Raw genomic sequence first — 72,089 nt, forward strand, 5'->3', positions numbered from 1 at the left:
TGAGAAATTTCCTGGTGTAACAGGGTTTGTTGTGACATATTTCTTCTGAGGGATATGAAGTCAGTATCTCACATGGATGTCACCATGTAATGACTGCAATCATCAGAGTATGCTACTGCATTTCTAAAGATAGGCATTGTATGAGTAACACAATACATGTAAGACTCCAAACTCTGGCCAGTCTGCAGATAGCCCTACAGGTGAGAGTTTCCTCAACCATATAACACTGTCATGCCAGACTTTAAATCTTGTAGAACAGACATATCCACACAAACCCTGTTAAACCAACATTACTTCAAATGTAGAACAGCAATACTTACATTCTGTCCCCATGACTGGAACATCCCCCTCCTGTTTGTTGGCCTGTCTCCACAGTGTATGTTGTAAGAGGAATTTCCAACTACCCTCTGTGATGCTGTTTGTCAAATACCCACATAAAGTCCTGCTCACAGTGAAGGAAAAGGGCCAACACCCACATGAAGTGCTTAGTTATAGGAGTGTTTCCATGCAATTGGCTATAGGAATGATACCACAGCTGTTCCACATGCAATTAGTAAGTGGGGGACTGCAATTCATGCACAGGTCATCAGCTGATCATGAACATTACTTACAAAACTCAAGCTGCTGCCTATGCAAAACAGATGTACTTTTCCACACCCACCAGAGAGGGAGAGAGAGAGAGAGAGAGAGAGAGAGAGAGCAAGACAGAGAGAGATAGACACAGAGATAAAGTAACAAAGGAAGGTAGTAAGACAGTAAGAGCCAAGCATGTTTGTGTATGATCCATGGGTGGAGAGTGGTATCTGGGTATTATAATGGTTGCATATATTGTTTACTAATCCATACTGTCACATAGTAATTGCACATGGATGTACACATTTATGGCTGAGGATTGTCTACAACAGCCTCTACAATGTTTGAAAATGGTTGGCCTTGTAATGTGGACCATGGGACACATAGGTCCTCAATATAATGATGCAGCACAACCCACAGTGTAATGGATCCTGTCATTACACAATTACCCCAACATGACACTGATGACACACACAGACACACATTTATCAGTACTGAGCTTCAAACCCCTACCTGACTATGTATTATTATTACAGTGTTAAGCAGTTATTGCCTGTGCCACTGAGAATACACATTGTACAGTTGTCCAAAGGTTTCTTTGAAGGTGAGTGACATCAGCAACAGTGCTAAAGAAGGGATAAGGGAAGTGTAGTAAGTGTGAATGTCCATAAAAGCAGGTGTCAATGAAGACACGCACACACTCTTTCAGGGAAACACACACATTATCACAGTCGGCACCATCAGGATTAGAACTCCTACCTAACTATTTTGTAACACTATAGTATTACATATCTATTTCAAGCACTACAGAGCTTATATAGCTGACACATGGCCAAAGGGTTATTTCAAGGTGACTGACATCAGCAGGCATGGCAAAGTAGGGCAATGGTAGGTGTAATGATTGTGAATGGCTTTAAAATCATTAATCTACACACACACACACACACACACACACACACACACACACACACACACACACACACACACACACACACACACACACACACACACACACACACACACACACACACACACACACACACACACACACACACACACACTTGCCAGTACTGAGATGCATAGGTTCATTGCTTCACAGGTGTGTAGTAGGTGAAGGCTATAGAAGGCTAGGCCAAGGGAATACCTTGGCATCAGGCCATATGACAGTGGTCTCCAGTGTGGCTCAGGGGTGTAATCCCTGGAGTGGTCCCCACAGGTGGGTATTGTATTCACCATCCACTCATCCAGGTTACTATTGTGGGTGGCCAGTGATATGCACTGCTTCCTATGTATGTGATCTATATTCCATAACATGGATAGTGTCTGGGTTGTGCACATGTCCCACACACATGTTCTTTGACATGTGGAAGTGTACTTGAGGTCTCTGGGGCATGTTGTGTGTACAGATTGTTATCTTCTGATGTAGCATTCCTGACCTCATTTGGGGTGACTTGACTATGGAACTGAGGTTGTGCTTGCACATACATTGACACCAAGATACAAGTATTCAGTGGAGTTAGTGACACCTGTTCATAAAGGGCATGTGTATAAGGCATGGTATTCCCTTTGTGGGTTACATTTGCAGACTCTACAGTTGTTGCAGGTGTCCAGTGGGGAACATAGTAAAAGGACCACTGTAAGCATTCATTTGCCTACTGTAGGGATGGAACAGGGTAACATGTCCTTTTACTTGCTGGATAACACACACTCAGTCAGGAGATGTAACACATCACAGTACTTTCTGATGTCAGTGGTACTGTTGTGGTCAACAGGCATGTAGTCCACTGCAATTACACTGTGGTTACTCTCTGTGAGACAATATGCAGGGAACTACCAATATAGTGGTTGTTGCCTAGCCAAGTGTGTTTGTGTATGAGACATGGGAGGAAAGTGTTATCTGAGTAATACAAGGGTTGCCTATATTGTTCACCAATCCATAATGTCACATGTAGGGCTATGAATTGTCTACACAAACCTCTCTGGTGTTTGACATCTGTTGCCCTTGTAAGTTGGACATTGTGACATATATTACGTCCTCAGTATAATAATTTAGCAAAACCCACCCCACAATACATCCTGTTATTACACAATCACATTAACCTCCACACAGGACACTGATGACAGACGCACACAAACATACACTTGCCAGTACTGAGATTCAGACCCCCTACATAGCTATGCATTGCTACTACAGTGTACCACATTTATCGCAGGCACCACTGAGCTTATAGGATGGATGCTATCCCAAGGTACTTCTAAGGTGAGGATCATCACCAATCCTTGTAAAAACTGGCATTGGTGATATAGTGGGTGAGAGATCCCAAAAATAATTTTACCCTAAGCACACATTTACATTTGCCAGAGATGAGGTTCAAATCTCTGTCTAACAAGCTATACAGACCATTACATTACACATTTACCACATGCATCACTGACCTGATATGGTATAGGGTTAGCAACTGGTATTTCTAAGGTAGATGATATCTGCAGGCCTGCTAAGGTCAGGCTCTGAGATGTGTACTGGGTGTAAATGGGGCCAAAATCTTTGAGGTTTAGAAATACATATGTACACACACAAACACTTGCCACAGATGAGATTCAAACCCATACCTGTATAGTTACTGCTACTACATTGCTTTTCATTTATGGCATATGCCATGGAGCTTACAAGGATAGACCTTGTCCACAGGGGTATTTCAAGGTGACCAACATCAGCAGGCTTGCTAAAGTAGGGCAGTGGGAGGTGTAGTGACTGTGAATGGCCTCAAAAGCATTAATCTCTACATACACAAAGTTTCACAGTTGCCATGTCTGAGATTAGAACTCCTACCTAACTAGTATGCTACACTATAGCATTACATAGTTATCACATGTGCAATGGAGCTTATAGGGCTGACTCTTATCCAAAGGGGGTATTTCAAGGTGACTGACATTAGCAGGCTTTCTAAAGTTGGGCAATGGGAGGTGTAGTGACTGTGAATGGCCTCAAAATCATTACTCTCTACACACACACACACACACACACACACACACACACACACACACACACACACACACACACACACACACACATATATATGTCTGGGATTAGAACTTCTACCTAACTAGTATGTTACACTATAGCATTATACAGTTATCACATGTGCCACAAAGCTTATAGGGGTGGCCTTTGTCCAAGGGGTTATTTCAAGGTGACTGACATTAGCAGGATTGCTAAAGTAGGGAATTGGGAGGTGTAGTGACTGTGAATGGCCTCAAAATCATTAATTTGTACACAGCCACATACAAAGTTTCACAGTTGACATGTCTGGGATTAGAACTTTTACCTTTCTAGCATGTTACACTATAGCATTACACAGTTATTGCACATTTCACAGAGCTTATAGGGCTGGTCCTTCTCCAAAGGGGTATTTCAAGGTGACTGACATCAGCAGGCTTGCTGAACCAGGGCAATGGGAGGTGTAGTGACTGTGAATGGCCTCAAAAAAATTAACCTCTACACACACAAAGTTTCACATTTGCCATGTCTGATATTAGAAGTCCTACCAAACTAGTATGTTACACTATAACACTACAGCTTCCCTGCCCCCCGTAGAGGTGGTTACTGACTTGAAACTGTAGTTTTATTGTCCATTTTGGGTCTATTCCTGCTTCTTTCCAGCCCCTGCTATCAAGCACGCTTTAATGTGCTTTAGCGAGATTTAGCGCGGAGTTGCCACTAGAGCAGCATCGGGCAGCGCCGGTTAAACAAGGTTAAACTCTTTCTGGCTCCAGAAAGTCTGTTCTTCAATTTTTCCCTTAGAACTGCTCTGATAGGAACCTAAACAGTTTACACCTTCACTAAAAAGTGCAGCACTTGTTCCAAATAGCTTTTTCTTCTCAAAAAGCTCAGCACTTGTCTTATAAGCATATCCCTTGTCTTATAAGCATTCTCTTTGCAGGTCAAGCACTCCTATATTATACAAATCTCTCACTAGCAAAACCCCCAGGAGTGCCCACTTCCCTGCTAAGCCCACTACTTTTCTGTCTCATACCAACTCATAATTCTTTCTAGCATGTCGAAGGGTCAGATGCTGGCGTCCTCTCCTGCCCAGTTGGTGAATCTGGGAATTCTGAGGCAATGTTACAATTGCCTCATGTACACGGACAACCCTCTCCTCCTCCCACGTAACACTAACACTTGTGAGAGATGCAGCTATTTAGCCAGACTGGAGGCTGAGCTGTCTCAACTCAGGACTGGCAAGACCAGGCAGGAGGAGAAGGCAACTACACACACCACAATATCAGTCTCACATAACTCAACCACACCACTGAATCAAACACATAAACACATTAAGACATACTCGGAGGCTCTGAGTAAAAATTTACCTAAACAGCAGAGGCCTCCAAAGCAGACACCCAAGCAACTGCAAACTCAATACACCACACAAACAACACATAAACAACAAAATCAGTGTGCAAAGCAGTCACTGCCCTTAAGGCCAAATACAACACCAAACATACTTGTCATAGGTGACTCCATAGTCAGACACACTGACGTCCCGCTCACCAGACTGAGTAAGGAGAAGGTCACAGTAAGCTGCCTGTCAGGCGCTAGAATCCGCCACATAACGCAAGCACTCAGGTCTCTCAACAGCAGGTACAAGTACGACTCAGTCATTGTCCACGCTGGTGTCAACAACCTGAGACGTACCTCCTTGGACTACATGAAAAGAGACATTGAGGAGCTCTCTGATTGTGTAGCCCAGGCAGGTATGACCCTGACCTTGAGCAGTATCCTACCTTCACCTAGAATGATGCCACAATACAGTGATAAGATGATCAGCTTTAATAATTGGCTTAAATTCTGGTGTCATTCAAAGGGGATCTAATGTCTGTCTGCCTGGGATGACATGCTGGACAAGCCACGCTGCTTCGCAAGGGACGGCTTGCACCTGTCACCCCTAGACTTCCGGATATTGGCAAAGGCTCTTGCCACCCCCATAGTGCCTTTTTTAGGCAAGGCTCAAATTCTAAACCTACCACCCTAGAACACAAAAAAGGAAAAAAACTAAAGGTAATGCTGCTCAATGCCAGAAGTCTCAATCTCAAGATGCACGCACTCGAGGCCCTTCTCAGTATGGAGAACATCGATGTCTGTGCTGTGACAGAAACCTGGTTCAAGGCTCCTGAGAGCACCCCAGCACTATCAGGTTTCACCTCATATCATGGGTTCCAGCCCCAAAATCCGGACAACACCAAGAAAGGAGGGGGGGTGTCCATATTCATAAAGGACACCCACACCTCAAGGTTGGTGGCAACGCTGCTCTGCAATTTGTAGCATGTTACAGGCCACCCTCTCAAACTCAGGAACCTCACATGGCCTTCCTGAAAACATTGGAGGGGATAAATGTATCTCCAAACACCATCATACTAGGTGATTTCAACTACCCTAATATAGACTGGGAACACTACTCTAGCCCAAAGGTTCCTGGAGTTCATAAACTCAAATGCCATGGAACAACTAGTCACCATCCCCACAAGAGGAGAAAACATACTTGATCTCATCATCACGAACATGGGATCACAATGTTCAACACCGGAAGTATACCCCTCACTGGTGAGATCAGATCATAAACTAATCTCGCTGGAGGTCCTCATCCCGCCCCCACCTGAAATAAAAAAGACCACAGTGAAAAACTTCTCAAAAGCCGACTTCACACTTCTAAAAACATGCGTGGTCTCGTTTAAGGCCCCTGAGCCAGTGGTAAACATTACTCAAACTGCTGAATCACTTACAAATGCCTTCTACCAGCACCTACAGGACTGCATGGATCAGGCAATCCCAAACAAAACTAAGACTCTTTGTACCAAAGGCAAGCATCCAGTCTGGTGGACCCCAGCCATAAACAAGCTCTACAACAAAAGGAGGAAGCTACTACAAGATAGAGCAAAATCCTTGAAAGGTAAGACACCTTTGATCATTATAAGTAAAAAACTAAGAGCTCTCATAAAATCATCCAAGGCAAATTTTGAGAGAAAAATCGCCAAGGACTCAAAAGACAATCATAAGGCCATCTTTAGCTATGTTAGAAACCTAGGAGGAAACTCCCAGATATGCTCAGAATTAGTTCAAAATGATGTGAAGATTACTGAACCTACACACATTGCCAACATACTGGCTGACAGGTTCAGTGCAAACTTCTCCCCCTCCACCCCAAAAGGAGAGATATCTATACCAGAGGATTGTAGCCCCCCAAACATCTCCAATGCCCAGGTGAGAACTGCTCTCTCCAAGGCAAAAAACACAGCATCCATGGGACCGGATGGTGTCCCTGGCTGTGTGCTCCACGAACTCAATGAGGAATTAAACCCGCAGTTAGGACAGCTGTTTAATCTTAGCCTCACCTCAGGATATGTACCCAAGGAGTGGCGCACAGCGACTGTGGTCCCACTTCACAAGGGCGGTGCCTCCACCGACCCTGGTAATTACCATCACATTAGCTTGACAAGCCTTATCTGCAAAGCCATGGAGAGGATCATAATGGAACTCATAAATAAAGACATAGGGAACTTGCAGACTTTGGATCCAACCCAGTTTGGCTTTGTCAAAGGCAGATCATGCCTTTTAAACTTGGTTGACTTTTTCGAGACAGTCACCAAGGCCATTGATGAGGGAAAGGCAGTCCATACAGCCTACCTCGACCTGGCAAAGGCCTTTGACAAAATACCCCACTCAGGTATCATCGAAAAACTCATCAGCTTGAATGTAAACCCATACATCACAAGATGGGTTGCAAACTGGCTAAGTCAGAGTTGCTAGAGTCATGTCAGACTCAAAGCCTGTCACAAGTGGTGTCCCACAGGGCTCAGTCCTGGGTCCACTCTTGTTCAGCATCTACTTTTCTGAAGTACAAGCAAACACAGGAGGGTTATGGCTGACAAAGTTTGCAGATGACTCCAAACTGGGCACCATAGTCAAAAACACATCTGACACAGACATCCTTCAGAAGGGCCTCACAGAAACGGATAACTGGTGCCAGAGCCATGACCTAAAGTTAAATGCCAAGAAATGCATAGTCATACCCTTCGGGAAAAACAAGGTTACCCCTAGCTACCATATAGGTGGCAATCCACTGAGCACAGAAGAAGTCATCAGGGATCTGGGGACCCAGGTTGACAGTAGCCTTTCGTTTGACACTCATGTTGCTAAAGTAGTTAGGAAAACCTTCTACATTGCCCACCTGATCATGAAGGGATTCACATCTAGATCAAGGGAGGTCATCGTCCCCCTGTACTCATCATTCATTAGACCTATGATTGAGTACAATGCCCCATTCGGAATGTATCTGACCCGACATCTGCAGCAGCTGGAAAGGCCCCAAAAGTTCCTCACCAAAAGGATAAAGGGTCTCAAAAATATGTCTTATGCTGCCCGACTGAAAGAACTCCAGCTCTATTCAGTCTCATACCGCTTGCTCAGAGGTGACCTGTGCCTGACATATAAGGCCATGTCAAACCCAGATTTGATGAATATGCTTCACCTCAAAAAATCTAGATCCCTCAGAACCACAAGGGGAGACTTAAACCTTGACACGGTTATTAATAGAACGTGCTGGAGGGACAAATTCATCACCCAGAGACTCCCTATGCTGTGGAACAAAATCCCGGTACATGTGAGGCAGAGCACCTCGCTGGCCTTGTTCAAGAGGAATCTTGACCAATGGATGGGAGATCACAGATATACCCCAGGGATTACTTCAGTGTCACTGCTTGACAGAGGCACAGCAAAATAATAGGCATAGTTTTATTCAAACTAAAGGGGTGGCGAAAGCCACATAACTATGGGCTAGGCTTATAAATGCCCTTGGGCAGATAGCCTAGTATGAACCTATGAACCTATGAACCTATTACACAGTTATCACAAACACCACCGAGATTATGGGGCTGTGAATTGGCCAGAGGGGGTTTTCAAGGTGACTGACATCAGCATGAGTGCTAACATGGGCTATGGGAAGTGCAGTGTGTGTGAATGGGCCATAAACCAATAAACCATTCCTCTGGAAACATACACACAAACAACACTCAGTCACACACTTTACAATTGACAGGACTGGGTATACAAATGCTAGATGAATACTACTTTGTACTATCATGTTACACATTTATCACAAGCACCACAGACAGTATAGGGCTGAAGGCTACCAAAAGCAAATGTCTACAGTGATTGACATTGGCACATCATGTGATATTGGTAAAATGGATGTGTGGTGGGTGGGACAGACCTCAAGATGGGACTCTCTTTGTCACTGTCTGCCTCTCTCTTCCTCACAACTCTGTGTGTGTATGTTTGACTTATTATAGTGTGTTGGCCTTGCATAAGTGTGAGTATTCCTACCCAATATGTGTGCAAAGCATGAATGGTGTGCAATGTAGTGTGTGCCATACATCTGCGACTGACAGATATGTCTAGTCCACTGATGTTGTCAGACATGGGCTTCATTTCCCTAAGTGCAGCAACATGCCCAGTATGACCTTCTGTATTGAGTGTGTGAATCCATTCCAGGTAGATTGTACTCCAGTGCAGGATTGTGTGTTCTACACCTACAGCTAACAACCTGTTTCTGCAGGAAATCTGTACATACATTGACAATATGGAGTCACAATGGGTGACATATAGTGGGATACTGTAACTATTGTGTCTGTGCTGCTTGTGTTACATGGTTGGCGTTAGCAGAGATATTCGGGCATATGTACTGTTTTACACTGTGATGTATTATGTCATCAACTACTGACAGATACACTTATTTACTCACAGTTATTTCCTGGGAAATACAAGATGAACGAAGTTTTGCCCAGTATTGTGGTCTGCAGCCTACATATTCTTGCACATTCATCCCATTCTGGAGGGGTAGCTGCAGACACTTGCCGATGGGTCTGTGTAAATGATCCAGCACCTTGGTACTGTGGTGGTTGAGGATCCCCTGCTTGTACATCTATCGACATAACAGAATGGCCATATCTTGCTGTGGCCATATCTCTCAGCTGTAGAGATTCACCCAGGTTACCCAAAGGCAGGGCTCATATATCTGGTCAGTTCCCATTCACATTGTGGTTTACAAGTGGGTTTGTAGCCACCCATTACTGGGTTTTCAGGCAGGGATAGTATGGGCACACATCAGAGTTTCAGACTTGACATACTCCATGGTGTCCATGCTTCTACACCTCCCAACTCTGTTATTCTATCCTCTTCCTAATATTATGTAAGTGAAATCTGAGATGTATCCCTATAGTTGTTCCTTCATCCCAGTGGTATTTAGGGATTGGTCCACAGTTCATGCAGTAGGACATAGTGAGCATGCTACTGGAATTTGTTGACATGGCCTTGCATTTGTGTTCTGTGGACTGTTATGTTGTTAGTTGGGACCCCATGAGATAACATACATTGGCAGTACAGGTGAGGCACAGGCCTTTGACAGAGGACGTAGGTATTTGGTAGTGATGCAAGCCATCTGTAGCAGCCCAGTGCATTCTGTCCCTCTTACAATCCCAGGCTGCAAGCCACTGAATTCCCCTGGGGTGACAGGCTAAGTGTGCAAGGTGTTAATGGCAATAGTTCCTGTCCATAATAATCCATTGTTCTGGATATTGGCAGGGTGCTGCTTACAGATAAGGGAACACCTGCATGGGACACCTCTTCAGCATCCTGTATTCTGTGTGTATTCCCATACAGAAGTGGGGGTCATACTGTACTCATTCCCAACAGCAGGGATATGAACTGTGATAAACCTGTGGTTGATGGTGGGGTGAACTGAGTGCATGTGTGATATGAAACGTTCTTGCAGCTGACTCACAGATATACCTGGGACATTCCCCTTATGCTGCCTTGTGCAGGGACATAGGCAGTCTCTCATTATTTCATAACTGTGCCTTTTGTGGTCTGCCAGTGATTGGCTAGACTAAATCAGTATTTCATACTTCACAGACAACTAATGTGCTGCTAACCTGTATTTACAATTCCAAAGGTGTGTGCAGTCGACAGTTACATTTTATGTACTCTGTCTAGGGTACTTCCACCTGTGTACTTTGTGTATGTATGGGCTCACATTTATGGCATGTCCATCTTTCAGATAGTGACAGATATTGACATCTGAACAATGAGTATGGATGACTGCTGAATTGGGTCTTGCTGGGAGGCATTGTGGTTGGCACTGCAGAACATGGCCCTGTCATCAACAGTTCTGGCCATAGGCCACCGGGACACAACCCTCCATGCCTACATGCTGACCACTTCCATGCAATATACAAAACACAGCAACCTACCACACAGGGCCCTGTATATTGTACGCATGCAACAATCTACCCTGTAAATTGAGCCAGCTCAGGTAATCTGTGATCCACTGTTACTAAACACACACATACATGTTACTGAATGTCTACATAGGATTGTGGGGTGGGCAAACCTGGTGACTGTAAACATTTGCTATGACTGTACTGGTATTTCATGTACTCTGTTGGCTTCCATTTTGTTTTGTATTCTGACCTATCATGCAGATTAGAGGCATATCAGTAGAGTACACATCTTAGGTTTTATTGACCTACATTTCAGTTTCAGACTTCTTACCCTCCAGAACTAACATACAACTGCCTGACCTGTTTTAGTCTGTCTGTGTAGGTCTGGAGGGGGACTGTTCTCCATTGCCATTAATTGGAGGCCTTAGCACAGCCTTTCTTTATGGTCATCTACACCTGTTCTGCTGGCTGAGGCTATTGTTGGGTATGTGAGCCTCACTGACATGCATGTGTGTATCCTATGGGCACACATTTGGGCCACCACAAGTACTGCAGTGGGATTTGTCACCTTGTTTAGTACTGTCTACTTTGTTGACACCAGTATTTGTTATGGATTTCATGCTGCCCATATAGGTGTCCACTATCTGCTGCCATCCAATTCAGCCACCCAATTCCCTTGCATGCTCACATCCATACCATAGCTACAACTAGCAGAACATACTACTCTATTCAGCAATTGATAGGAAGAGTGTATTACTTTGTGGCTGTGCCAGTATTGAGGATGGTGCTGGAGGGCTGCCTATGTTGGATGCACATAGTACACTCCGTATACATGGTTGAGCAAAGGTAGTGTCATGTTTCCATCCCTTTTACTGTATGTGCGAGTCAGAGGGAGGTGTCATTCCCTGGCTTCCTACCATGTCAGTTTATGTGCTATGCATTGCCTCTTTGTCAAAGCCAGGGCATACTGGGCACACCTCCTTCTGCCTACATGGGCAGGCTCAGGTTGTTCCTCCTCCGAGTCACTCTGTGCCTGTGCTGACTTTGGCAGTGGTGGAAGGCTGTATGGCCCTTCCCTGTGCTGTTCCTGCTGTAGCTGTTTCCACAGGATCATATTGTGTAGCATGGCACATACAATGAAAATTTGCATACATGTAGCTGGAGAGTACTGCAAGGCTCCACCGGATATGTCCAGGCACTGGAACTGTGACTTGAGCATCCCAAACACACGCTCTATTATGATTCTTGTTTGTGTGTGTGCCTCATTATGGAGTTCTTGTTCAGGTGTGTGCATTTCTGATCCAGTGCATAACCAGCATCCCCCACTAGGCGGCCATATGGGATGTTCACATTGGCAAATCTCTGGTATAGCTGTGTCATATGCCAGATGTGGGAGTTGTGATAGCTTCCAGGGCTGCCAACACACACATTCATTATAATGCCCTGGACATTGCGCATGACCTGGTAGTTGATGGAGGGGAAGCCCTTGCAGTTTATGTAGACCATACCCCGCTCACCAGGTGGTGCTTTGATGTGTATGTGCATGCGGTCTATAGCACCCGCTACCTCAGGGTATTCTGTTATTTGGTGGAAGAGATGCATATTGCTGGTCACCGCCTCATGGGTGTTGAGGAAATATATGTGCTCACTGGCATGTGCTGACATGGCATCCAGGAACTGGTGGAGTATCCTGGATGTTGATGCCTGTGAGATCCCCATGATATTCCCAGTTGGCTTTTGGAAGCTACCTGTTGCTAGTATTCTTAAGCCTACACATACCTTGGTATCCACTGGGATGGGTTCCCCTCTGTTGGTTCTGTGTGTGAGGTGTGCCTGGCACAGCTCAACAATTTGCTGTAGGATGTCCTTGTCCACCCTATAGTGCTCCACTATCTCCAGCTCATGTTGCACTTGGTAGGTTACCCTGGGTCTGTACAGTCTTCTACTTCTTCTCAATGTGGTTTGGTCATCAGCATTCTCATCCTCACCACCCTCAGCATCTTCCACATATTGATGTATGAGAGCAACAGCAGCCCCTATCATTTTGTTAGTTTTGTCAGGGAATATTTCCCCATCTTCGTACACCGGTGGTGTATAGCTTGTAGGAAAACCCAGATTGAAAGGTGTTTACATAGTTTATAGTAGTGTGCTGGGCTGGGCAGCTGCCTGTGTAATTGGCTGATTCTGCTACATTTCATCTGCCAGCTATGATAGTTTTCTTTGATTGCCTTCCTACTGCTGTTTTCCCTTCCCATTGCCTTCCCGTTTAGACCCAGAGGCACGCCGCTCATACCCAGTGCTCAGATATGAACAGAGCTGCTATTTCCTGATTTTTTTTTTGTTTAAAACCTGGTGAGCAGTGCGTACACCAGTTTAGATAAAGCAAACACTGCTAGGCAGCCTCAAACACATCCCCCTTACTTAGCTGTGCTTAGCTAAGTGCAAACACGGGCCACAGAGCTCCAATAAGCTTACAGCATGCATGACACTCCCCCTTATGAGGTCATCTACCTTTTATGCTTATACCATGGTGTTGCTGCACCTACATGGTTGGGTGCAAGCTAACAGTGAGGGGAAATTTGTGATTCAGTATCATTCCCCTAATTTGCATAAAACTGACTGCTAATGCATGGTTACAAAACTGATACTCAGCCTTCCCCTTAGCAACCACTATTTCATGGTATTGTTGTCTTTTGCATGCCATTGGCTATTATACCAGAATGGTAATTTTGATTTAAAAGCTCATTTCCAACTTTTTTTCTTATTTTCGGACTGATCCCATTTGCGTACCGCTGCCCTATGCTTAAACGGCCGAAATCAGCCAAATAAAAAAATAAATAAAGGTTATTTTTTATAATTTTGCAACTATTTACCATGCCAATGGCCATATATTTGGCCATTGGCATGCCTACTACTTTGAATACATGCTTTCTTTGAAGCTGTCATGCCTTCATTTTGTAATTTGCAGAAATGTATTTGGTTAGTAGTCGAATACATTTCTATAGATTACACAATTCCTACACAGATACCTGCCTGCTTCCTGTAATGCTAATTCACCTCATTTGCATGGCTTTCACCTGCAAATGGGGTAATTAGCATACAGGAGCTGTGTCTGTCAGGAATAGTGTAGGAGCGCTCGTGCACATCCCAGGAGTTCATACCTGGATCGCTCGTCGGCCATATTGCATGCAGCAGCTCTTGCACTATTCCTGCATGCCGTGCAGAGCTTGCTGAATCATGGGGAATGTTTAGCAGCAAGATCTAGGCTTACAACATCAGAGGGATATATTTCCATAAAAATATCTGATTAAGGTGAGAGACAAAAAATATAAGAAATGAAAGAGAGATTGAACTGCAACTTTGAAAACTGAAATAAACAAGTTGGACAAACAGATTAAGCATAGTGTGAGGCAACATCAAGAAAAATTTGAAGAATACTTATAGAAAGATAATGAGCATATTAGGAAACCTTTTTATAGATACTTAAGATGTGGAAGGAGTAAAGACATACAAATTGATAAGCTCTGTGCAGATTGTAAATATTTTTCTCAGACACAACAGATTATATATATATATATATATATATATATATATATATATATATATATATATATATATATTTACAAAATCTTATGCAAAACAGTTTGACTCCACAAAAGGGTTGATAATTTGCCCTAGTGACATCAAGGTAACCCCAGATACTGGAATCAAATTAGATTACAATGAAAAAAAACTGCACAAACTGGATCCAAACAAAGTACAGGGAGGAGACGGAATTCGTAACAATGACCTGAGAGCACTTCAGCAATAACTTACGGTGCCATTATATCTATTATTCACTAGATTATATAAATATGGGGAGATTCCTCAAGATTGGAGACATGGGCTTATTAAACCTGTCTTTAAGGGAAAGGGGAGTAGGACAAACCTAGAGTCATATAGATCCTTAAGTCTACTTTCATGTTGTGGAAAAATAATGGAGATGGTAATATTGGATAAGTTATGGTCAGAATTGGATAGGTTGGGACTTGTATCCAAATGTCAGCATGGATATGTTGAAAACAGATCTATTACCACTTGTAACATGATGTTCTGTAACAATATAATAACAGCTATGAATGAAAAATTGTGTTGTGATGTAATTTATATAGATTTAACTTCAGCATTTGACAGGGTCATACACAAAACACTAACCAATAAATTAGAGTAACTAGGTATTGATGTACTCTTGATAAGATGAAAAGCTGCATGGCTTACAAATAGGACATGGAGAGTATCATACAGCACCTAGACAGGTGAAATCCTCGGTGATAGTCAGGGTGTCCCACAGGGCTGACATGAGCGAATATTTCAAACCTCAATATTACTATCTTCTCTTTGCACTACAGTGTGGATCAGAATATTTGCCCTTTCCTCACTGTAGTGCAATCTCAGTGTGGGGCGCAGCCCCCCACAATAGCAATTTCGAGTTTTGGAATATTCGCTCATATGAGCATTTATGACATTGATCTTTTGTTTTTCTGACATAGACCCCAGGAATATAGGGCATTTAGAAACTACTTCTGGAAATGTTTGGGGTTATCAAAAAAGTACTAGAGAATAATCAGGCAACATATATAGAAGATTATATAGGAATGAGAAGTGAACTAATTGTTTCTCTGACAAAGTAGCTGATCCATGAAACAGACTACCAAATTACATTAAAGCAAGTACTAGTTTAGATATTTTTAAGAATGCCATGGACACTTATTATGGGAACAAGTGTTTTGGTATATTGGCAAGCTGGAAGGACATTAATGCCCATGCTTGAAATGTTTGTATGTATGTATGTAAGGAGATGTATCTGGTAACATTAGTTTTACAGCCATCAAGGGTTTAAAAAGTTGTCACTACAAATGCGTGTAAAGCAATTATGAAGTCATTGGCAGTCACACTTGTAGAAGTTAAGCACTGCTGCATTTGAACCTCCTACCTATCTAGTCACACATTCAAGAGAATAGTATAAGGCATACTAGCACCACAGAAGAAGTTTGACATTTAAATAGTGACAGTTCACTTGAGAAAGAATGAGCTCATCAATGTGTTGAACCAGGGGTGTAGGCAGACACTATAATGTTGCAGTTTTATGCTCTTATTGATACCACACAAAACACATGCCATTTGAAAAATATAAACACTCGCCCCCACTCCACTTAAAAATGTTTGCATCATTTTCCCTCTGAAAACATTAAGTAAATATTTTATAACCAATGACACTCTTATTTAAAGAATTAATTTACACATTTGTGGACAGGCTATTGCCTAAAAAGCATTTTTTTCTTTAAGTTATGTCTAGAAAATTGCACTCATTACAGAACAAACAGTATTTATAGCTAAATCCTTGAGTTGCAAAGAAGTTGTAGGTATAATAGTGGGCTTTTGGGATGATGGAGTCATCTATCTGGTTAAAACATTAATCCAGAGTAAAGGTTGATTGAACACTTGCTCATCCAACTGCAATCACCCCCCCCCTCCACACACACATGCAAATCTTCCATGTTGAATATTGAACCTCCTACCTATATAGTTATAATGCAGCACAGGATAAGTTTGACTCTTAAGGACAGAGAGTGCACTTTTAACAGAATAATTTCAACAGTGTTTTTCATACAAGATGTTTCCATAAAAATTAATATTAGAGTGTTATGTACACATTTAAATGCACATACTTTAGGGATAATGGATACAGCAACAAGCATCACACACACATACACACACACACACACACACACACACACACACACACACACACACACACACACACACACACACACACACACACACACGTCTTCCATGTTGGGCAACAAACTTTATACCTATCTACCTAGTTACACAATCAAGGCAGCTCTGGCTTAGTTGTAAGTACAACAGAAGTCTGACTCTTAAATGAAGAGACTGCACTTTTGTCAGGATGACCTCATTAGAGTGTCTCATTGTGGGTGTTTCTATAAAACTTGGGATAAGAGAGCTGTGAGAATAGTTAAATGCATTCTTCTCAGGAGAAATGTATACAGCACTAAGTATCTCTCTCACACACACACACACACACACACATACACACAAAAGTCTTCCATATTGGGCATTGAACCTCCTACCTTTCTTGTTGCAGAATCTAGAGAGCACTATATTAGTCACAAGCACCACAGGAGAAGTCTGATACTGCCCATGTGAAATTGGGTATCTGAAAATTTGTAACATATAGTGTTTGGATGAGATGGTACTGTGCATGACATGTTGTGCAACTAATACATATGTGTGCACATGACATTCTTCTTTAATGAAATGTAGATACTGTCCTTATGATATATAGTGCCACTAATGGATACATTGACATGTTACACATAATGGGATGACGTGTACATTGACTGTTGTACCCCAGGGAATTACCAACCATTCCTGAGACTTAATGTTGGTATGACTGCACTCTTGTATTGCCTCATACTTGTACTATCAACATTGGCAAGACAAACATGCAAGTCATACAAATGACAGTGCACTGCAGAATGACAGTGATGGATTCTGTAAGAATAAGTTAAACAAGCTAGTAACATGGCATAAGTGTTAACACTATAGAGCAGAGGCATACCTTAATTGAATGCATTGTGAGTCAACATAATTCTGAAATCAAGATCACCTGTTGACAAAAGTAATAGGATATACAAGCATTGTGCATCATGAAGCCATAATTATTTGATTTTCTCTCTGTTTTTATTGTACTCCTGTGTAACCATATCTTGAAGTGTTGAATTTACCATGGTCTTTAACAGTACTCTGTGTTGCTCTGTGCTGACTTCTGCCCAAGCATCTGTACAAGACAGCTTCATAGTAGGTATCAGGCACATTTATATAGCAGCAGAATAATGATATGTTAAGTAAAGCTTTAGCCAACATTTACATCCTTAGGAGTCAGACAACACATCCTGAAATATTTTTTCATCCATACTGTATGTATTTGAAAATTTATAGCATGTCAAGAAAAACATTTGTACTCAAGTATTATCTAAGCACATCACAAAGAAAGTTATAACTGTCATAGTTACTATTTAACAACAGATTTCAGCAAACATGACTGTATGTGTTCATCTGCATTAACCTACTGGCTACTGTAACTGTACATCTACCTCTTAATGATGTTCATAAGTACATTAAACTGACTAAACATAGCTTAGCACAGTGGCATGAAGTGCGACAAAGTAATGCAGAACTGAGGGCAATAAAATCCCAATATATTGCCATAAGCTGTGTACTTCCATTTAGCCTTAGTTACAGTTGTTGCCCAGTGCCAGACATTGTGCAAATGCAGAGGGGTAAGAATAATGATACAGAAGGGAGAAAATAGAATGACTGGGTGACAAAGAGCTAGAGACAAGGTAGATTATGACAGAAGAAGGATAATGGTGGATCATAACAAAATGTAGCCAACAGGTATACATAAATGGGTGTATCAAAAACAGTCAGTAACACTTAGCTAATGTCTTGATTAAAACCAGTGAATTATTCAAAAATCTTTCTACTTATGTGAGCATTAGCTCATCCTGCCACAAATGAATTACTACTTCACAACAACACAGCTGAAGCACACTGACAGCTTAATTATACACAAGGATGAACAGACAAAGACATAGACAAATACAGAGAGGAATAGCAACAATATGTTTTGTGGGGCATGTAGGAACATCTGTATAGTGTTTAAGTCTTACTAAATCATTAATATGTCATGTTCTGTATAACAACCTGCTTACTATGCGTACAATTAAGGGGTAGAAGAGTGCATTAAACACAAATATCCAACGAGGATAAGTCTGGCTTAATAAATATTACTGTTAGGGCTGCAATGTTTTTGAAAAAGATGTCTTGCTGCACATTTCAAATGTTATAAAGTAATAGCTCATTGGATTTAAGCACATTCACATGAACATAACCAGGCCACTGCAGATTAAATTGAAATCTTCAGCTTTTGCAATAAGAAGTTAAAAAGCATTTGCTGTCACTCAGCATTGCTACGTTATGCCTAGCTCTATGCAAATGCTGAAATCATAAAGTGAAGGCTTTTCCATGGGTATGTGAATCTATTTTTTAATTAGATTAAAGGTGTGAAAAAAGGGTGGATAGGACAGTCGTGAAAATGGGGTTGGCAAGCAGAGGACAGCACACAGGGGAAGAATACAGGAATTTGCATGAGGGATGTGGGAGAGCACCATAGCTATCCACTTCTTCACAACATAAATGTAAAATTGTACACAAACTTTCATGACTTTGCTGGGTTGCCACACTAGTGATGGGTGAAAACAACAGAATAATTGGTCTGAATCATTTATGTGAAGATAACACTTAGGCAAAGTGGAAAGCTATGCATGGGGCATCTTTTCCTTTTTATTGGAATACAAAATAATGTTAGGAAAGATGCTTAGTGCTTAGGAAAGAGAAGTTCAGGCAGGTAGGGTAGGTTAGGTAGCATCCACAAAGATACAGATCTTACAAGACAGATAGAGATGGTGATGGAGACAAAAGGTTGTGGGAGACCATAACAGGGGATAGGTAGGAGACATGAGAGGCATACCCACTTCCAGCTTTAGAACAATAAGAATCTAGTCTTCAACCTTAAAACTGTCATCACTGTCTCCTGCAACAGCTCATTGGGTCAGTGCTAGATGTGGCATTGTCTTTGCAATGAAATGCAAGACATTTTCAACCCTACAGATATATGCACCAAGACCCCTGTCCATTATATCCTCCACCAGCCCTGTCAGCCCCACTACTACTACTGCACCGGAGGGTACCACTTCACCAGCCAGCAGGGTAGAGCTACCTGACATATATGGAGCAGGTGAGGCAGAGGATGTAGAGGCAACACTGACAGGTTGTGACCCTGAAGTGTTGGGTGTCTGTGTTACAACCTGTGGAGGTATGATGGGCTGCTCTACATTGGTCAGTGTACCTCTGTGCTGTTGATCATTAATTCTTCAGCACCAAGTTATACAAACAGCAGACTGTTAATAAATTATAAATACTCCCCCACACACACAAGAAAGAGAAAAAGGGTGTGGGAGATAAAAGAAGAGATAATTAGATACACAGCATGTCATAGTACTTTACTTTTAAAATAAACTTTGATTGGCAATACATAAAGAGTTATGATAATTTACTATTACACATCTTTGCCACATCCATGTATGATGAAAATATATTTATGTGTCATAAAATAAACAAATCTCACTGTTAGGATAAAAGACATATCAGCCTTTATTTCCCTATGATGGATAGGGATTATGCATTCTAATTTAATAATTACAATTACCACAATTTAATTCTTCCACATATACTGCTGTTACTATTTTACAAATACTTATCCGTTAAGAAAAAGTAATTGCTGCTGCTGGGTATTGAACCCCCTCCCCCTACACACACAGTAAAGCTGGTGTTTTAATTGTCTAATGCAAGCAGCAAGAGTTATTGGGAACATCATGCATGCTTGGGGTGAATGTTGAGGTATGCCTGCTTATGATTCTAGTGCTTTAGATGAAATAACATTATTTCTTGAATTATTATATGACTCATACTTACCCTGTGCTTCTTTGAGTCTAGTTAATCATTTGCAGCTATCTCTCCTGCAACTGTACAGCACAAAAATAAATATATATGAAAGCATAATGGATAACTGCATTGGCTGGCTAGATAATTCATGTCATATCATAGACAGGATATGGGCTGGCATACTTACACAACTGAGTTGTATTCCTGGTCCTAAATTTAACATCCTGCTGGCTTAGGAGGTCCTGCTTGTGCTTCGTAAGGTCACTGCAGTGGAGACAACATTGTCTCCTATTCCATGGAAGGCCTGTTGCATTGGAGGCAGCCTACACTAAGCTACTCCTTGCCTCAGCCTTATACTGGAACCCAATATAATCCCCATGCAGCTGTCGACATGTATAGTGCTTCATGAGGAATGAAACAAAAATTGAGAACACCTCAATACCCCACCTTGGTGCTTTAAATTTAGCAACAGTCTTTCCCTTGCCAGCCATGTCTGCAAAAGTTAAGCTAGCAAAATATGTCTGAAGTGGTGCAGAATTCAGAACTCATGGGTAACTGCTTGTGCTGTACTTCCAACTACATTTATGCAATTGGAAGTAGATGGTTTTCTTGCCAGACACATTGGCACTATTTGCATCACAGCAGTGAAGGTGTGAAGCATGATATTGAGCCTTGCTATGTGTGATGCTCCACCCATTATCATAGGTTCCAGTGTTCAATAATGGAATGCTTAATGGCATGACTTTAAAGAGGTACGGTTTGGAAGGTGAAAGATGATTAATTATGATATATTGACATGATGGGGCATACACAGTGTTAAAATATTTTTCTAATAGCTGGGAATCAAACCCATGGCATAAAGGTTGGAAAAATTATAACTTATTTTATTGACTGACATTGCCACAAGAGAACTGACTTCTCAGTATGGGGATTAGACACTCATAGGTTCATAGGTTCATGGGTGTTTGCTAGGCTAAAGACCACAAGGGCTTTTTTAAGCCTAGCCATGCATCCCAAATCTCTGTAATCATTCATATAGTAATTTATGAATGAATGGAGATGCACATCAGAGAGGCCTATATGTGTGTGGTTGCAATTATTTCGTGGAATGCATTCCTGTGTAGACGTCATTATTTCTGTTAGTAACTGTGCTTCAGATGAATGCAGATGAATGTAATGATTTATACAGGTCAGTTTATGTTACATGTGTAGTTCACAAGACACAGATGTCATAAACACATAGTTGGGATAAGTGATGAGTCATGATAACTATAGCAAAAGTACTGTACCCATTGTGCATACTCAAGTGGATTTCATTTTGAATATAATAATTGTCATGTCTAGAAAACTAGACAAATATTAGCCTGAGTTTATATGTGAAACATTAATTATATATACTAAATATAAAGGATTCATTATACAAGGCTTACTGATAAATTACTTGCAAGAGACAGCTTTAGCATTATCATTTTTATTTACTGTCAGTCTTATCTAACATTTTGTAAGAAATGGGCTTATTACACCCTTTGTAAAAAGTATCTTGTAGTTGGATTCAAACCCTTAATCAGCTGTGTTCTTTATTTAATGTCTCTGCCTTTACACCTTGTGCCAAAGAGTTGGCTTCATGATGGGTAAAATTTCCTCTCAGTACTGTCTTGAGTGCTGAGGAAAATGCACTATTGCCAGGCATGCTTGCTCATCTTAAAGGCAGACTAAACTAAATGTTTTACCTTTTTTCCTTAGGTAGTGAACTCTGTTTGCATGGTGCTAAGTGGAGAGCAAATGTACCTTAAAAATGAAGAAATACAAAAAACAACATCTTGTGACTAATTGCAGTGTCATCTATACACAGGATTTAAACAAGGCTTCATGGGCCTTATTTCTCTCATTTCATCTCAGTTACACATTGTACCACAAAATTTGTTCAACCTAAGGCAGACTAAAGTAAATTCTTTACTTTTTTCCTTAGGCAGTGAACCCTGCTTATGTGCTGCCAAGCAGAGAGCAAATGAACCTTAAAAAGATAAAACATGAAAAAACAACATATTGCAATCTGATCTCTACACATGATTTGAACAAGGTTTCATAAGCCTCATTTCTTTCAATTCACTACCTGCACTTCAGTTACACCTTGTACCAAAGCATTTAACATATGAAAGGCACATTTACTGAAATAATTACTCACTCTGTTGCAGAAGGCTGCACAGCAATGTCAAGCATATTTTTCTACCTGAGAGCCTACACTAAAGTTTGCACATTTTTCCTTTGACAGTGAACTATGCTTGTGTGCTGCCAAGCAGTGAGCAAATGAAAATGATATATTGTGAAGGATTGCAATGTGATCTCTCCACAGGATTCAGACAATGCTTTGTGAGCCCTATTTCTCTCAATTCACTTCAATTCACTTCAGTTATACCTCGTACCACAGCAGGTGAAATTTGTTGGGTGAATTTTATGAAGAAAGTACAATCCTTGTTGCAGAAGGTTGTGCAATTAAGTTAGACATATATATGCTATGTAAGGAGCCTAAACACATGTTTTCCCTTTTTTCCCCTTAGGTAGTGCACCCCATTTGCCTGCTGCTGGGTGGAGACTAAATAGAAAAGACATTACAGAATGAATATATATGATCGAGAAAAATACACAAAGTAGATTAAATGCAATGCATGAATATAAGTAACAATGACCGGACCAAGAAGTGCGTTCAAGTAAAAAAAATCTTTCTTCTCACATCTCCTTGCAACATCAGACATGTACTTTGTGGAACACGTTATCAGACTTGTCATTAATGACAAATCATGGAAAAGTAGGGAGACTAATGATCACATGTTCATAGCAATAGTGGCAAAAGTTGATTTGTATACAACACAGTGGTATCACAACATATGATTAAATATGGATTTAGACAACCCTCTGTAAATAAGTAGATTTGAACCATGAATCAGATATATTTTACCTCTAAGCTCACTGCACTTATATCTTATCTAGAGAATGTTAATTGCCAGGTATATTTTCTTCCCTAAGTGCTAACCAGAGTGCTGAAGGCTATACAATGTTGCAGGGCTGGTTTGTGCTACCTAAGGCAGCCTAAACTAAATGTTTCACTTTTTTCCTTAAGCCATGAAAGTAACTATTACATTGCCAAGTGGCACACAAATGCAGAAGGCAATATTTATCAGAAACATTCAAATAAATAGCTTTTGGGTAATAACAACTTGAAGATAAATGAAGTAAATCACACTGTATATGTAGCAATGAGCACATCTAGTAATGCATTACCATGATACATTCAGCAGTGTCATATCTCATTGCCACACCAGTACTATGATGGATGTCTCACAATATGAAAACTTAAGCAAAGGCCATGGGAATGGAGAAGGACATAAGGAACATCTGGAATGCTTTCATTGTTCACACAGCACATACAATTCATATTAACATAATTTTTAAAGACTGATCTGATCTGTCACTTTTAGTCAGTACTGGCCTTATTTGAGTTTTCCACATCAGCACATTGATACAACAAAATGAGTGTCAAGAATAATCTGAACTTCCTCAGTAAAATGACCTGGAAACAGATTTCAATTCCTGCATCACTGGTATTTTTTCTCTAAGCTGAATACCTTTACACATTATGCCACAGTGGTAGGAGTTTCACAACTGTAGTTTATTCTCTCAGTAATTTTCAGACTGCTAAGTAAAGTACAACAATGCCAGTCTTCATTGATTATTGATGGCAGTCTGAATAAAATGTGTCAGTTTTCACCTTGGGCCAGGAAATGCAGTTCACTGCTAATAAATGGAGCCAGTCAATGGCACACAATGCCAAACAGTGCACAAATGATACAAGATAAATACAATTAATGTAGATAAATTATTTGAAGTGTACATTTCATATTTTCATCCAAACTGGTTATCTTCCAACAGGGATCTGTATGTATCTGAACCCTCAGAGTAATTAAAGACACCTGTAAAACATTAACAAGGAACACTTCTCAATGCTTATTCCTTCATTGCTAGGGTGCATGCATGCAATTATATATGCCCTCACACCATGTCTACATTCCCTACACTTAGTGCAGATTTTGGTATTCAAGAATGCTAATGATTTCACACCTCATTTGCATGTTCACAGTGCTCACAGGGCTGACTCTGCACTATATAAAGATAATAGTGTAACTAATGCCCTTGTATCACACTGGGGAAACTGTTTTGAATCACAGAGCTTGGCAGCAATATAAAAAGCAACACTTTGGGAGAATTAGCTATTTTCTACAATGATGTATTGGCAAGATATATTGCTATTTCTTAACTAATGCATCTAATTTAACATTAAAAATGAATTGCAGTGACCAGTGCAAAGCAGTTTTATTTTACTATCTTACATGTTTTTATTTTTATCACTTTCTTTTCTTATAGCCATGTCTGCATTTCTATAATTATGCTACTGAATGCTACATGACAGATGCTTTAGTTTGTATGTCATTTAACAGTTGTTGCAGATGACTGTAGCTATGTAAGATGGTCTGGCATTTTTTCCTGTGTTGGCAGAAAAAGAGAATGTATTCTGATTGTGGTTTTCTACCTGACTGACCCCCACAGAAGTGGATCTGGCCATTATAACAGCTTGGTGTCACATTTAATGCTACAATGTATTTCACAGTTATACCTGTTTTATCTCCATTACAGAAGTGCAATAGATCAGTGCAGATATCTGAGTTTTAAAAAAAATATTTTTTTTTGTGGGGATAACTATTTAGGGGTAAATTACCTATTTACAAATTAGACTAAGCAGTTCTATAACACACATATTTTTTCATTACAGGCTCCACACTTACCTTGTCGTTAGTGATGGTACAAATTGTGTCAGAATACAGCCATTACATCATTAAGTAAAGGTTGTGTTATTTGAAAGACATCGATTTTCCTTTTTGTATGTGTGTGGGGTCTTAGTTTTTGAGCTAGGTAGCGAGTATGTGTGTAGGCCATCCTTTGCCTCTTGGTCAGATCCAGGGCATACTGTACATACATATATCTGCCAGCATCATCTCTAGCTAGTGATTCTCCCTCAGACGCCTCATTTGTCCTAGGTGATGCTGCTGGCCCTGCCTCTGGTCCTTGAAACTGTTGTCCTGCTCTTTGTTGTCCTTGTTGAAGCTGTTTCCTAAGAATTGTATTATGTAACATGGCACAGACTGGAAGTATTTCAGCAGAGGTGCCCAGGTCATATGCAGTGCACCTCCTGTTGTGTCTAGACACCACAACCTTGGTTTAAGTAAGCCAAACAGATGTTCTGTAATATTACTAGTTTGAGTGTGGGCCTCACTGTAACCTCAGAGGTTGCATACAAAAAGAATACAAGGTATAATAAACCTGCCTTATCCAGAGCGCCTTAAAGCCTTTTCCCTCTACTCAGTCCCCTATACATTTCTGAGGGGTGATCTATGCCTGACTTTCAAGGCATCCACAAACCCCACACTTATGAATCTCTTACATACTTGTAAGTTTAAGAGTACTAGAAATACAAGGTCTAGGGACTTGAATTTTATATGTGATTAAAATAGAATATGCTAGAGAGACAGATATGTGTCTCAGAGACTGTGACTCCTATGGAACAGGCTTTCCATCCATGTGAATCTGAGTTCATCTATTACACATTTTAAAAGCAACCTAGAACAGTGGATGAGGAATAGGAAATTTACATCTGGCCTGACACCCATGTCCCTAACAGACAGAGGTAACTTATAAATGTCTGATCCTCAATATCCTATTTGGATACAGAACATTATTATTCTTTTTGGAAAACATGTCTAGGCTTTGAAAGATGCCCTCCATCCCTGGTCATTAGCCTAGTAACAATGTATGTATCTTGTTCATTCGGGTTGTGTGAGTTTCTCATGGTTTTCATGATACAGGACTACAGTGCATAACATACATCCCCCACTAGATGCCTTTAAGGAATGCTACCCCTAGCAAACCTGATTGCAGCTCACAAGTGTGCCATATGTGTGAGTCTTGGAAACTGCATGGACTACCTGCACAGATATTGTAGATGATCCATTGGGCATTACAGACAACCTGACAGTTTATAGACTGGAAACCTTTTCTGCTGATGTACCTCCTTCCCTTTTCACTAGGTGGGGCTTTTATTTCTGTGTATGTGTGCAGTCTATCTCCCCCAGGACTTCAGGGAAGTATGCTACTGCATATAATTCCTGCATAGTTCCTGCTTTCTTCTGTGGGGTTTGTGGGAAACAGATATGCTCCCTTGCATGTAATAGCATTGCATTTAAAAACGTATGTAATTTTCTAGATGCTGATGCCTGTGATACCTTTAATATATTCACTATGGGTATCTGGAAAATATCATTATCTAGTATACATAATGCTAAGCATACCTTTGTTTCCAGTGGGATGGGGTCTCCGTGATCTCCCTGGGGCCAGAGGTGAGGGTTGCAGAGGTTGCGTATTTCCAAAAATGTCTCCTTGTCCACCCTGTATCTCTGAACAATTTCTGTTTCATGCAGTCCATGATAAGTCTGACAGGATTGAAACACCCTTCTTCTTGCCTGAGGTCTGGCAGCAGCAGAAGCACCCTGATTTAAAGCTTGCTACACATTCAGCACAATAATTGTAGCAGTAACCTGCAACATGTTTTAATCGTGCTTGTATTCCAAAGAGCTTTGTTGTGCATGACAAAAGCCTGCATTGATTGTCCATCGTTACTTTATGGTTTCATGAATAGCTCTACCTTTTTGTATAAGTAAATTAGCATGTACTTCAGCTCCTTATGCTTTCCTTAGCATATTTCACTATCTCCCTTTAACGGCTCTATGTGTCACTTAGAGCCACTTACTAAATATCAGATAACATGCAATCATGTAGCTGTTAATGAATCTGGCCCTTTGTCTAGCAAATCTGCATGCAATACATTTCCTAAACGTTAATAGAAATCCAATGCAGTACTGCATATACACATGCTAAAATTCCCATGCATTATCTTTAAAGAAAAAATGTTTTATCTAAATAAATTTATCTTTATAGTTATAAGAAGTATATTTTATAACTTGGTATCTGAGTCATTTAGAAATAAATTAATTTTAGTTTCTTTAATTGTGTAACATCTCCTCTGCTTTGTTCTCCTGCTCTGACTCTTTCCTCAGTAACACGTCTTCCAACCCATCTTCCTAAGTGTCTATCTCTCTCTTATAGTTGGCTTATATGCATGCTTTACTTGACCACTGCTGAAGCCATGAGGTGACTGGCAGATGAAGTTTAAGGCTGGGTTACTCCAAACTTTCCGACTTTTATTTCCTCTAGAACCATTTTTTCTGTTGAGTCTACACTTTTTTGTCTGTCACTCTCTCTCTTGTCATCTGTCAGATCCGTCATACTAGTTCTGAAATATTTACTTCTGATACAAGCTTCTTCTTCCCTCATTCTTATTTTTATTCACATCTTATCCAAGTACATCACCATTTGTCTTGGCACATAACTGCAGCACCACCAGGGTGAAAATTCCTGTGAGATAATGTTCTTTTAAATTCAGCTTATATTTAAGGAGCCCTTTTTTTCAGGTGCATTATGCTTTTCTAAAAACAATGTATGCATCAAAACTTATTGCAAATAAAAAATACCTTCTAGTGAATACATTCTTATAAGCAGCACAATTATGTTTATATTTATCAGCTAATCATTTGCAGATTAACACAGTTTGCTTGCCTGATATAAACTCAAAGACAAAACAAATAGAAAATAGAAAATCAAATGCCAGTGATATATCCTTCTGATGTTTCTGGATACCAATAAACAGCAGGCAGCCATTACAAAGAAGGGAGTTGCCTGTGGCTTTTTGCCTTAACTGACTTTATTCTTCTCTTTCTATGTATTTCATATGCTTTCCTTCATTACAGCATAACACAGCACTGCTGTGCACAGATGCTGGTATTTTTAAAATGCTACAGAATCACCATCATAAACATAAAAATGTGATCATGCTGTTCTGTTATACATTTATCTGTGTGAAATCACATTTAGTTAAACAGCTATTCATTTGCTATTTTTAATATCATTAAATACGGTCAGCACAAGAGCAGTTCAAAATTATGTCCGTGTTTCTTTTTAAAAATGTAGTTTTATCACTGATAGAAGTCAAGATTCTTTATCACAACATTTTTCACATTGAGCTCATTTTAGACCAGAATATGATATAGTCATATAATTCTGCATTACCATACAAATATATTGAAGCACTCTAAATGAGTTTCATTATTTAATAAAAATATAGTTTGGAGTTCAGTTTTCAATTTTTGTATATTTTGTTCTCCATTCTTCTAAGGACCATGCAATTGTGCAAATAACGAATTTCTGAAGGCAGTAGCAACATTTTTACATACCAATCACCTGAAGTAATGAGAATACTCATTTTCCTGTCATCATATCTTTTCTTGATAGTTTCAAGTAGCAATTAAACCAATTTAGGAAATAGATACTTAGCATAATAAGTATAAATTAGGGTATTGTTGCAGCAGCTTTTTGGAAAGCTGTAAAGATTGTTCAAATTGATTCACCATAAAATCTAAAACATTCTGTAAAGAAGTAATTGCCATTACTTTATTTCTCGTAAGTGCTCTGTACTCATCCTAGTATTTGCCTGTAGTAGATCAGCTGAAAACGCTAATCATAAAAAGACAGATTTTTGGCAAAGTGTTCTTAGAAATAAACAGTTTACATGAATCAGTCGACTGTAACTGTATATAGACATATAGTTGAAATTGTTCCAAATGTGCTTAATTTTTGATCTGTATCTGATTTTTAAGAGGCAAAATGCCATTCAGCTGATTCCGGCCCATTTTGTTGGGTTATGGTTTATATTTAGGCAGTATAGCAAAATCAAGTTTTTAGAATTGCATAAAGATAGAGTTTCTTCTGAAAAAAAGAAGAAAAAGAAAGAAAAATCACATTTCCACAAAGAATATATCATTCTGGGTGGCTGAAAATGTTTTATTTCAAGTTGACAGTGGTCTAGTGACACCACAGACAAGCTTTTAACCACAAACGTGTAAATATGTGACTCCGATCAGCATATTTTTGGCAAGTAACTAACAGAGCACTCTGCATTCATGAATCAGCACAACATACTTTCTTGGATGAGAACAAGTGAGTGGGGGAAGGGGTCAGCGGGATAAGGCAACGTGGTAAGTCATGGGCAGAAGTGATGTGGGGATTCTTAAGGTCATCAGCTGCAGGGGGTTGGATGCCTGAAGTTACTAATGAGCTTACTAGGAATTAAGTCATAGAAAGTAGGAGTTAAAAGAACTTAGTATGGGCCTTGGAAAACAAAGTTATATTTTCACAATTGCTGCCAGTCTACAAAATGTGTAAGGACAGGGCACTTTGATTCATGTGGTCCAGCAAATGGTTGAACAACTAGTACAGTGCTCAAGGCATTTGTTTCTTTTAGAACCACTGATTGATTATAAGAGATGCGACTTAAAACCTGTGTGATGGTTCTATCTACGAGAAAGAAACAAAATATTAGGTAATGGGTATAGGGTTTCATTAACAAACATTTGATAATATCAAGGAGTTGCAGAAAAATCATCCAGAGAATTTTGCCTTTCCCTCTAAAGCATCATGATAATTAAGACAGTATATACCAATAATGTAGTCAGAAAACAGAAAAGACTGGGAAAGATACACAGAAGACGTTTATACATAAATAAGGTTACAAAAATCAGATAAACAGAAGAATGTAAAATAACAAGTACCAGTTCACATAGTTAGAGCAATACAGGAAATCAGTTGTCATAATGGTTAAGGTCTTTACCTCTCATGCACATGGTACAATGTTTGATCCTGACCACTGGTCAATGCCTGTGTGGAGTTTGTATGTTCTCCCTTGGTCTCTGTGGGATTCATACCAAAAACATGCTGAGTGTTTCCATCTCAACTCACCTAAGAATGGAGCTGTGGGCAGCAACAGTGTCAGGGCTGGCCACTTGATGGTCTAAAAAATTAGCTTTAGGTGATTCAGTCATCTTGACTAATGTCACCAAAATGGGCAAGAGCATAGAGCAAAATGTTCATGCACACATACTTATGCACAGATGGAAGAAAATATGAAAGGTCTGCCAAGTATTGAACTGGCATGCAGTTTCTCCTAGTACTCATTCTGCTTCCTACTTCCCCAGTCATATTCCACCATTCCTGCTCCACAGGTGAAATGACTATAGGTTATAATATGTAAGCCAATCAGGTGGTTTGTTCCATCTATCCCATTTCTTGAAGACAAGAATTCATCATATATCCATTTGATATTCTAAATTCTCCCATTCATTTTGTCATGTCTGTCTTCTACCTTTTGTTTTTTTTATCTACATTTTATTATATACTCCCCTTTATACTTATAAAGTCATATTCCACTCCTGCAGCCATGCAGTCCAGTGAAAATAAGACTAAATAACTCATCTTTCTTCAAAACTTTAATCCTGTGTTGGATGCACTACAGTTGTGTTCTGTTTATTCTGTATGTTTTTTAAGTTATTTTACTGCTTTGACTGGCTGGAGTAATAAACCTGTGTTTTTACCAATATTTTGGATCATTTCATGCCTGTGGATTTTTCTGAGGCAACAGCACAAAGTGGGTTGTTTGTTCCTTATGGTGTTTCTCCACTCTGGTCACTGGTAGTTTGGTTTCTGAAAATAACACTAAATAACTCAACTTTCTTCAAAACCTTAATCCTTCATCTTTTTTTATGGTCTTATATAATTTTCTCTGTATCACCTCTGTTGGTTTGACAGGCAACTCACAGTCTAGCATTAACATTTGTACAGAACTGAAGCTTCACTGATACCATGTAAAATAGCAAAATAATTATTGCTGTAAATCTAGAATGAAAATAAAAAATAAACTGTTTGCTAAAACCTACTGACATTGGCCTTTTTCTGTTGTAATAATTAAATGCTTAGTAATAAGACAACTCAAGTTATTTTCCTTCTCAGAAACAATGATATTCATCTCTCAATATATTAATAAAGAATGGTTATCATCTACCAGTTGGAATATTAGACACTTTCCCTCAGTATATCTTACTTATCAAGTATGAAATTAGTCACACAACCTCTCCATGTTTTCTTTCAGTCCATTTTCTTATCCCATAAACAAACCTATTGTGTTTTCTACCCTTAATGTAATGTCTGAACCGAGTAGAGGTAATAAAGCAGATTATACCATGACCCCCCATTAATATTCCAAAACGTGCACGCTGATTGGCCAGCGTGCACGTTGTAAATCGACTTATACTAATGGAAAAAGGTCCGGTCGCCCGGACTTTTTCCATTACTATAAGTCTCTTTTAAAACACTGTCTCGCTATGTTAAAGGAGTTTAACATAGCGAGACAGCTTTAAAAAAAGCAGCGGAGATCTCCGTTGCTTTTTTTAAAGCTGTCTCACTATGTTAAACTCCTTTATCATAGCGACACAGTGTGTAGAAAGCAACAGAGATCTTGCTTTCTCCGTTGCTTTTTTTTTAAACCTGTCTCGCTATGTTAAATGGGTTTAAATTAGCGAGACAGCTTTAAAATAAGCAACAGAGATCTCTGTTGCTTATTTTAAAGCTGTCTCGTTATGTTAAACCCATTTAACATAGCGAGACAGGTTTGAAAAAAAAAGCAATGGAGAAAGCAAGATCTCTGTTGCTTTTTACTGTTTCGCTATGTTAAATGGGTTTAACATAGCGAGACAGCTTTAAAATAAACAACGGATCTCCGTTGCTTATTTTAAAGCTGTCTCGCTATGTTAAACCCATTTAACATAGCGAAACAGAAAAAGCAACGGAGATCTTGCTTTCTCCATTGCTTTTGGCCACAGCTCTGATGTACTGCGTAGGCATGCGCAGTACATCAGAACTGCCGCGGATACCAGCCAGCTGCGGAAGGGCAGCAAAGAGGCATTATACAATGCTATTATTTAAGAAAATTAATTATTTCTTTTCTTAAATAATGTCATAGTATAATAGCAATAACCCACTTCTGGGTGTGGGTAATGTGGGATTTACCCACGGTTGCCTTTGTTTGGTCTCTCGGGCTTCGCCCTCGGGACCAAACTACGCCAACCGTGGGTAAACCCCGCATTACCCACAGCCAGGCATAGGTTATTGCTATATTCCATCACTGACCCTAGAAGCACCCAACTTAAGAACCCTGTATCATTGGACAGAAGATCCTTACTATCACACTCTCATCTTCATCTATCTCATAGAAGTGACAGACTTACCCATCGTCTTAAGCACTTTAAGGAACGTTCCATGCGGCAAAGAATAAAAAGCCTTACTGAAAACTGAAAAAGAGCATACTCACAGATTTCTACTGCTGCAGTCACTCAGGGGTCTCTTGTCTATAAAACCACATGGCAATTCTGTATGTTATTTTCCTCTATAAAAGAAGCTAGCTTTTTGTAATACGTTTCCATTACCTTATTCAAAACAAAAGTCAAACTAACCGTCTCATAATTCCCAGATACTTTTAATGAAAAGTATCAATTTTGCTGTCTTCCATTCTTCAAAAAAAAAAAAAACTGTTTCAGTGACTTAGTGAAGTGTTATGCAAGAGAATATACAACCAGCATTCCAATATAATGAGTAAAATCATTAGTAAGAAAGCATGTAGGTTTTGAAATTCATTGTAACAGAATGCACATTAAACAGATTTAAGATTGTTGACATTCCATTTAGTTGAACTAGGTGAATGATATGGTTTTTACTGTTGTTTCATTTAACAATGTTATCTTTTAACTGAAATAGTAATTATTATTATTATTTTTGTATTTAATGAGTGAATGTTTTACTTAAATATATCAGCTTTAGTTGCTTTTATATTTATACTCATTTTTGTTTCAACAGAGTGTTGCTAATGTGTTATTAGGGTGGGCATTTTCTCTGTCCTTTCTCTACATCTGGATAACTATAGGGCTGAATTCATGAATGGCTATATGTAAAGTTGATATTGTGTGCATGTCCCTGTGCAATGCATGCACAATACCACACTATTTTGTATATTCCTGTAGAGCCACAAAACAAAGGTAAATGGCTGTGTATGCTATTAAAAGCACAAATAGCTGAATTACATGGTAATTAACCAATCCAAGATGACAAAGCTATTCAGGAAGGTATAAAGCAATCATGTACACTTAGTGTAGCCTTCTGTAATCCTAAACTCCAAAAACTAATTGGAATACAGCCACACTTAGAAAAAAAAAGCAATGTTAGGAGATGCTCCCACTGCTGCTCTCCTGCATTTGTATGTGCAAGAGGCTCAGATCTGTGCTGCTGCTGCTACTGACAGGCCTCATCCAAGACCACGATCACACTTGGTATAGCATAGAGTGTAATTCTGACTTTCTGAAGTGTTCACAGAATGTCATTTTATCTTGTCAGGAGGTGTCCTGCAGTACAACCCAGTAATCTCTGCTGAAGTAATCACACAGTCTTTGCCATTTTGCACAATGTAATATTCAGGAAACAGCTTCAACAAGAACAACAAGGTATAAGATGACTGCGTTAAAGACCACAGCCAGGACTTGCAGGTCCAGTAGATCTAGATGAGGAGCCACGGATAGAAGCACAAGCTTCAGATATTACTGTCAGACCTAGGTGTGCAAAATATGAATTGCCTCTGAATAATGTGACTCATCGGTCCCAACACATTACATGGATGCTAACTTCATTCTCTGTGTCACTATCTGGTGGCATATGAGGTGCAGATGTCTTGTGTACCCTTACCCTGAATAACAAGAAGCAGTAAAGACAAGAATAATGAGGCCACAACTTTTTTTGTGTAATAAAACAAATATGTGTAAACGTATGCATCCATCATGCACTACAAAATTGGACAAGTAAGGTTCCTTATGAGTACACACAAATTAAGGCATAACCCCTCCTGAACAATAAAATGATAAATAATGGTAAAAGTATGCAAGGGGGGCAACAATTGTCTGATTCTGTAATACGTTACAGTATTAACAACATTAATCCACAAAGAACATGTATAAATAGAGAACAGTGTTATCAGTGGAATCTCCACTGGTAAAGAGCGTAGGTGAGTAGATATCACAAGAGTAACACATTTTTGGGATACACATGTAAAACACTCTAATATTGTTAAGAATTCATACTACAGTTTTTTTAATAACTGGTCAAATTCATACTAAACAAAAATGCACAACATAATGTCAAGTAGCTTCCATTCCAAAAAATTGTAATGCAGAATAACTGCTATACATGGGCTATGACAACAGTAGATGGCAAAGAATGCAAGTATATGAACCAGTGGTTATATTGGCTATTGCAATCCATCCTTAATATTAAACAGAAATCATTCTTTATAGAACATCATTAAATCTTTGCAAGGTATCAGTTTAGAAAGTAGATAAATGTCCTCAAAACAAATTGCAGTCCTGAGCTCACTGGATCCAATCACTAATTATACAATTTCCATGGTTACACAATTACCTTTATTTAGTGTAGAATCAGCCCTCTGAGCACAGTGAATATGCAAATGATATGTTAAATCATTAGCATTCCTGAATCTAAAAAGTTTCACTTGGTGTAGGGGAGTTAAACATCATGTTAGGAGCTACATAATTGCATGCACATGCCCTAGGACTCTAGAGAGGAGAGCTGACAATTTTTGCTAATGGCTTGCAAGTAAAAATGATTACTCTGACTGTAGCAACAAACAATATTCCAGAGACTGTTCTCTTTGAAGTGAGTTTGTCATGGAGACTAGACTTAAGAAAAAGTGTGGAAACACCTTGAGTGAGCTATGAAAACAACCTTAATAACACTGCTATTATTTTAATAATAGCACATTCTCTGTCCTCTGATTAACAATTGTTCTACAAAGCTAATAGGTTATATTACACCTTGAAACAAAGATGCAAAGAAATGCACATGAGATTGCATTTGTGTTAGTTAAGATGAGATAAAGGGAAGGTGCTCATAAAAATAAAGTGAACAAAGAGCTGCAGTGTTGCCAACCTTACATTTGTATTGTGTGAGCTACTATTAGCTTAAATATTTTGTAAATATCCCATTCATCTAGATATGTTCAAGCAAATGAGAAAGGGAAATTGTCTAATCTTTCTTCTGGTGGACCTGTAATTTGATGGCCTCCTACATCAGATCTCTATGGAATGTACACTTTCTGATTCCTACTCTAAGCCTAAGTTGGAGGCAAAGACAGATAAGAAACACAAGTGTGTGTTATTATTGCACCAATTTGAGGGTTCAGATTCATATAGTGTTCTGTTTGGGTGAGGTAATGCTTATTTCATGAGCATAACATCAAACAGACAAAGTTAGGAAACCTCCTAATCCTGCATTTTCATTATTCCCTGATGTTTGCTATTATTTAATTTTTTTATTCACTGCGTTTATCCATTACTCATGTTTGGCCTGGCAATGGTATGTGGCAGTGAACAAGAGTCTACTGCACATGGTGCAAACGGAGAAATTGAATTTAGATTGCCATAATTTGTGCATTTTAGAGTAGTAGAGGTGCTTTTGAATAAGGTCTCTGATCATCAAAAAGTGAAGAAATTATATATCACACATAAGTATCAATGTAGCACAAGGTATAAATACAAGAGTTGAGATGATGTAAGGTTTGAATCTAGCTTGCAGGCATTTTTTATTTGAACTGGATATAGAATAGCTATATAATAATATGATGATATATATGAAATACATGTGCTAAAGTACGTGATAAATGTTTCATATCTTACCTGTACTTCATGTCAGATGATGCTGCAAAAGTGTTCTAGTTGTAAAGTCACCTGTCGTCATTAATAATAAGAGCAACTAGGGATATTGTAGCATATGACAAGTTGTAAATTATTATAACAGCAAAGGAGTTACATGAGTAATGTGGTCATGTCAGTCAAATAGGCTGTATAAACTTTCATAATGATTCATCTTGACTTTAAGAAGTCATTGTTAGTGGCACAGTTTGTATCCTGTGTAATGTGTGAAGCATGTTTATGGTATAACTGTTGATGAAAGCAACTGCAGGTTATGTTTGACTCTTTGTTTTTAATTTCTTTTTTTTTCTTTCCCATTTGCACTTTGGTCTACAGCGTGTCAACATGTTTCAATTCTGAAGGAAAACAATGAAAAACATATTGTCAGTTGTCGTTATTAGTGCAAACAGTCCTTGCAGTAATGTGCAGCTTTAAGCATTCCAAATTTTATTGAGTGAATGAAGTGCACCCATTAACTCCCCATCTATGTAGTACACACTACAAATGCATTGATTTCATAGAGTTATCAGAGTTGGTCTGGGGTTTTACTCCCCGCTATGGCTACTTTTGATACTGCTATCAATTGGAAGCATTGATACATAGTTTGCAATATGACAGTGATGGCAAACCTATGGCACATGTGTCAAAGGTGACACGCCATGACGTTTTGTGTGACACACCAGCATTCACCAACACCCATGTTACCAAAGAAACTGAATGAACAAAACTACAAGAAATATGACCCTGCAGTTATCTATTAAAACTCAGCAACAAAAAAGTCATTAATTGATATTAATCAAATCAAATGCAGTGTGTTCCATATTTTTTTCAGTTCAGATCAATATTACTATTAAAAGTAGGGTCATTTTTAGTGCACTGTTTTAAGCCCAATTATCAGCACACATATCATTTTCTCTATTGTAAGTCATTGATTTTTCTTTTACTTTTTAATGCATAGCAGCACACATGATTGGACTGTATCTTTTAAATATGTAAAGAATTGTTCCTCTTTTGTTTGGGGGAGGGGATGACGTCAGCAGAGTCAAGCATTTTCCAACTTTTTGACATGCTGAGCCCAGAAAGGTCACCATCACTGCAATATGACTTAAGACATCCTAACTGTGTCTTCAGCAAATGCTGGATATGCCACCTATACTCGTTGTGACCTGCTGTTAGCAGTGTTTTGTTGGGGAAAAACTATATGCAATTCTTGCCAATGACAACGGTTGCAATACACAATGTTACAAGTATTTTATAAAATATGATAGCAGATATTTAAGAAAAGGCTTCCAATTACCTGAACTAGTCATGAGGTGTCACACAGTTTACCACATCATTTATTATTTTCTGTCCTTTTGCAGTTGCTTGTTGGTGAATAGCATGCAATGAAGCTCACCTGCTTAAGGAAAAAGTGACAAATTTAAATTTTGGGGACTTTCAGTAGTGCAAACGGGCTTAGCAATGAAATGCGTCCATCAGCATTCTGGGCAGTACTGAGTGCAAAACATCCACTCGCTGTTTAATTGCCTTTGTGGCTAAAAGTGTATAGCGCTCAATTTATAGACAGAACACAAGTAATCCAGGGTTCAAATTCAGTTAATACTTATTTTTACAAAGGGTGTCAAAATGTCATTTCTCACAACACTTTGAATAGAAAGGTAACACTGCATACAAATGTCTGTCTAGGTTGCTTGCAAGAATTAAATCAGTAATTCTTACATACCTACACTCTTCTAAGTAGCATTTCTCATCAATAAATTACTTATGAAACTCAGCTGAGTGTGTCTGTAATTGTTTAAGTATGACAATTATGACAATCAATTAAAATGCACTGGCATGTATATGATTAGCACATTACTTTAATTAAAATCATCTTGAGTCCTCACATAGCCTAACTACGTGTTTAGGACGGTATGTGTTGTGAAGTATGTATGTATCATACCCCAACCTGTATTACTCAGCTCATGAAAATCTATCCATTTGAAATATATTTACAAACAGTAATGCAGCTTCTTATATGGGAATGTACTTCCCAGGACATCTTAAAGTCACGCACATAGAGGCCTATCTGAAGTACATCACCATTCATATTGAATGCAATATATCTCTAATGACCATGGTTGATACAGTAGGTTGTTTTCCTGTACCATTGAAAAATAATGAAGTGGGTTGAAATTTATGCATTCTTTATTCCACTAGTTTGATTCCCACCTTGTACAATTAACTTTTTAAAGTAGGCAAGTCATAACAAACTATGTCCCAAGTCATCCTTTAACATTCCAAAGACCAAGGCTTACAAGACAAGCCATTAATCATTTCAGTGTTGACAAGTGGAAAACGTGTGAATAGGTTGAGCATTGCACATGGCAAATCTCACTGACATGTTTCACACCTTCATTGCTATTTGAGGAAATCCCTGCTTCTTTGTCTGGCGATTGTTCCCTCTGCCTTCCATCATGCAAATATAGTTGGCATGGGTGTGCATCTTTGCACATTGTCTGTTAAATGTGAGACTGGAATTTGGCACCAGATAAAACACAGATTTGTTACTTGACTTCTGCAGACATGGCTTGTGGGGGAGATGATGGTGCTAAACATAGGGTACATAAGTGAGGTGCTGAGGAGTCCAGGATTTTTGTTGCAATCCTCATGAATTACTACAGCTTTAGGCTACTGCAGGGGGAATATGCAGGGACACAGTATAAGACTGAGGCTTGCAACAGCTTAGCCATGTACCGGGGACTAATGTCATCACCACTATCATGAACTATCATGGCAAAAGAAGGACCTCCTTAGCTGATGGGAGAATGAGTCTAGAACTCCTGACACTCGTCAGTTGTGTCAGTATACTGACCCATCACCATTCAATTATATTGAATGAAGTAGACTGCCAAGTAGAAGTAGACTGTTATTCATTCGACTTTCATGTCTCTTCTTCTCTTCTTGTTTATCATACAGCTGCTGAAGATACTGCAGCAAACAAGGAGGTACACCAAGAGAGGTTAAATTGCTTCAGAGTGGCATAGGGTGTATATGTGTCAGGACTTACTGTAAGCCTAATAACTATTGTAATTCTATGCAATTTGGCAATAGTCAAATACAGACTGCTGAGAGGTGACCTGTGACTGGCATACAAGGCCATCTCAGAACCAGCCTTGATGGAGTTGCTGCATATCTGTAAATCAAACTCCACTCACGCAACCCACATGCAAGGCCTCAACCTGGTCTGTGACATTAATAGAACTTGTTGATAGGATAGATTTATGTCCAAAATACTCCCCAATCTGTGAAATAGACTCCTTCTCCATGTCAAGAAGAGTACCTCCACTAGCCCTCTTTAAGAGGAACTTGAACAACTGGCTGGGAAACAGAAAATACACCCCTGGGATCCCACCTGTGTCCTTGCTGGACAGTGGAAACAGGTGCTGACTTTGTGGGAACATGGTGAAAATTCTTGGCTAGGTTTATAAGGGCCTCCAAGCCAATAACCTAGTATCCTATGAACCTATGAGCTTACAACTGATTAATGGTGCAACAGAATAAGACCTTTCCATCATACCTGGATGTGGCAAAGGTGTACAGACTGGATAATCATAAATGTTTATGTACTGAATTAGCAAAGTCATGTGACATGGCATGGATGTCATTCTGTCTCTTTTTCTCACCCCACACCTTCTCTCTTTTTATTTAATTTTTTTTTTCTATTTTTCTTATTTTTTTTATTTTTCTTATTATTTTTAATATTTCCTATGGCTTAAAATTCTATTGTCACACATTTCTGCTTAACAAAATGACATTCAGCACAGGAAGATAGACTGACCACTGCATATCAGCCCACCATCCCTCCACAGTTTGCTGTACTGACAACCAGCACTTTGGGGTCACAACCTGTCAGCTCTGCCTCCACAGCCTCTGCCCTATCTGCCTCATCTCTGGCCTGGCTGCTGGTGCACTGTTATCCTCCAAGAGTAATAGTAGTGGAGGTGGTGATTTTGCCACCCATCAAGAGCTGACAGGGCTGATGGTGGTGGGTATCACAGAAAGGGGCCTTGGTGCCTGAATTGGGTGTATAGAAAAGGTGCTTTGTCATATTGCAAAGATGATCTCACATCAACACTGACACAAAAAACTGAGACAGGAGGCAGAGATGGCAGTTCTGAGGGTGAGGACTAGATTTGCACTGTTCTGAAGCTTGATGTGGGTGCACGTCTAATGTCCTCTACCTATCTCCAATCATTCTACCTATCTCCGATCATGGTGTACCCCATTCTTTTGTGTCCATCACCATCCCTGTCTGTCTTTTATGTCCTATATGTCTGTGCCTGTTTCCTCACATTTTCTAACTACCTGACTCTGACATTCTTCAGCACCTTCCCCAACATTCTTATCTCTGTGAAACTGAAACAAAATGGGCACCTGTCCCACGAAAGAAAGACCCATACATAGTTCTCTAGTTCACCTATGTGTCTTCTTGACACACTTAATTTGGTACAATTGGTTCTACAACTTTATTCTGTTATGATTTATCCTTGGTGTGGTGACAGTCCAAATTCAGCAAATTATGTCTACAGTTCTACATTTATGTCACAAAGAAGTGGATAGCAATGGTTCTTTCCTACTACCTTTCTGCAAATTCCTCTATTCTTTCACCCCCCCCCCATTTTCATCACTTTCCTAACAACTCATTTTTCATACATTTAATCTGGTCAAAAATAGAATCACACACAATACACATGGCCAGGAATGGCCCATAAAAAGCCTTTACTTTTTGTCCGCAGAATTTTTGCAGAGTTTGGCATCACACACCAATGAAGAGGGATGGTCAGTGGCTGTTCATGTAGTATGGCAAAACCTGGTAAGTTGTTGCCATTGCCTGCAGTGCTCTGGGCATCACCGCTCTAATGTGTTTAAGCATGCTGTGCTATCAGAATACAGAGGAAAGACTGAATAAAGGCAACACTTTGCAACGGTTACTCTAACAGTTCTTTTACTACTGGATGTGACAAAAGAGCAACATCATCTATGGAGTGTTAACATAATTCACTTGTTTTGAAAGCTGCTTTTTGGACATAGCATTAAAGGTTCAATTTCAAGATGTATCTCACATTATTTCGTATTATGATGTTATACCGATATGATATGTTTAATAACATAATCTTAATTTTTATCAAGTTATGACCTTTCATGAACAGAGTTTGAATAATGTGGCAAAAAAGCATTTTTAAAGACATCTATGCCCTATAAGGAAAAATTATTATGCCAGCCTTATTCTACTTATGCCTTAATCATGTTTTTCCTCTCCTACACCTTTTTCTTTTCCAAAAACATTTTTATTTTGTTTTTATTATAAACATATGCAAATGTACAGATAACAAATACGATAAAACAATAACATCCTACACCTTTTTGATCACTTTAGCCATCAGGTAATAATATAGAACATAACAGATTAATAAGAAGGACACACTATAAAGATGCATATTAGTGACCCATAACACCAGCCTTTAATATGTCTCTGTCCATCTCTTTCTCTGTCTTCAACCCTTCAATCTCATCCCTTTTTTACTGCTGACTATTCATTAGGCTGATGGATGTAAAGTGAATCTTATGGCATTTTCTTATTGTCATTACTTTGCTGAATGTTAATACCTAGATCTTCCATTGGCTCAGTAGGTTATCATTTCCCCTTCAATTGTGCAATTTTTATATGTGTGAGGTAGGATTTCCTTCAGGGTGTGTTGAGCTAATGATCAACTTTATTAACTTAGTTTTGCATTTTGTCAAGAGTTCTAATCCAGCAGTAGGTGAAACTCTTACTACCTGTTTTTATAACACTCTTTTATATGCATGTGTTACCTATGTATCTGTCTACCTCCCTTCTATTTCATTAACGATTGTGGTGAGTTTTTGCCATAGACTGCACTGGAATAGTTAACATAGCACAGATACTAATATGTCTGCTGTACCATACTAAAACAAACTTAAGGTAATACACTGTGATACAGTTACTCTTCCATATCTGTCAGACTGCTGGATATCATGGAGAGTGTAAGGGAGGCTACAATAATTGATATAAGTATAATGAGTATTGCTGTCTACCTAATGAATATATTGAACATGTTGTAAATGTCTCTTACAATGTATGATTGTAAATTTGCCTGTAAAGTTTTATTTCTACTTCCAAAGATTTGAATCCTGACATATGTTATACAGTAATATAATTTGAATCCTGACATATGCTATACAGTAATGTAATTTTTTCACAATGTTAATATCACTTGTGTAAGTGTGTGCTACACCTATTATCAACAAATGAACATCATCATGTCACAATCATGTTTACAATTTCCTACACCTTCTTCAACAAGATGTATGTGGATATTTTGTTTATTGTTACTCTTCTACCATCTCTACCTGTATATCAATCACTTCATGGTACAGAACAGGACACATTCTGAATGAGGAAACACTTAATGCAAACACATCATAAAGATGTTCATAAACGTGCCACAATACAAACTCTTATGTGTCAATGCATCACTGTGTCCCTCTTCATCTCTTTTGTCTCATCACATTACACTATAACATATTTAGTAGGCTGATGGATGAAATGTCATCTTATATAATTTGGCTTCTGTCCTTACTTTGAGGAAGCATAATGACCACACTTCACAAGACATCCTGCCCTACATACAGAGTTAGACTTTGTCCTGAGTCCTAATAATTATTTCAAAATACATACCATCTTTGTCATGTTTAACAAATTGTATACCCAATTAACTTGTGGTTTTCCTTGAAGTACGGCTGATATATAATAGGTATAAAAGTTTATTTCAGTAGTCATTAGTGACACAATTCGGGCAATCAACATACTTAGGATAGTCATTCCTATGTAGTCTTACAGTCACAATCAACAATACTTACAATAATCACATTCTCAAATCCCTTGCAAAATTATCTGCATACTGGACTATTTTTTGCATTTATCTGACTGCACTTACTCGTTGTGCCATAGAAAAGGTTAGGTGACAAGTAGATTTTCTCTACTCAGTACTGTCCATAGTGCTGATGGCAGGGCATCACCATTAAGCCTGAATGTGCTACAAAAGGCTGCCCAAAGTAAGGTTTTCACTTTTTTCCTTCAGCAGTGAACCCTGTTTGCTCACTGCTTAATGTCACACAAACAGGAAAGGCAATCTCAGAAATTAATTTTTAAATAAGGTTTTGACCCTAGTATATCAAAGGTAGAGTACATGTAAAGTGTGTATTTGCAAGGCACTGAGCAAGTACTGCCATAATAAATGTTGACATCATGACACATGAAACAGTAACAAACAACAGACATGTTCAATATTTAATCACAAACGGACCATTTTCTCTCTGCTCCTTATTTGAGCAAAGGTTAGGTGGGAGCACCACTGAACACTGCTATATCACATTACAAGTTCAACACCTCAAAGCATGATGACACATACAAAAACACTTTAACAACATCTGAACCAATAAACTTCTCGGCACAGCTTTAGGAAGAGATTTTGAAAAATATAAGTATTGTTACTAGATGTTATCACTTCAACACATAGAAATGGCTTACTGTGCTCTAGTGAACTGCAGTTAACTGTGTGGTTGACTGAACAATTCATTCTGTACAGCTATGTCTGCATTACAGAACTTACACTTGCAAATGATATACAAAAACATAGATCCTTGGCACACATACTTTATCATTACTTAGCCCTACTCCATTGGAACATTAAGGGTTGTTTTGTTTTGACAGTACACATTGCCCATGCCTGAGCAGATACCATTGTTAATTACAGTAGCATTCATTGATCCTTACATACCATCATCCTGTCCTGATGAGCCATGGATGCTTAATTGTCCATCCTGTGTTTCACAACTGTGTTTGTCTCATCTACACAACATCATGTAAAGTAGGTATATGTCAGTCTCTTCTCTGCAATATACACTAATAACTATATAGGTGACCCATGTCAGCAGTATGCCTGCATTACTGATCAGAGTATTGCACTTATCCTTCATGTCAGCAAGTTACTGCTTCATGTCAACAAATCTGACTTTGCCAAAAACTTCAACAGCACAATATCTTTTCTGACACAGAATGAGAATCTAATCCTATGTACATTGCACTCTCACACTATAGAAGTCAGATTTTGTTGGTGGTACTTGCATTAAGTACTTCATCCTCTAGAGTGTGTAACTAGGTAGGTAGAGAGTTCTACTTTCACAGCAGTCAACGGTGTGTGAGTGGGGGGGGGGGGTTGTTGTCAACTATGTATGACCTTAAATACTACTGGTCTCATTCAAGTAACAGTCTGGAGAAACATTTACACTGGAGGGTGAGTCAACATCAGTGTCAGACCCTTCAGCCAACATCATCTTCTCTGCAACACAAGAATGATATCATCCTCTATAAAGTGCATTCTCACAGTGTACAAGTCAGACTTCTTTGGTGGTGCTTGCATTAAGTACTGTGTCCTGCAAGTAGGTATGGGGTTCTACTCTCACAGCACTTAACTTGTGTGTGTGTGTATTTGTGTGTGTGTGATGGTGGGTCTATAACATCACTAGGGAATTAATTCAACTGTGCTTATCTGACTCCAACTCAAGGAAAACATTTATATGGTCAGATGAATCCCTTTTCCTTCAGTTCAAAACACAAACTGTCTGCAACACGCTCATGAAGTAATCCATTCAAAGATGCCCTCTCACACTCCTAAAGTCTGACTTCCTCTGTGGCAGATGCATATAATACACTTGCATGTAGATTGTACCAGTAGATAAGTAAGGAGTTTAAATACAGCAGTGAAAACCTCATGACTGTGTGTGTGTGTGTGTGTGTGTGTGTGTGTGTGTGTGTGTGTGTGTGTGTGTGTGTGTGTGTGTGTGTGTGTGCGTGTGTGTGTGTGTGTGTGTGTGTGTGTGTGTGTGTGTGTGTGTGTGTGTGTGTATGTGTGTGTGTGTGTGTGTTGAATGTAAACAGATGCAGGACTGTCTTGTGCATGTTTGTACTGACAACATTTAGAATACTTCAGGGCTGTAGAAGTCAGGTTTGCATACACATTTCCTTTGCAAGACGTAGCTGATGTCATCACTTCAAAGGTGCAGTGAGGCGCAAATGAAGTTCGACTTCTTTGCCATGTGTATAATACACTTGTGTGTAGACAGTGTCAGTAGATAGGTAGGGAGTTTGAATACAGGAATAACTATCTTCTGTGAGTGTGTTTTTCTTCCTCTAACTGTGCAGAGCAGGCTGTAAATACATATATGATGTACATCTATACATTGTGTTTGTGCTGTGCAAACACTTTTTACCAGAAACATTGATGTAATACACAATGGTGATGTCATCCATTGAAATGTGCAGTGTCACAGTTGTAAACTAAGTATCAGGTGGTACTCATGTTTCAGCAAATCTTGGTAGCTTGTAATGTTAGATATATAGTTGGAATCCTTACATTGCTGCTTACACTTAGTGTACATGTTAACAGTGTTGTCACCCACATGTGCTATGTTCATGTGTAGATGTTTCTTTTTACAAGACTTTATACTAATTGTTGTATTGAAACACTGAATTGAAGACTGATGCTGTCATTTGATTAGAATTTCCTTCCATACCTGGTGTAGTATAATGCCTTCTCAGCACTGAGGACATGAGACGATGTAATGTACATCGTTGCCTAAGTAAGGCATGTATTCCAGTACAGGATTATATCCACACTGTACATAATTGTTGCTCTGCCATTGCAGTAACAACAGCAGGAGGCTACAGGTATGTTTGGTTATACCCAGCATCTGTCTGACATACAGCAAGTTTGTTTCTATATTTCTTTACATGATGTAATACTTTTACATATCTAAACATATCACAATTGATGATGCACATATTCTGTGGCATGTTCAATTATCTCACTTGTGTTGATTTTCTCAGCACTTATTCAGGTGTTCAAAACTAGCACTAAATGACTGTAAGCACTTGTGCCCTTTACTGTTCTGCAGGAATGATATCTCCCCCCAGTTCTAATGTGTCCATATAGAGTGGCAGAGGTCTTCCCCATCCATTTTATCAGATAAAAAGTATGGATAAATAAAGTACTTCTGATGTAATGACTTCACACAGGTGGAGTTCAAAAGATGTGATAACAGTTCTACTGTTATGCATGTGATTCATACCGATATTGTTAGGTGGAAGAGTTGTACATCTTGATGTTCAATTCTAGCACAGGGAATCTTTTCATGTGAATGTACTGACATCATACAATCATTGCATCACATTGGTATTATCTCCTGATATGATGCACGAACACATGTAAATGTATGTTTGGATTTCATGGTAGTTGATAATTTGCTTTGCCAATGCCACGGTGAGAGGATCCTGTGGCAAATGCATTGAGTAGTCTGTCATACACAGGTGCGATCCAGTTCTTGGGTAGTATGTACACAAAAATACAGAGAAACCCTCCTTGACCAAGGGCCATTGTTATAGGACTCATTACAATTGTGTTGCACATGAACATAGTCAATTAATTATTGAATGATATAACAACAACTGCTGGTAGTCTCACCACGGAGAAAAATCAATGGTAGCTTAGTCTAAGTAGGATGATGCACGTAAAAGTGCAACGAGTGTAGAAAAAACGCAATTGAGTCTATTCAGACCTTCCACTTACGTACTGCTAGTCCACCAAATGTCTATTCAGACCTTGCACAACAGTAACAACCTTTCGGATCACAGCTTTTAGAGTCACAATAATGAAAATAAAGTGCACAGATGTGAAAAAGATCCAAGAAAAGTTTAATCCATGGGTAGGTGAGCGCTTTCGCATACAGCTTTTTCAAACCATAATAAGCAGTATCACATGCTCACCCTATATATGTACTCTCACCACTTAATTGTAAAAACAATTAATCAATTATATAAAACAATTAAAAGCTAAAACTATTAAAAGAATAGTACATGTCCCAGTAAATCACAAATTCTTATTATATAGTAGTCCATATGAATCAACTCGCGTATATGTTGGAATCACGCTAATATAATAATATGGTGAAAATACAGCAAGCTTATACATTCATATATAATTGATATAAGCTGAAGTAACTAATTTCATATTCTATTCACAAATATCTAATGTGCATACTATATCTTAAAAATACATTCTATAGAGATCATTAAATAAACAATTCCTATGCTATTATCTACACTACAACATGTGTCTTATATTCTGTAGTGTAACATTTTAGAGTACCCTGTCATTCAAACTAGACAATATATGGGTTCTACATAATTAGGAACATCCTAATGTAATTATTAAATTAATAATTAAATTCTATAACTAATATATACTAAATGGATGTAAAAATGTAATAAAAAGGCTAAAGATAATGAATATTATCAGAAAATAGCATCTAATAAAAACATTCTGTAAAAACCAACTAGTAAAAAATTCCTATATTTATATCTATACTACAATTTGTGTCTTCTGTTCTTCAATATAGGTTTTAGAGGTACTCTATCATTCAACCCTGGCGGTATATAGGCTTTAGTTTTAATTATCCATTGTGTTTCGATTGATTCTGTATAATTCTTCAAATCTCCTCCACGTATATTTGGCACTATTACTTGCAAGACTGAAAAAAGAAATGTATGGGTTTCATCTGTACTTAAAACATGTTTGGATAGTGCATTAACATTCGATTTAATCCTAATGTGATAAAGGTGTTCCCTAATTCGTTCTTTTAACATCCTGTTCGTTTTTCCTATATAGAATGATGAACAGCAAGAACACCTAGCAATATAAATTACATGTCTAGTATCACAACTAGCATTCACCTTAATACTATAGTATTCACCAGTAATAGGATGTATGAAAGCATTAATATCAGTAACGTATTTGCAATAATTACATTTACTGCATATTTTAAACCCCTCAAAAATTATAGGTTCAGCGTTACTTTTAACGTCAGAACAGCATAATAATTTGTATAAATTATTCTTATTTTTGTATGCAAACTTTGGTGTTGCCTCAATATATTTAGACACTTCAGGATCCAACTTCAATAAGTTCCAATATTTATAAATAGGTTGTTTCACATGATAAATATCTTGTGTATAATGAAGTGTAAACCTAACTGCATCTTCTTTATTTAAACGCTCCTCTTTTGTTTTAAGCCTATATTCATAGAGACCATAATCAGAAAATATAGGACTAGCTCTGTCATTTCGTATGTCTTCTACCTCCTTGAATATTTCACTAATTTCTTTTAAAGCATAGTTTCTCTGAGAAAACCTGGTTTCCAGATCTTGTAATTCCTTCTTAAATGAGGAAAAATCAGCATTTAATCTAGATATTCTCATACTCTGTCCCTTAAGGACATTTCTGAAAACATGTGGGGGATGCATGCTATCTCTGAACAATAAATTGTTCTTGCTACAACTTTTACGATGCACACCTGTGTTAAAGTAACTATCGGGTAAGCGGTATATATTAACATCTAAAATGACAAGCTATTCACTGAGAAACTCATAGTAAATTTCAGAAAAAAAGTTAATTCATTGACCTGTTCATTGAAACTATTAAGTTCATCAATGGTTCCATTCCACAAGAAAAAAAGGTTATCGACAAACCTTTTGAAAAATATAACATGCTGTTTAAAGCTTTCCAGTTGTAACAATTTCTCTTGTTCCCAAAAAGCCATCACTAGATTGGCGTAGCTATTGGCACAAGATGTGCCCATAGCTACGCCATCTTTTTGTATGTAATATATGTTATTAAACATAAACACATTGCTCTCTAATACTATCTCCATTAAAGTGCATAAAAAAATCAATTCTATTACTCGATAAATCAGAATGTTTACTTAAATATGTATGCACATACTCAATGCTTTATGATTAGGTATATTTGTAAATAAGGATTGCACATCCATAGTTACAAGTAGTAAGTTTTGGCATTTATTCCATGATTTACTGACTTCATAGAAATCTAATAAAAATTCCTTAGAGTCCTTCAAAATAGTTCTATTATTGAGAACAAATGGTTTAAGAATTTTTTCTAAATAAAAGGATATATTTTCCGTGACCCACCCTCTACCTGAAACTATGGGTCTCATGGGTGGGTCACTGGAATTTTTATGGATTTTTGGAAGCCCTCTAATAACTGGAATAGTAGAGTAATCCATGATCAGATAATCAAATAGATAGTAATCCATCAAACCCATCTTATACATATCATCAAGATCCCTATAAACATTATTAACAATATCTATAACTTCATGATGTAATAATACTTTGTAATGGTCTTGATCATTCAACATATATAACATTCTAGCTATGTAATCCGTTCTATCAAACACAACCACAGGACCTCCCTTATCAGCTGGTCTTATGGTTATATTACCATCACTCATTAATGTATGTAAAGCATTTGTTTGTCTAAATGTTAGATTCCTTCTAGTAGAATTAGGTAGATTTACAACTCTCTGTCTCGAGTATAATTAGTTTTCTACAATTTTACCAAAAGCTTCTATAGATGGATGTAAATTGGGTACCATTAAACTTGGTTTCTTAACTATAAGATTCTGATTCTTATTAGTTTGATTAGAAAACATAACTTTTAATTGTAGATTTCTAGTAAACATTTTCAAATCTAGTATAGATTCTGTAATATTACTAGCTTTCGATGGAACAAAAGATAGTCCTTTGTTAAGTACTTCAAGGTCATATTTGTCCAAATATCTGTGAGATAAATTGTGTACTATGTTAACTTCTCCCACATTTTCTTTATAGTGGGTTCCTTCAGATCGCTGGTATATGCTTTTCTTTTTTGTCTGCCCCTGCTCATGGAGCGATCCCTGTTTTTTATACGGTTGTCCGCTAGGGGGAAAGGGTGAGATATTTCGCCCTCTTTAGCATTAGGAAGTACATTACATGTTTTACTACGTACCACCTACTCCTGAAGGGTGGAGTCTGAGGTAATTGTGTTGACATTATTAGTATTAATAGCACATTGTACTATATTAGTACTACCCGGTGCTATTATACTTGTCTCTAATCTTTCTATGCTGTTATTTGCATTAGCATGTGTATCCACAATTGTAGAATTCCTTGAGTCTGATACAGGAGTATTAATATGAACATTAGCTTGTTGTGTCATATTAGATTGTACTGTATTTCTGTTAGTACCTGCATTAGTACTAATATTGTTGTTAGAGTTAAACCTAGGCCAAGTGAAGGCCTGGCCAATAGAGAAATCATAATTGTCCCTTATAAGTTTATGTTTCTTTTGCTCTAACAACCTCTTTTCGAATAACATAACATTGTCAATAACCCTTTCCAGTTTAGAATCAACTAGGGCTTCATTAAAATCATTATACAGTTCATTTTGCTTACAAACAATAGAATTAATAAGAATTTGTTCATCAGGTTTAAAAAAATCATTTAGCAATTTCATATAATTCAAACTCAATTCAATATTGAGTTGCTGCCAACGTCTTAACAATTCAGGGTATGTGTTGGCATTTTAAGAACTCTTAGTCCCCTTGGAATAATTCTTTTGTTGATGCACACCTCAAAATGGTAGCGTTGCATCTGTAGACGCTTTAATTTCAACAGTTCAAACTCAAGTGTATTAAGTGTCGAGTCTAATTTTTCAACATCAATGTTATTTGTTATAGTTCCAGATATAAATGATGTTAACTCACAGTCTGCTAACGGATTAGCGTTGTCATTCAGGCATTGTTGTAACCTGTCCTTAGATCTCCGCTGATTCAAATGGTTCGCAGGATTGTACAGAAGTTCAACGATAGTGTCATTTCCGCTATTTAAAACGTCTGCCATGGAGTTGCCGTTAAAGGTTCCCAAAATAAAAGTTTCAATTATGTAAAATATCAGTAGAACCCACGGCAAGCACAGGACGACCAGCAGAAAAAAAGCCAGACTATTGAATGATATAACAACAACTGCTGGTAGTCTCACCACGGAGAAAAATCAATGGTAGCTTAGTCTAAGTAGGATGATGCACGTAAAAGTGCAACGAGTGTAGAAAAATGCAATTGAGTCTATTCAGACCTTCCACTTATGTACTGCTAGTCCAACAAATGTCTATTCAGACCTTGCACAACAGTAACAACCTTTCGGATCACAACTTTTAGAGTCACAATAAACTCAAAATGGTAGCGTTGCATCTGTAGACGCTTTAATTTCAACAGTTCAAACTCGAGTGTATTAAGTGCCGAGTCTAATTTTTCAACATCAATGTTATTTGTTATAGTTCCAGATATAAATGATGTTAACTCCCAGTCTGCTAACGGATTAGCGTTGTCATACAGGCATTGTTGTAACCTGTCCTTAGATCTCCGCTGATTCAAATGGTTCGCAGGATTGTACGGAAGTTCAACAATAGTGTCATTTCCACTATTTAAAACTTCTGCCATGGAGTTGCCGTTAAAGGTTCCCAAAATAAAAGTTTCAAATATGTAAAATATCAGTAGAACCCACGGCAAGCACAGGACGACCAGCAGAAAAAAAGCCAGACTATTGAATGATATAACAACAACTGCTGGTAGTCTCACCACGGAGAAAAATCAATGGTAGCTTAGTCTAAGTAGGATGATGCATGTAAAAGTGCAATGAGTGTAGAAAAACGCAATTGAGTCTATTCAGACCTTCCACTTACGTACTGCTAGTTCACCAAATGTCTATTCAGACCTTGCGCAACAGTAACAACCTTTCGGATCACAGCTTTTAGAGTCACAATAATGAAAATTTTTAAGATATAATATGCACATTAGATATTTGTGAATAGAATATGAAATTAGTTACTTCAGCTTATATCAATTATATATGAATGTATACGCTTGCTGTATTTTCACCGTATTATTATATTAGCGTGATTCCAACATATACGCGAGTTGATTCATATGGACTACTATATAATAAGAATTTGTGATTTACTGGGAGATGTACTATTCTTTTAATAGTTTTAGCTTTTAATTGTTTTATATAATTGATTAATTGTTTTTACAATTAAGTGGAGAGTATATATATATATATATATATATATATATATATATATATATATATAGGATGAGCATGTGATACTGCTTATTATGGTTTGAAAAAGCTGTATGCGAAAGCGCTCACCTACCCATGGATTAAACTTTTCTTGGATCTTTTTTACATCTGTGGACTTTATTTTCATAATTGTGACTCTAAAAGCTGTGATCCGAAAGGTTGTTACTGTTGTGCAAGGTCTGAATAGACATTCGGTGGACTAGCAGTACGTAAGTGGAAGGTCTGAATAGACTCAATTGCATTTTTCTACACTCGTTGCAATTTTACGTGCATCATCCTACTTAGACTAAGCTACCATTGATTTTTCTCCGTGGTGAGACTACCAGCAGTTGTTGTTATATCATTCAATAGTCTGGCTTTTTTTCTGCTAGTCGTCCTGTGCTTGCCGTGGGTTCTACTGATATTTTACATAGTCAATTAATTGCCATCAGTCTAACACATTGATATGATATTCATTATCAGGGATACTTTCGCAATTCAGATATTAATTTCAGTTGTTTGCGACAATATCCATTGCTAACTCCAGTAGCAGATACAGACAATGCACAGTTCTGTGGAACAAATCATATCATAGTGTGGTGTTTGCATATGTTTTTATCGGTTTGCCTAATAACTGTGTCAGGCAGGAGTGCCTTAGACAAAGTTATTGCATATGACGCACTCTGCTCCCAGATTAGTAAGACCACACTCACCTACATATGTTATCCATTCCGATTAGAATATGAACGTACATAATATCCTTAAAGGGTGAGCATCACCGTGCCTGTGTTACACCTATTTCTTTGGCATAGACAGTTAATACACAGCTCATTGCCAACATTGATGGAATGGGTTAGGTTCTTTCAGAAGGAAGTTGTGGCTTATGAGCCATTGTTATTTTCTAATATGTTACATTGATGAAATGCAGGGTATGCAAATATCCCCTAATGTATGCACTGTCCTTGCTAACTGTCATCTCACCTGAGCATGTTACTCACATTTATATCTCATTTACTCCCCTCTGTTACAGTGTTACTTTGTGTAACTCTCACATCCTACACTATCATGTCTGCTTTTATTTACACATATTTGCTCAGTAAGTGCAACCACCATTAATTATTATGACATACATATTGCATAATTTTATATTACAAAATTGCCTTTAAGACATAACCACATATAAATAAATTATCGTAGTACAATTTGAACATACAAAAAACAAACACATATATACATCGTCATCATCATCATCATCATCATCAAGCCCCTTTTCTCACTTTCTATATGGCATTATTGTGTAATGTCAACTATCGCCATCTCTCTTGATTCAATGCCACACTTCTACCTTCCTCTACAGTGATGCCTAAATGTCTCAGTTTTTCTCTCACATAATCCACCCATCTCTTTACAGGATGCCCTTGTTTCCTCTTGCCTTCTTCCTGTCTGTCTCAATCCCGTCATGTGCTGCGTGATACCTATCTATTTACTTTCTAATTTGCTCAGACTTCTGTAGAAGGTTAGAAACGCTGTCTAGCTTATCATACTAGCTAATAATAATGTTTAAGATAAACTAAATAAATCATAGAGCTTTCAAAAATGCAGTCTTCTAAAAAACACACATAAACACACAACCAAATACAAAAACTGAAAATTTATATCTGCTTCAAACTCATTGTAACAGTTAATTCATTTTACTTGCACCAAGCTTCCTCTTCTCCCTCCCATATCTAAATTTAATTTATTCTTCTTAACTCCTTTCACCTACTTACTTTTAGTTATTGCCTTTACATGTCTTAGCTCCTTGCACACATTTTCTTGTATGCTTATCACTCATCTCCAAACTCTTATCTGTTTAACATCTTTATCCTGTAACCCATTTCCTTTTCTTTTAACACTTGCTGGCACCTTTGCTCAGTTATATGTGCCTTTAATTCATATCTCCTTATTGTTCCTACCAAAACTTCTTCCAACATCCATTTGTAATTTGCATCAGTTACTGTGTTCTGGACTTCACTTACTGCATTTATTTTCTTCTCAGTAACCTGACTTTTCCCCAGCAAATGAGGTTTGGTAACAAACCATTTTCTCCTGGGACATCTTCAGAGTGGGGTTAGATAAACATAGTAGGAGTAAAGAGGGCAGGGGGGAGGAAAGGGTTAAATGGGAAGAGAGGGGATGACTGGGACGAAATGAGATATGGATAGGGAGGGGCTTAAGGGGCTTATGCAAGTGTAAATAGGTAAGGAATCACATTTTGGTGTGAACTTGCTATATGGCAAGCTTACGTCCAGGACGATCTGTGAGTATGGTGATGGACAGGTAGGCTTTAGGTCAATGGTAGTAGGTAGACAGAAGGTGGGTAATATTTGTAAAAATTTCTTTTTTTTTTCACTCTCGTCGTTACAAGAGAAGAATTGATCTGTGGCATTTGATGGTGGGTGGCTGGTTTGTTGGATAGTGGAGTGCAGAGGGTGTTCTTCCTGGTGCAGCCTTTGGCTTGTGGGTTTTCCTTATGCTCAAGGTAAATCTGTGTGTCTGGACCCAGCATGGTTTTCAGAGTTTACAACTGTGGGAAAATGGTTGTTGACTAGGCCTATTAGTGTAGTTGTTGGCCTCTTTCCTACTTGAGCTCATGATGTTGTTTTGTAGTTTGGAGTCCGGTTTGCAGCCTGTGTGTTTGGTGGTGTGCATTTTCTGAATTGTCTCAGAGCTGGGTAGTTTGCAGATGTTAACAGATATTTGTTCCGTTCTTTTAAAAAAAAAAAAAATTGCTGGTTGCCTGGTTGTGCATGCCTGCTTTGGGGGCCGCTTGCCATGCGGGTGTTGGGTGGTGTTGTCCTGGGTTCAGTTCTTGTGGTAGAGTGGCTCTGTCACCTGCAGAAAATCGGACATGCCTAAGTGGGTTTACTTACTTCTTGTAGTTGAGTGGTTTTGCCATGGTCAAGGAATACGTGCATAGCTGGTTAATGTGCTTGTAAAAATAAAAAAAATAAATAAATAAAAAATGAGGTTTGACATCGCAATGGCTCCTTTCTCGGTGATGGTCAGAGCAGGCCTGGGATTGTGCGCATCGTTGCCAGGAGGATAGCTTATCCAAAAAAAAAAACACACACCTGACATTGTGGCTAAAAAGCATTGCAGAGGTTTTGCAGTTCACAGCATTGAGTAGGTTTGTTATGAGCCACGGGTCTTGGCGGCGTGGTGTGAATCATGGCTGTCTCCACTGTGGAAGGGGTTGGGATCGGTTTTCATGGTCTGATGAGAAGTTTTCATGGGCTAAGAGGTAATCCAAGTATTTGCCACTTATTGTGCATGCGCGGCATAGAGGTAATGGCCGTGGGGAGCAGGGTAGTGCAGGTCATACCTCTCAACCATTCAATGGTGCTAGTGCCTTTCTTGCTTGATTGTGCTTAGCCCTTCATACCACAGTGGTTTTCATGGAGAATGTTGCTGCATTTGTTTGTTTTTTCCATGAGCAGTTTGGACCCATGAGTGCATGATCATGCACATTCTCGCAGTGGGCATTCACGTTGCTTCACTTCGGGTCATGGCTGTGATCAGTCCAGACCTACAGTAATAGGTTATGTTTTTGTTGGCTATGCACTTGTTAGCCTATGGGGTAATATATCTGCAGCATGGTTTTGAAAATATTAGCATGTTTTTGGGATAGCTTTGATCACCTTTGTTTTATTTCTTCCACTGCTTTGTTAGTGCTTGTTTAATGAAGACATATGTCTGTGTCATTTGTTTTTGTTCAGTACTAGGGGAGAATCCCGATTCATGCAATTTAATTATTTGGGTGGCTTTGTCTTTATGAAGTATTGCTTGGTTGCATTTTGTAGAGTGAAAAAGTACTTTTGAGGTGTTGGAGAGCTGTGCTTGTGCAGTGGAAAGTTGTGATTTCAGAGTGTTCTTGCCAATAGGCAATGTTTGTGAGCAGAAAGACAGTTGGGTTGAATCTCTTCATGGACAACCAACTATCAACTTTTGAGTTTCCTGGAGACATTGGTCCTACTTTATTCATGGTTTAGAATCATTTAATGATGGTGAAGTAGGGGATAATGTGTGTTTTTTTTAAAGAGCAGTTAAACCTCTGGTGTACAGTAGCTTTAGGTTTTGGGAGCTAGAAAGGATCATTTAAAGATGAAGTAGAAAGTCAAAATTAAAGGAGAACCACATCCACAGATGGAAAAACATGTTTATTTCATCATGGTTTAGTTTCCTACATTTTAACACCACTATGAGACTATTTACAGGTTTAAATATTTTACACATATTCCCTGAGTCTGGCCACAAGGGGACTGGCATCTTGAAATAATTCTGATGGTTTAGGTTGTCCCATAATGCAGTGCAGGTCTATGAAAATTATGTCATGCATGCCTATTTCCTGGTGGACATAGTCCCACAGTGGTGGACACTACTTTGAGTTTATGTGCATACACTGCTATCTTCCAGTCAGTTAATTTTAAGCAACATTTCATGCTATTCTATGACTACTTAAAACTTTTTACTTCTGCGTCTTGGTAGAATGGCTAAACTGCAGTGTTTTGTAAAGCCTGAATTGTACTACTTTGGCTCATCTCTCATTCCCCTTCATACCTAACTTCCCTAGCTGTTTAAGTGCTAAGGGTAATTTGAGCTGATACCTGCTGTGATTGACAATGCAAAGCAGGAGACTTGATTCATGTTTCCTTGTTCTAACTTTTACTGTCTGTATGGGTAGGGGAAGAACCAGGGAACGGTGACATCATGGCATGGGTGGGTTTTAGGACAGTCGTGGTGATGTCAGTTTGGGGAAGGAACTGGACAGACAACTACCTGTAGTCATTGGTGCTGATGACTTCAGTGAATTGGAGACTGCAGCATGCTTTGTAAGGGTAGAATAATAGTTTTTTTGGGAAGTGACACCACCACAGTACAGTAAGGCACTGTTCTAGTGGAGAGAAGCAGTCAATTTAAAATACTTTACATGCTGTATTGTTGTTTATTCATAGCAGGGACAGTTAATAAGGAGAAAATGACAGAGAAGTTGAACATTTAATAACATAGTCTCAGTGTTGTCCTTTAAGATAACACCCTATATAATAAAAGTATAGCATTTGCAGGAAATTTATGCTGCATCCTTTACCAGTCCTTAGAACAACATAAATGTGTTATGATTAGTAGATTGCTGTAGTTGGGGTTGAACACTGGAAGGACAGCTCTAAAATAATGCAGCTAATTCCCGGCTTGGAGGTAGGTGCAGGTGAATGTTAACAGTGAGATACAGTGACAGTGTTAATTTCCTGGTGGTGTAAATTTTGGGGTGAGTGAATTGTGTAAGTGACACATTGACCCCAACTCCAAATTGGTGGGGGTTGAGGGCAGATGGATGGTTATAGGGGTTGACTATTCATAAGGATGTGGAACCAGACTGGGCTTGGGTAGTAAAGCACTGACGATCATGTGAGGAGGGGTATTGTGCATTTGTGTAAGCAAATTGGAAGGCTATACTGTTCATTTTATTACGATCAAATAGGGTATATATTAAGTGCATTTAGTGGCAACAGTAGTTAAATACAGATATTTGGTGGTTTATAATGACAATAGTTTGAGTGACCTTTTATGGTTGAAAGTCAGCTACAGCATCCCCTGATCCAGTCAGCTAGTTTATTGCAGATGGTAAGGGTCAGACATAGTGGGTAGGGGGGGATCGGTTTGCTACATACACATAGGGTAAGGGGTTGATTCTTATCTTTTCTTTGCATTGTGCTAACTCTATTTGTAGAATGTAGGGGATTTGCAAGCTGTTGTGCTGCAGTTTGACTGACCAAATGTTCTTGGAGGTGAATCAGTTGTTACCATGGGGTTGAGCATATGACTGGTAGATCGATAACTGGGTAGAGGGAGATGGATATCTAGAAGTTTTGCAATTTTCATGAGAGCAAGGTGCTTAATTTGTTTTCTTTTGCGGATGGAGGTACAGAATTTCTGGCAGAGATGGTGAAGGACACAGTTTGTATCAGCTGGTGGGCCTAAAGGAAGCGGATTGGACAGAGGATGCTGCTGTTGGAGGTTCTGGACATTGACATGGAAAGCAGTGAGGTTGCAGGTAATGACATGATTCCAGGTGCTCATTTAGGCAAGTAAGTTTGTATGGTTTGAGATTACTGTGGCATCAGGTATGCTTGAGGCAAATTAGGGGCATGGTATAGCAGGTGTTTAGTTAACATTACAGGGAATTTTGGGGTAGAACCCAGGTGGGATGGATTTAACAGCTGAGGTTGGGTTGGTTTTGGGATCGGCGGGTAACAAGGTTTCTGGTAATTTTAATATGGTAAGTACACAGTTAGGCATGTCAAATTTGGGTGGAGTTTTGGGGTGTATTTACAGTTATCTATGCAGGTTACTGTGTTGGTAGAGGGCCCATGATCTGATCTGGTGATGGAAAGTTGATATGGTTCATAGGGCATGGTAGCTATTGGTGATGTTACATACTAGGTTAGGGTTTAGAAGGAGTAGCAGAAGAGCCATTTCTTTATGCTTGAGGGAATTTAGTAAGTAGGGTTGCTGGAAGCATTGCAGGTATAAGGGTACCTTTGGTATATTGTGGGAGCAGGGTGCCTTGTTTACATGGGTGATAGAGGGTTTAAGCAAGGCATGTTTTGGACTTTTTCAGAAGTTGGTCATGTCCTATTTTTTTCAGTTGTGACTAGGAATTAGCCAGGAGGGGCTTTACAAGGTAATGATTTGGGTGGTGCTTAAGGTTATGCAGGTGTTAGATGTTTCTAGCAATTAGCACCTTAATCAGGAAAATAGTATTGTGCTATTATGAATTTAGTTGGTTTTCAGTGGTTCAATGGGTCAGCTTGGGTTGAGAGGGTAGTGGGACAAATGCTGAATATGTTAATATGGGTTTTCTGTCATGATTGTGCTATAGATTTGAGTTCAAGGGGTTACAGTTTCTGTGGCATTTGCTATGGCTATAGGTTGCTATTCCAGAAAGGTTTTGGGGGTTAGCAAAGGTGAGGATGACATTAGGTGCTGCACTTGTATAGGATTGTTGGAGGGAAGGCTGAATGGCTCTTGGATGATTATTATATAAGGCCACTGTTAGGGGTTACTTGCTTAAATGCCATGATGGCCAATTAAAGCAATTTGTTTATAGTGCACAGTTGGTGTGATGCCAGGATTGTTATTTTGCTGATATTAATGGGATTTCATTTAGTTCTTACATTTATTTGGGTGGTAAAGAGGGGATGCAAGGTGGCATGAAGGTAGGTGGTAGCCTATGCAGAGTTTTGTGGTGATGGGCTTAGGGTTTGGTTCTCCAATTGGCTGGTAATGTATTTTAATCCTTCCAAGGCTTCCACTGATCATGAAGTTGGGATTATTTGGTTCATGTGTAGTGGTTATGCTGGGCTGTGAGTTTATGATTTGTTACATTAGCATAAGAAAGGGATCAGTGGTTTGTTTTCAATTGCTTGGGTAACTGGCTATTTTGTTAGTTATGTGATAGGGTTTTCGGTGGTGACACAGATTCATTTTGGTTAGTGAGAATGGGGTACACCAAATGATGTTTTGCCTAAAGACTTAATGGTGGTTAGATTGCTGAAAGTTTATCGGAGAGAGGGGGCACAGCCTTGTTAAGCTGGTGGGCAGAGAAGAGAGATAGAAGCGCCCTCTTCTGTTCCCCCTCTGGTTTTTGGATGGTCATTTCAATGAACTGGGAAAGGAAAGTGAGTATTTGAAGGTGGCTCAATAAATAAGCAAGCAGGGGTAAGGACACTACTTATTTGGTTGGATGTTCATAGGTTCATAGGTAGGTACTAGGCTATCGGCCCTAGGGCCCATACAAGCCTAGCCAAAAAATGTACCCTGGCTTTCACCACCCAAGAAAATTATTTTCCTGTGCCCCTGTTGAGCAGAGCCACAGAAGTGATCCCCGGGGTGAATTTCCCATTTCCCATCCGATCATCAAGATTTTTCTTGAAGAGTGCTAATGAGGAGCTCTGTTTGACATAGATAGGTAGTCTGTTCCAGAGTATGGGAAGTCTCTGAGACAGGAATCTATCCCTCCAGTATGTTCTGTTTATTGTGGTGACAAGGTTAAGCTCTCTAGAGCGTGTAGCTTGGAGGGATTGGGATTTCTTTAAGTGGAGCATGTCCAGCAGCTCTGGGTTTGACATAGCTTTGTATGTTAGGCAGAGATCGCCCCTGAGTAGGCGATATGCGATGGAGTAAAGCTGTAGTTTTTTGAGACGGTCTGCATAGGGTATCTGTTTGAGGCCAGTAATCCTCCTTGTGAGGTATTTCTGTGGTCTTTCCAGTTGTTGTAGATGTCTTGTGAGGTACATACCAAAAGGGGTGCTGTACTCTATAATGGGTCTAATGAGTGATGAGTAGAGGGGAACAATGACCTCTTTTTTTCTGGATGAGAATCCTTTTGTGATGAGATGAGCCACGTAGAAGGATTTCCTGACCACTGTGGCGATGTGATTATCAAAGGAGAGACTACTGTCCACCTGTGTCCCAAGGTCTCTTATCACATTTTCGGCATTAAGTAGACCACCAGCTATGTGGTAGCTCATGGGTACAGAGTTTTTACCAAAGGGGATGACAATACACTTTTTGGCATTGAGCTTCAGGCCATGGCTTTGACACCAAGTATCTGTCTCAGTGAGGCCCTTTTGTAGTTTGTCCACATTGTTAGGAGTTTCAATTATGGCTCCTAGTTTGCAGTCATCTGCAAACTTTGTTAGCCAAAGACCTTCTGTGTTGGCCTGCACTTCAGAGAAGTAGATACCAAACAGGAGAGGACCCAGGACTGAACCCTGTGGTACTCCACTTGTCACTGGTCTGATGTCAGATTTGGAATCCGCTACTTTCACAGTGTGGGTTCTGTCCGTGAGCCAGTTGGCAACCCATCTTGTGACATAGGGATTTATACCTAGTTTAGTGAGCTTATCTATAATTCCAGAGTGGGGGATGATGTTGAAAGCCTTGGCGAGATCTAGATAAGCTGTGTGAACCATTTTACCCTCATCTATGGCTTTGGTGACTGCTTCAAAGAAGTCAATCAGGTTTAGGAGACATGATCTTCCTTTTAAAAATTCAATAAGTGGTAAAGGAAGTGAATAATGGGATGCTGCTTCATAAGTAAAATAAGTGGAATGTGCAATTCAATAAATGGTAAATGAAGTGAGTAGTGGGATGTTGCTTCATAAGTAAGTGAGTTGGAGGTATGGACGCTGCTTACTGGGTCAGGATGAGCAAGGTCACGCTGTTCTGATTAACATTGCATGGATGTGGATGTTGGAAATCAATCGGCTATATTGTGTTTCAGTTCTAATTAATAAATATTGGATAACAAAGTTATGTTTATGAAAATTTAATAAAGGTTATCAAATGTCATTCGATGTGATGTGTTTATTGAAGGGGACCGGGACAAAACCTCATTATTTTTAGACAATATCCATTCGCTTTACCCATTCCTTTGTCTGTGAGTTGAAGCCATGTATGGACATCAGAAGGAAGAACAATTGCAATACAATGTATCAACAAAACAGTACCCTCAGGATTATCACTGTACCGTATAATGCAAATGTCCTTGAAGACACATAAAGAGATCAGATTTCCTCAGTAGTATTCTAATATTAATGAATGTGGCAAATTAAACAGCTGGTATAAATAGCTGATGTACAAAATGTATTTTGCCTCTGCAGCTTTATCTTTCAGCAGTGTTGAAGAACTAAATTAGAATATACATTTTGGCTCACATGTTCTTTTTCATTCCAAAATGTTTTTATTCATTTTATAACACAACTTAACTATATAGTAATAAGAAAAAAAATAAACAATATACAATGTCCATAACAATTAAAAAAGCAATATACATAGAAGAACACTTAATATTTCTCAAACCGATAAAATTTTGTCCAAACAATTAAATTATGAGTTATGTTGTTAGTCCTTGCTTTTATAGTAGCATCTCATTCTTACAAATGTATTTCACAAGATGAATAAACTCAACTTTAAAGACAGGAGTAGATTGGGATTTCCAGTTTTTAGTAACACTTTTCCTTGGTATAGAGAGGATAGACCATAGTAAAAAGTTTGGCTTTTAGGCATGACTTCAGGAACAGGAACATTGCAAATTATAATTGAGTCAGAAATTATATAGTTGTGATTCCACAGAGCTTTACAAAGATTTTTAAAGTCTAACCATAATGGGGAAATCATTTTGCAATTAACAAGCATATGTATCCAGTTGGCATCAGGGTGCCCACATATCCAGTATTTCATTTCATCTTTCTTGTACATTATTGCTAGTCTATGTGGGGTGAAAAACATCAATGTAAAAATTTCCATGTGCATACACACCAGAACAGGGAAGATGTGGATCCCTTCACTGACTGTAAACAAAGATTTTTATCTTTTTCTGGGAATACTTGTTTATTAACTTCATTTGAATAACTCCAAAAAGAAACATCTGTTTTGCTAAAATCATTTCTGAGAATTTTATAAATAACAGATATGTATGAAGTGTTCTTGGGTGAGCTATTAATAACTGTTGAGATAAAATCCAAGATTTTTAAGTTACTCTTATTGTATGCCTCTAATGAGGGTACAAGCTTAGTATGTATAAAATCATTACGTTTGGATTTCCAACCAATTGTGATTTTGCAAACTATATCTGCTTATCAAATAGTCTGCAGAACTTATTTTATTAGCTGAGAGAAATTGATTCCAATATAATAGGACACCCTTCTTAAATTCTAATATTTTTTAGTATCAAAAGATATCAAACATTCATTTGTGTAGGCAATAGAAAACATAATTATTAATAAATTCTTAATTAATTGATTAGAAAACATAAGCTTTTTAAACTACATCAATATTCGGTTTGTAAGAGATGTAAGAACAAGTTTTGACCTTTCACTTTGAATGTACATTTTTAAAATCCATATAAAGATGTTTGTATGTATTTGAGTATATGATGCAAGCAATGTCCTATTAATTTTAAGAAGTAAGGCTTCATGTATTGATTTCCAGTATGATGTATACAAAGTATTATTCTAGAGCAACACTATGTTAATAAATGTGGAGTTTAAATAAAAATCAATATTTGGAAACCCTATACCTCCTTCATCCCAGCTTGTGGTGTGCCAGAGAAGAGAAATTCTTGTTCTTGGGATACCAAAGGAAGTTGAGTAATACGTTATTAATTTCTGTTTAATTTTGACAGGTGGGGGAATTATTAGAGTTTGGCCAATGAATAAGATTATAGGTAACATCATTGTTTTGATTAAAGCTAGTCTGTTTTCAAATGTGAAGAGCAGTCTGTTCCAACTATCAGTTAGACTTGTAATTGAGTTTATAAGTTGTTGATAATTAGATGTGAGTGTTTTTTTTATAATTAGATTCAATAATGATACCTAGATATTTAATATGTGTGCCCTCCCAGTTTATGTCTCTTTTTGATCTAAGTTTCATAGTAACATTTTTATTCACTAGAAGTGCCTGAGTTTTGTTGTTTTTGAATTTTAGACCAGGGGAGTTTGCAAAGAAGTCGAGATTATGTAATAGGTGATCTACTTGAATTTTCAATATCATTAGAAGTTAGAAGTTATTAATAGGTCATCAGCGACAATTGTGTCTTGGGGATAATTGTCTGACACTTTATATCCTTTAGCATTGTCATTATTTCTAACATAATTTGCAAGAGGCTCAATAGCCAGGGCAAAGAGTAATGGGGAGAGGGGGCACCCCTGTTTAGTACCTCTTAATATTTTAAATGGCCTAGATAGATAAAATCCAATCCAAGGTCATTTTTTTCTTCTTTGCTAAGTCTATTAAGGGCAGCAATCTAATTACATTGTCTTGCACTTTTCTGTTTTTGATAAATCCAGTCTGGTCTTCATGAATTAATATTGAAATAATATATAATGATTTTGCCCATTCCTGCAGTCATGATACCAATGAATCATAATGTATTGATGACTGTATTAGTACAGTGATTTCCATTTTTATAGTAACTAATTTTGCCTTATGTTTCCGTCTGTCAGTTTCAAGAAATAAGCATTCATCAAGGAATACTAACAGGGAGGCACTTCTGCAGGCACGTACCTCATTCAGCTCATTTGCGAGTTAAGTCTCACCTCATTCGAAGGCTGCATCAACCACTATCTAGACAAAACAGTCAGTATTACAATTACAATCCATCAAATGAATTACACAAATATCAGCAAGCATGCTATAAAGTAGAACTACATGTGTGCAATGCTCTGTTATGTGAATTGTCTGTATTGTAAGCTCCAGACATCTGTATCCTGTATAATATGCATATATTTGGTGCTTACCTTGAATCATTGCTGAAAGTGTCTAACTGGTTCAGCTCAGCTACCTAGATAGTACATAAATAAGAGAACAAATAATGAGGAAACTTCCCTGCATGGAAGATCTAAGATTCCCTGGAATTCAGACACCTAATAAAAATCCAAAATAACAGGTGGTAGAAGTACTTTCTTTAAAATCTTTCCAAAATATAAATCCACTAATGAAAGTAGGGAACCAGAAGCTAGTCAAGTCGAATCTTCTTTATTAAAAACACACAAACAAGCGATCCAAATACAAGTTGAAAAAATGGTACATACATACATCCTATACACATATGTGCATTAATAAATACTCAGTAACTATAAGGAAAAAGAAAACACTTTGCAGATATGAAAAGGATGCACATATATGGAAGTCATAATAGTGAAGAACTGAGTAAAGGAAAATAGTGCCATCTCAGGCAGGATGACAGATAAAACATTCCATTGATACATATTGGAGAAACTAAAAACAAGGAAAGGCAAAGTGAAACTGCAAACATGGGTGAGAAATGGATTTAAAACTATTGCAAAAAGTGGAGCTTTTAAATGTATGTCTTTACATAGTATAGATCTAGGAAAAGGAAGGATTTTTTCTCTCAGCCAAGCCAAAATAATAATGCTTAGGATAAACCAGGTAGATTATTTTTTGAGGATCTTTGAGATATGGGATAGAATGGCAATGGGTTGGAAGTTGGATATATCTGTGTTGTTTCTGCCTTTGTGCAGTGGAAGGATGAAAGCTTTTTTCCAAATGCTGGGTACATAGGATTCTTGAATGGAACTATTAAGAAGTAGGCTGGCAGGATATGCTATGGAGTTTGCTGCTAATTGAAGGAATTCTGGGGGCAGGTCATCAGGGGCATTGGTGCATGGCTTTAATTTTAGAAGCAGTTTATTTACTGTGGTAGTAGGGATAGGTAGAAGAGAGAAGTTATGTAAGTGGGGGGGCAATAGTAGTTTGGTCAGATGGGTTTGCATCATTATAAGGGAAGTTTGTGGTGAGGTTAGTTATGGTGTTTATAAAATATGTGTTGAAGATGGTGGCTTTTTGCTGGTATTTTTTTCTGCATTGGGACAGGGGTTACTGTTGCATCCTGGGTGGAGAAGGTTGTTTATTGACCTACAGAACTGCTTTGGATTTAGTTTGTGTTGGCTTTGTAAAGTGTGGTAATATTATTTTTTGTCCTTAATAACTAGGTGCTTTACTTGGTTGTGAAGTTGTTTATAATTTATAAGGTCAGAGTTATTTTTGAGTTTTTTCCATTGCTTACAACCTTTGTCTCTGGTGGCCATATTTTGTTTAGTAGTTCTAGTGAGCCATGGAGTTTTTTTTAGGTTTTACTCTTTTTTGTCTGGGAGGGGTATTAGCCTGTTTAAGATATTTAGGAATGTAGCGTTTAAAAATTCAACTGCTTCATCTAGGGGAAGTTTTTTTTGGGGAGCCCAGTCAACGTTGTTTAGAGTGTTGTTAAAGGATGGGGGTGGGTGAGAAGTTAGATAGATTTCTAACATTCTTATAAAGATGCCTGTTTAATGGTGTTGAGGTATTACACATAATAAAGGCAGGTAAGTGTTCGCTGATACTGTTTGGAAGAGTTCCTGTGGTGGACATTTTATTGGGGTCAGAGACCATGATCCAATCTAAGATCGTTCCACCTTTGCAATTTTTGTTGGGTCTAGTAATAATCGTGATTAGCTGGCTGTAGTTAAATAGGTTTATGCTAGAGGGGGAATGCTGTTGTTTGAAGTTTAACCAATTAATATTAAGATCCCCAAGAGTTATAGTTTCCCTGTTATATTGCCGGATGTCCAAGCTAGGATATCCTCTAATATGGGAATGTTGTTGCCTGGGAGAATGTATAGGACAATGATACAGAGGATTTTTGTATTCATTTATTTTTAGGAAGGTTATTAAGAGTTCGGTAGTAGAGAAGTTGGTTATAGATGAATTGTATGGGACTATATTGAAGGTGTTGGGATAGATCAGAGTTACTCCACCACCTTTTTTGCAGGGCCTATCTGAGTGTAGCTATGCAAAACCAGGGGGAAGGAATTCAGAGTTTTTAATGTATGGTTTTAGCCAGGTTTCTGCGGCACTGATAATGTCAGGTTTGTTATGTGCTATCCATCCATGGAATTGAGGGACTTTATTACGACTACTTTGAAGGTCGATTGTTGTTAGATTTAAGGATTTGAGGGAGCTGTTTGGTTTCAGAAATGAAGTGGGGGGACCAGGATTAGGATGGATATCTCCACATAAGGTTAGTTTAGAGATCATATGTAGCAGAGTAGAGAGTTCTAGCTTTTTTCTTAGACTATGGTACAGGTGGGTAGGATGGTGTGAGTGGATTTTATGATTTGGGGGGAGTAGTTTTGGTTTAAAGCATAGAATGCTGTCTATTGGGTATAGGTTAGGTGAGATGTCATGGTAGGTATTGAAGGGTAAACTATGGGTGGAGGTTGTGAAGGTGGGTTTTTGGTAGAAGTCTATAAGTTGAAGTGGGGTAAGTTGTAGTAGGAAGCTTAAGGGTAATATGAGGGTTAGGGGTATAAGATTGTGTTTAAGTGGTATAGTGTTGTAGTAGGTAAAAGTGTTGTGGAGTTATGTAGGATTAGTGGGTGAGGGGTACTAAAGTAAGTGTAAGAAGTAGGCAAGGTGTAGGAGGAGGAGGAGGAGGCAGTGAGTTACCTGGAGTTATTTGGAGTAGCAAATGGGAGCTGTTGGTTAGACAGGAAGAGCATGTGGTGGGATGTGATTGGATGGGAAATAATGGGTGGGTCCTAAGGTGAAAATAAATGTAATTGAAATGGGGGGTGTGGGAATGGGGGTAGGGTAGGGGAGCGCAGTGAGCCAGAGTACAGCAAGGTTGAATAGAGTGGGTTATAAACAAATCACACACCTGGTGTGAAGAGAAAAGCAATCAGGGAAGTGAATAGGAGAGAGTTTCAATTAAGGTAAGTTTCAGGAGTTGTTGGATAAAGAATAAGCTACATGGGGAGATGCCTACTGCAACATACACTCAAGAATAATGGGAGTGCTAATAGGCCCTGAGGACCTGGCAGATAGAGAACAGAGTTCTGCAGCACTAACCCCTAGGTTAAACATACTTAGAGAGGAAAAGATTTATGTAGGGAATAGGAGAACAGAGGAAGAAGGCTTTTAAAAGTGAGGTAGACAAGTTAGAGGAGGAGGGAGACCAGTAAAAGAAGCAAGCTATTAAATGGGAGACTATTGAGTTAGGACCCCGGCTGTGTACACACCAATGTAAGGACAATTAAGTTAAACACAGTTTTGTCCTTAAATGGGATGCAATGGTTTCTTTGTAAGGAGCACCGACACTATAGGCTGGAGGACGCAGTCCCTTGCAGGTAGAGTGTTATAAGGCTTCCCACATTAACTATCTCACAGTGCAGTCCTCACAAGAAGATTCAGAATGGGAGGAGGGCACTGTGCAGAACACAAGTAAAAGCAACAAGTGAACTGAAAGAGAGGGTGACAGAAGGGATATTAGAATGAAGTACACTATAAGCAGCTAAGAAACATCATAAAACAGGCAAATACATAAATTATAGAGTTTTTAATAATGCAGGCTTCTAAAACACATACCTATTAAGATTTAACTAGCTTAACCCACATTATAATGGCACCATAACAGTATGCTGCGATAATGTGCATAGTAAGGGCAAATTTGTGTTTAGGTTCACGTTGACCTCAGAAAGACTCCTAATGGCAACAATTTGAAAATATAACCCAACATACTAGTGAGACTCTAGAAATACAGCCTTTCCATAACTGATAAAGCATCAGTCATTAAATAATTCTACCCAAATAGCTCTTTGAAGTTACAGCATCACTGTTTTTTAAAGGGAACTTAGGACAGAGAAGGCAGAAATCCATCCAAAGTCTGAATATACATTTCCTGCTTAAGTCTAGAGGACATTATTACCCATTCATAAGAGACTATAGCAAACTTATTTTCTTTGCCTAAGTTATCTATCTATTATCTATTTAGCTAGCTAGCTTGCTACCTAGCTAAAGCTCTGTTTTTTATATATCCCTATTTATATATCTGTCTTTAAACTTTATAATTTCTTAAGTGGGTAGATGGGCTGATCTAAATTTTTTTCCAGGAATAACCCCAGCCAAAAGATACACAAATTATTGAGTCATAGAATCAAATGATATGCACATGGATTGATTGTGGTGGCAGTTGATATGCAGTGAACATAATATACATAAACATACACTGCAGATGGATGCAAAAAATACATTACTATATGCACAATGTACAGCGTATTTAGATATATAGCTAGAAAACTTGTCATATCTTATATGATACCTCCCAACATATTCTCTAATTTGCTCAGATGTATGAAGAAGATTAAAAACAATGTCTAGCTTGTCAATTATGCATATTATATGACTGCCTGACAAAGAGATTGACCAAGGTTTAGCTGGTACTATATATGATGTTTAATTATTGAACTATTAACATAATTTTTGTACATTAAGAAATTCAAACAGAACCACTGGATGTTTGACTTGTTAATATGTGCTGTATGTTCTCGTTACACATGCTTGTGTGCAGTGTATAAGATATTTGCATGTTCATACATACACATACACATATTATTATTATTATTATTATTATTATTATTATTGTTATTATTATCTTTAAATAATCAAATCTTCATATATCAAATGTCTGTGATACCTGCAGAAGTGAACAAAGAATCATATGATCGATTCTGATGGCATTACTGTGCTGGAGGTCACAGTGCAGCAGGGAGTAGGGTTTGCCCTTACCTTGCTGCTATACACTCTCAGATTTGGTATATATAATTAGCAGAGGAGTGCATAGATTTTGTCTCCAGCAAAATACATGAGTTGTTTTTTGTTGGTATTTTGATGCTTGATCTTGGGAATCAATGTATTTAAGTTTGATATTTTGGTTCTTTGATATTTCTTAGTACATCCATTTATATACATATGTGTGTGTGTGTGTGTGTGTGTGTGTGTGTGTGTGTGTGTGTGTGTGTGTGTGTGTGTGTGTGTGTGTGTGTGTGTGTGTGTGCATACACATGGTATACATAGATTTGTTCTGTGTCAATAAATTAGGTAATTTCTGAAAATGGACTGGACTAGTACCTGCACAATTAATAAAGAAATAAAGTAATTATAGAAAGGAAAGTTGGTTTTGGTTGTGAATTTCTGCTTACTTTTTGTAAATCATCTTAAATTAAAAATTCAAGTATTTTAATTGGCATTCAGTTTGTGCACATGCATTTATGTGACTAAGAAAGAAAATAAAAGGGAAGAGTAAAGGTAGAGATAGTAAGGAAAAGCAAGCAAGGAGCTATTAAAGCAAGAATATTGAGAAACCATGATTCATTTTAAGGATTATAGAAAGAAAAAAGTGCTGGCTGTTTAAAGGAAAGAAGAGCCTTACAATTAAACTATTAAAAATATAATTTACAGTGGTAATACAGAACTAAATTACTCCTAATGTTGAAGATAGTGAGTTGCAAAATTAATGATGCAAGTTTAAAACAGTGTTTCATTGTGGTGCATATAAAGGCATGTCTGAACACTTTAAATAAGTTAATTTTCTACATACCTTTGTCACTCATGGAATCTCAGTATAATCCATCAGGCAACAGTGCAAGGATTCAACCACACAGATACATTAGCAACATGCTTTAACAAACACCATCCTAGCATTACCAGAAACTATATTAAGTCATATCTCCAGCTTTATTCTCCATAGCAATTATCAGTTTTGTCTCAGAAATACTAATATTAGTTATCATACATTAACATCTTTCTCTCTTTGTGTAACATCACAAATTCCATCTCAACAAGCAAGTCACTTAAATGTTTTCTTATTTTTTTTCTTACTCTACTAATATCAGCTTCTTTTAATCGTGCGATACTTCCTATCTGCATTACAATACCTTTCACATTCAAGCTGGGTATTCCCTATCAAATCAAAGACACTAAATGAAAATATAACCACATCTGAATTGCAATCATTTCCTTTGTAATTTTTCTTCCATATCGAGCCTATGGTTAATGTTATACATTTATTTTTGATCAGTGTTTGCCCTAAGGTTAAGGCTGTATATTATACTTTTCTTTTTACCTATACAAGTCATTCTATCATATTGTTGTAATGTTATCATCCTTCTCTGTAACAATATTCTCTGCTGATTTCTCTTGCATAGTACTCAAGTATGTGTAATATATTAACGGGATTCAATAAAGCCTATATGGTGGTTTTCCACTGTTTTCACATCATGGAGTGATGCAGACATAGGAGTGGAAACGTAAATTGAGTAAGCACCGTGTAGTGGAGACCACCACTATGCAAACAAGGTAAATGCCATGACATGCTAATTACTGCATAAGCAGCTGAACTGCATGCTAATCAAACAAGGCAACACACTGGAGCTATTCAACAAGCTATAAAGCATCCATGTAGACTCCGTGCTGGTGTTCCCCCATGAATTCCAAAACTTTTGGAAGGCAGCCATGGGAAGGAGTCTACATGGACAGAATACAAACTGAAATGTAGAAGAATATGCAAACCAAGCATCCACCAAAGCTGTTAGCATAAAAATCTTTTATTCAGAATACAAAGGATAAGTGATTGCACCTCATTTTATGTAGGGACGACTGCGAGGATGTTGAAGGAAAGTATACTACAAAACCAAGGGGACATCAGATGTATGAATTTGCTTAATGCTTTGGCCAAACATATTTCTATGCAACCTGGGCATAATTTTGAATTTAAGGTATTACAATTAGTACATATGAACAAGGGGGGGGGGGGGTTAATAACAAGCTTTAAATTGCAGAGACTAAATGGATTGTTACACTGCAGGCAGATAAACTGCCGGGCATTAACGCTGCTTTACCTTTAAAACCCATTTTATAAAAATGAAGTATACATCAGTAATTAATGAAGGCCTCTTATTGGTTGTTTTATATGTGTTTTACTGTATAATTGATTTCACAAGTTTTAGTTTGATGGATCTGATGAAGCACAACCTTGTGTGAAAGAGCTTATCCTTTGTATTCTGAATAAAAGATTTTTATGCTAACAGCTTTGGTGGATGCTTGGTTCGTATATTTGTCTGCATTTGTTCTTATCCTACTGGGTGACCTTTGGCTTTGGGTATTTTCTTTCATTCAAAAAGTGAAACGTGTGGGATTTGTACAGAAATTACCTTACCATGTGATAATAGGCTAGATGCAACAAAAGGAGAGTAACAGTAGCAGTATAATCTTTTTTTGTGCAATAACACAAATGCACAAAATGAACAGTACACTTGTAAGTAATACAGACAGATAAAAGTGTAAAAGTGTGTGCTAATCAAAATAAATATAAAAAAAATAAAAAAAAAACAGTCTATTCAGAAATGCATGTCAGTATA

The sequence above is a fragment of the Protopterus annectens genome, chromosome 6.part1 (assembly GCF_019279795.1).
Source record: "Protopterus annectens isolate FY-2018-M chromosome 6.part1, PAN1.0, whole genome shotgun sequence".
Taxonomy (NCBI): domain Eukaryota; kingdom Metazoa; phylum Chordata; order Ceratodontiformes; family Protopteridae; genus Protopterus; species Protopterus annectens.